Source organism: Bactrocera tryoni, chromosome 2, assembly GCF_016617805.1.
Source record: "Bactrocera tryoni isolate S06 chromosome 2, CSIRO_BtryS06_freeze2, whole genome shotgun sequence".
NCBI classification, from domain to species: Eukaryota; Metazoa; Arthropoda; class Insecta; order Diptera; family Tephritidae; genus Bactrocera; species Bactrocera tryoni.
The window spans coordinates 44,280,647-44,352,735 of record NC_052500.1 but is presented as its reverse complement, the minus strand read 5'-3'; the positions used below and the strand labels follow the sequence as shown (position 1 = coordinate 44,352,735).

Genomic DNA, 72,089 nt, shown 5'->3' with positions numbered 1-72,089 from the left:
ATGTTGTGGGATAATCACAAAGATTCAATGACTGATGATATATTGTATCGACATCGTACAAGGTGCAATGATCTAACGATATCATTCAGTGATGCAATGTACAATGAAGCACAACTGGCGGTGAACATGCGCGTTCAAATGCTTCAGGATCCATCCGCCGAAAATTTCTCTAAACAACTGTTAGATATAGGTGATGGGAAAGTTGATGTACATGAAAATACTGGATGCATCAAATTACAGACGGACTTCTGCACAATCATTGACTCGCAAAATACTCTCATCGATCACATATTTCCCGACGTACACACACAATATGCAAATCGTAAGTGGCTGGCAGAAAGAGCGATTTTGGCAGCTAAAAATGTGGACGTCAATGGGTTAAATTTAAAGATTCAACAGTTGTTGCCTGGGGACTTGGTGTCATACAAATCTATCGATGGAGTTTGCGATACCAACGAGACTGTGAATTATCCAATTGAGTTTTTAAATTCATTGGATTTGCCAGGCATGCCACCAAGCCATTTACAATTGAAGGTTGGATCTCCGATTATTCTGCTTCGCAATTTAAACCCACCAGAGCTGTGTAATGGCACACGGTTAGTCATTAAAAAATTAATGAAAAACGTCATTGAAGCCATCATCTTGAACGATTACTACAGATGTGCCAATTAAATTCAAACGCACTCAATTCCCTATTAGATTGGCATTCGCTATGACGATCAATAAGTCACAAGGCCAGACATTGTCTGTATGTGGCTTAGATTTGGAAACACCATGCTTTTCCCACGGACAACTATATGTGGCATGTTCTCGCGTGGGAAAACCCTCCAGTTTGTTTGTGTTGGCTAAAGACGGACTAACCAAGAATATTGTACAATCTATTGCACTGAGAGATTAATTTTTTTTTCAGTTGCCATAATTGATAGGATAATATGAATAATTATTTTTGATATTTAGAAAGCTATCAAAAATTGTAATTTAAAATATATTCGTTACTTTAATAAGGATTAATTTATTAACTTAAATAAAGCATACTTTAATTGTTTATAATGCTTTCGATTATAAGTACCTCCCAGCACACTTAGTAGTAGATAGTTATTTTTATTGAACTAAAAAAATGTTTCCTAGAAATAATATAAATGGCAAAACAACGTTTGCCGGGTCAGCTAGTATATTATACAAACATACATATAATGAACATAATTGTTAGCTATAATATCGTTTAGTGCAGAAAATGAATGAAATCCGTCGAGATATTGACAATGTCCATATGTTCCTACTATTTATTATAAGTTCCACACTTTATTGAGTACATATTGCATATATCTCAAAAGAAGTGTCGCAATCAAATTAAACGAGTGTAATCGTTTTGTTTTAAATTTTTTCGTTATCTTGATGTTTTTTCGCTTAGTTGTAACATTTTGGCAAAAAAAAATAAAAAATAACATTTTGGCAAAAAAAAAAAAATACGTTTTTGGCAAAATGTTACAACTAAGCGAAAAAACATCAAGACAGGGAAAAAATTTGAAAGGTCATAAAAAAAAAAACTGACACATACGAAAGCCAAACCCTTTGAGAATTTTACTATACTGACCTAGTACCATCACCCTGACTTGGAATTTCTCACCCCCCAGATTTGCTGTTGTACTGTGTTATTACTATTTTATTCATAACTAGCTGACCCCGCAGACGTTGTTGAAATGAAAAGAAAGTTGAATTTTTCAATGTAACGCATCTTGATAAACCACATTTTTTGGTTTCTGTTCCACGCTCTGTACGCCCACATTATTATTACTGAATGATTTTTTTAATAGAGTATAGTTTTTCCTTAAGCTGCATATTTATTCCACAAAGGCAACAATGAATAATTTTTGTTTTATATGACCCAGCCACTATCGCCCAAAATTTTTCTATTGGGAGAAGTTCTGCACAATTAGGGGAATTAAGGATTTTTGGTATTACTTAAACCTTGTTGCTTTGATACCTCTTCATGGCATTGGCCGTACGCGTATTTTTGCCAAAATATTTTTTTTCTGAAATTTGTTTGGGTACATAATTGCACAGTGTATATTGAATATTGTATATGTTGGCATTTACAACTTTTCCTTTGCTCAAAGCGTTTTCGTATCCTTTAATGATACTACAAACTATTGTTTCGGCAATTTAAAGTGTTTTCCAATCTTTGCCGCACGCGTCTTTTTGTGAAACATTCTGTTACTCAGATCTTTTTGGGTACTTAATTGTACGGTATGCATTTAGTCCAGCGTACTCCATTTCACATTTAAAAGACCAGTAATATGCATTGGGAGGATGGAGTCATGTGTAGAAGTTCACGCAAGTGAGGAAAGTTCTCTGATCGTCATTCACTTGGGAGTGGCCAGAAACGATTCTTTTACATATGACTCAAGCAGCTCACGACTTCCGGTCTTTGACCAAGTATCCTCTGGGTAGCCTAAGAACATCCGTTTGAAGGCGAGCTAAAGTGAGAAGACGAAACATTCACTCCGCAGGGTTGTGCGTTGGGCTTGGGACCCGCCACGTAAAAAGACAGCCCCAATGAAAGGAAGCAACAAGCCTCGGATAAGAGACCCCCCTTTTGATGACGACCATGGCAAACGAAATAAGGACTACGAATTAAGGGTATGCACCTGGAAAGTCCGGTCCCTTAATTGGGAAGGTGCCCCTGCCCGGCTGGTTGATCTCCTCGTAAAAATAAAGGCTGACATCACCGCCGTCCAAAAAATTCGATGGACGGGACAAGGACTGAGACAAGTAGGTCCTTGTGGCATTTACTACAGTGGCCATATAAAGGAGTGCAAGTTTGGTGTGGGATTCTTGGTGGAAGAGAGACTCCGTCGCCGAGTACTATCATTCACTCCGGTGAATGAACGTCTAGCCACAATCCGCATCAAAGCAAGGTTCTTCAACATATCGCTGATTCGCGCCCACGCCCCGACGGAAGAGAAGGACGATGTGACCAAAGATGCCTTCTATGAGCGCTTGGAGCGCACTTATGAGAGCTGCCCTCGCCACGATGTCAAAATCGTGCTTGGCGACTTTAACGCCAGGGTGGGCAAAGAAGGTATATTTGGCACTACGGTCGGTAAATTCAGCAATTCAAAAAGAGGCCCCAAATATGGATATCTTTAGTACTAGATTCCAGCACAAGAAAATACATCAAGTTACCTGGCTGTCTCCGGATCGAAAAACCACCAACCAGATTGATCATGTTGTGATAGACGAAAGAAACGTCTCCAGTGTTCTAGACGTGCGTACGCTCCGAGGTCCTAACATCGACTCGGACCACTATCTTGTTGCAGCCAAGATTCGCACCCTGTGCAGCAAAAAACGCATGCCAACAAACACAAGGAAGGTTCGACGTCGAGAAGCCGCAATCACAACAGACAGCAGAACGATTTTCTACTCGGCTTGCGCTCCTGCTCTCTGAGAGCATTCGTCAACAACTCGGTATAAGGGAACTGTGGGACGGCATTTCAAACTCCTTACGTACAGCTGCAACCGAAACCATTGGTTTTCGAAAAATGCAAAAGAACAGCTGGTACGACGAGAAGTGCCATATCGCAGCGGAGAGGAAACAGGCTGCCTACCTCGCAACGTTACGATCGACCACAACACGTGCGGGATGGGATAGATACCGAAAGTTGAAGAGGGAAGCGAGACGTATTTGCATACAGAAAAGAAAGAGGCCGAAATTCGTGAGTATGAAGAGCTTGATAAGCTGGCCGACAGGGTAATGCTCGAAAATTCTATGAAAAAATGCGGCGGCTTATAAAAGGTTTCAAGACCGGAGCATACTCTTGTAGAACCCCCAAAGGTGATCTAGTCACCGATGCCCTGAGCATACTTAAATTATGGAGGGAACACTTCTCCAGCCTGCTGAGTAGCAGTGAACGTATAACACCAGGAGAAGGCGAACCCGATTCCCCAATCGATGACGATGTAGCAGACGTTCCATTGCCCGACCATGAAGAAGTTCGAATAGCAATTACCCGCCTGAGGAACAGCAAAGCGGCGGAGGCCGATGGATTACCGGCCGAGCTATTCAAACACGGATAATCGACACACACCACCTCTTCGTCGATTTCAAAGCCGCTTTCGACAGCACGAAAAGGAACTGCCTTTATGCCGCGATGTAAGAATTTGGTATCCCCGCAAAACTAATACGGATGTGTAAACTGACGTTGAGCAACACGAAAAGCTCGGTCAGGATCGGGAAGGACCTCTTCGAGCCGTTCGATACCAAACGAGGTTTCAGACAAGGCGACGCCCTATGGTGCGACTTCTTCAAGCTGCTGCTGGAGAAAATAATTCGAGCTGCAGAACTTAATCGAGCAGGTACAATCTTTAATAAGAGTATACAGCTGCTGGCGTATGCAGATGATATTGATATCATCGGCCTCAACACCCGCACCGTTAGTTCTGCTTTCTCCAGACTAGACAAGGAAGCAAAAGAAATGGGTCTAGCAGTGAACGAGGGCAAGACGAAATATCTCCTGTCATCAAACAAACAGTCGTCGCACTCTCGATTTGGCTCTCACGTCACTGTTGACAGTCATAACTTTGAAGTCGTAGATAATTTCGTCTATCTTGGAACCAGCGTAAACACCAACCACAATGTCAACCTAGAAATCCAAAGCAGGATAACTCTTGGCAACAGGTGCTACTTCGGGCTGAGTAGGCAATTGAGAAGCAAAGTCCTCTCTCTATGAACAAAAACCAAACTCTATAAGTCACTCATAATTCCCGTCCTGCTATAAGGTGCAGAGGCCTGGACGATGACAACAACTGATGAGTCGATGTTGCGAGTTTTCGAGAGAAAAGTTCTGCGAAAGATTTATGGTCCTTTGCGCGTTGGCCACGGCGAATACCGCATTCGATGGAACGATGAGCTGTACGAGATATACGACGACATTGACATAAGCAGTTCAGCGAATTAAAAGACAGCGGCTACGCTGACTAGGTCATGTTGTCCGGATGGACGAAAACACTCCAGCTCTGAAAGTATTCGACGCAGTACCCGCCGGGGGAAGCAGAGGAAGAGGAAGACCTCCACTCCGCTGTAAGGACCAAGTGGTTCAATTCATTGTATCGAATCAGAAATACTACAATGCAACGAGTAAGAAAGAGCTTAGTGCGTCTGTAACCGAACATCATATCCTCAGCAGGAAACGAAATTTTGCAATTTGTTTCTATCATATTTGGTATCTCATATCTTATAGTTAAGGTAATAGATCTATTTAGTTTCATTCTTTATTATGCTTTATATTATTAATTAACTCAAATTAAGAAAACATGTCCACTTAATTTCATTAAAATATCAAACATACTGCATATCAAATTCAGCTTGAGAGTCACAAACCATATTAAGATGGACATTGGGGATAGGGTTAGGTCTGGACTCATTGCGTTAACTATTGGTATTATAAGTATACTTGAGAATCTATTTGCACACAACTGTGAGCACAACTACTATGGGCGAAAAACAGTACGACTTTTTAATTAAAATTTCGTGCGAAAGCCCATTCGTCTAAATATTCTTTTCTAGGTTGACATGATCCAGTGGCGTAGCTAGGGGAGGGCGAAGGGGGCCGTCGCCCCTGGCGCAACGTCTTGGGGGGCGGCAAAATGGTATTTAAAAACTCCAATTCGGGCAAAAATTCCTGCAAATTGTGTCAAAAGTGTACAAGATATAGGGCAAAAATGGGTTTTTTCTATGGCTTTTAATAAGATGTCTTGTAAATTTCCAATCAATTTCCTCAAAAACTGTATTGTGAGAATTTTGGAACTTCAGAATATGCGTGGCTTCTAGTTCCTAAATTTTATATACTTAATATCGAAGGTATTTTGTAAAAATTCACTTTTGTTTGAACCACCTCCTGAAACTTGTAGGTAGGTAGATAAAGGGGGGCGGCAGAACATCCTTGGCCCCGGGCGCCTGAAGTTGTAGCTACCCCACTGACATGATCAGTTGCATCTGTGCTAAATGTTACGTCAAAGTAATCATTATTGTTTAGTATACGCTTGTATTTTTGAAGAATATAAAGTGCATTCGGCGATTCTTATGATGTGTGAAATTATTCAACAAAGAAGTTCCCCTAAATTTTGCGAGTGGAATCAAATTCCTGTTACCGAAACGTTCAGAAAAGTCTTTCGGTGATAATTGTTTGTCGCGAGCTTGTGCTTTTGATTGGTACACTATTCAAAGAGGGTTGAGAACGCGTTGACGACAAGCCAAATCCAAGAAGGTCATCAACATCAACTGATTGACTGATCAACACGTCAATAAAATAATGAATTGGTGGTTGAGAATCGACGATTAACTGTCAGATATCTTACTGGCATTGTTGGAATATCGGAAGAATCAGTGAAAACCATTTTGAAAGACAATTTAGATCTAAGAAAAGTGAAAGAGCGATTGCTTCCAAATTTTTAGAATTATTTTCTTTTGAAACATTTTTTTAACAAGTATAACGCAAAGTTATGGAACAATTAAAGTTTATGTTGGTGTTAATAAGTGTATTTAACATCATATTAAGTGTAATAAATAAATAACTACAAATAAGGTCTGAATCTATATTAAAAATTTTTAATACGGAATCAAATAACGCTAATAAAAATATAAACATTGAATTTTATTCGGGTATTTGGCACTCACACTCACATGTGTGTATAACATTATCTTGGCATCTTAATTTTACAGTTTAAAATTCGGTCTCCAACCGCGCGTACTTCCCTTATAACACAATTGAAAATACCAGCTAATTCTTTTACTATACTGATAAATCCATTTAATTCAAGCACCACTGAAGATATCGGAATAAACTTTATACAAATAGTGCTTTCACAGTGCTATGTTCTTACCTAAAGATCGTCCATACCCGATTTTTACCCAAAATTTCAATGAATCTGTGAAACATCTTAATGAAATTAAGAAACTACTCTTGCAACCTGTTGCTACGGAGTATAATAGTTTTGTTTACTTAAGGGTTATACGTATCACCTAAAACTAAGCGAGATAGACATATGGTTATATACATATATATATCTATATTTATATATAAATATGTACTATATATATACATATATGATGATCAGGATAACGATAAAAGTTGAAATCCGTCCGTCCGTTCATGCAAGCTGTAACTTGAGCAAAAATTTAGATATCTTGATGAAACTTGGTATACGGGTTCCTTTGTACGGGTTCTCCCATATAACTAATATCCGGATTTTCAAACAACCGGTTGACTGTCCTGCTTTTATAATTTGTTGAAAAGATTTAAATAGATAACATCGGGACAATGCTATTTCTATCTCCCATATACTTAATATAAGTCGGTCGCTATGTAAGAAATACTATACTATAATCCCCATTTTGGCCATAACATTCTATTACACGTGTAAAGTGCTGGAGCTGCCTTCTTTACCCTTAAACTAACAAGTACCCCCTACTTTCTTAAATCCGCAAATATTTTATTCATTGTTAAAATCCATAGATGTGGAGAAAACGCGCCTATGTGGAGTGTACCCCTTCGGACAGATCTGTACATCGTTGATGCTCCCAGCTTTGAAATTATTGACCTGCTCAAGAATATCTGTTCAATTTATTTTCCGAAAGGCTCAGAGGCGCCCAAATCGTTAAACGCGGTCTATATAGCCATAAGCTGGATGTTGTTGAAAGCGCCTTCTATGTATAGGATAGCTACAAGGCTCTATACTTTTATCTTCTAGGGTATACTCCATCGTGTGCTTTTCAGAGCTGCCTGGAAAGTGAGTATCTATTAGCAGACCTAAAGATTCTTCACTGGATACCGTCCAGTTGTGATCCGGCTTCCGAAGGTATCCAATGTTATGTTGTGGCACAGCCATTGTTTTCCTAAGTCTAGACGCTTTCTACGACGGAACGATAATATTACGAAAATATTTCCACGAATTTCTTTTGGCTTTCCTTACTTCTTCTTTATATGACCTTAAGAGATTTTAATAGTTATTCCACTCCTCTTCTCCTTAGGATAATTTGGCAAAATAAATTGCTTCCTACAATCTTTCTGTATGTTCTTAAGTTCCGAATTATCCCCCTACTACTTATTAATGGACAAACCACTTCTAATGTTTGTCGACAAGAGTTCGTGAACTGTTTAACAAGGATGTACTTTATCTTAATGAGAATGAGATATCGTGTTTTTCTAATAACAGTGAATCTTTGCGGATAATGTGGATAAAATCGGGCCATTACCGAAGGACTCCATTGTTATGTCGTAAATAGCCCCCAAATGATTTGCATTACTTGCTTGAAAATCCAAAGCACGTAATCGCTTTCCCGTCATAAATTTGCGCAAGGGTTTTCAACCTTTTTCTGGAAGAAGTTTATTGGACATGGGGCATGTTGGCATAAAATCCAAAACGTTATGTTCATCAGTTAGTCTAAAGTCTGCAATTTGTATGGCAGTTAATATTAATGATGGAAATTTTAATAGTATTAATACAGAGAAAGAAATAATTATAGTGCAAATAACTTGTATAACCCAAGGCTTTTTAGGAAAGAGAAATCAACATTTGAAAATATTAGTTTTTTTACATCTCAGAAAGAATTTTTAATGCATATAGTTAAGTTGTAATTGACTTTATTGAAACACTGTCGAAATCAAACTATAACTTTTGTCGTTACAATGTAAAGCTTATAACCTAATACAATCCAATGTCGGGTGGAGTGGGAGATAAAATAATATTTAAGGAGAAAGAATAAATAAGATAATAAGAAATGGAGATTATAAAGGTTAATTGTTAGAAAGCGTATGAAATATAATATATTAGGTGTGGATATAAATACGTAACACCTCCACCCTCAAAAAATTTGCGTCTCTGGAAATTCTTAATGTAACATTTTTAAATAATTTTCATAAGTTTCTTAAAGTTATCGTTTAAAGTATTTTGATTATTAAAGACGATTGAGTTTTGCAGTCCTCATTCTTTATGTATCTGCTTAAATTATCGGCTACTATATTATCTTTACCTTTTATATAGGTTATATCAAAATCGTACTCGTTAAGGAAAATTTTCCACCTTTGCAGTTTCATGTTAGGCTCTTTCGGATTATTTAACCACGTCAAAGGTTTATGATCGGTTTGAAATTCAAATTTACTGCCGTACATACATATATGTAGGTTCGAAAGTGTTTTATTGACCAAACTACAACAAACATTTCTTTTTCTATAGTCGTATAACGAATCTTATGGTCATCTAAAGTACGTGATGCAAAGCAAATTGGATGGCCGCTTTGGTTTAGAACTGAGACGATGGTGTACTGAGATGCGCCAATTGTTAGTATACATTTTTTATTGAAATCTGGTGGTTGTAAAACCGGCTCACTTGTAATTAACTTAAAAGTTCACTATCTTTACTGTTAACAACTCAATGTTTTTTAAAATACCGAATGATTGTATGGAGTCATGTGTAAAAGTTCACGCAAGTGAGGAAATAAGGACTACGAATTGAGGGCATGCACCTGGAATGTCCGGTCCCTTAATTGGGAAGGTGCCTTGCCCAGCTGGTTGATCTCCTCGTAAAAATAAAGGCTGACATCACCGCCGTCCGAAAAATTCGATGGACGGGACAAGGACTGAGACAAGTAGGTCCTTGTGGCATTTAATGTGTGGGATTCTTGGTGGGAGAGAGACTCCGTCGCCGAGTACTATCATTCACTCCGGTGAAAAGGACGATGTGACCAAAGATGACTTCTATGAGCGCCACGAGGTCAAAATCGTGCTTGGCGACTTTAACGCCAGGGTGGGCAAAGAAGGTATCTTTGGCACTACGGTCGGTAAATTCAGCCTCCACGACGAAACCTCCCAAAAAGAGGCCCGAAATATGGTTATCTTTAGTACTAGATTCCAGCACAAGAAAATACATCAAGCTACCTGGCTGTCTCCGGATCGAAAAACCACCAACCAGATCGATCATGTTGTGATAGACGAAAAACGTCTCCAGTGTTCTAGACGTGCGTACGCTCCGAGGTCCTAACATCGACTCGGACCACTATCTTGCAGCAGCCAAGATTCGCACCCTCCTCTGTGCAACAAAAAACGCACGTCAACAAACACAAGAAAGGTTCGACGTCGAGAAGCTGCAATCACAACAGACAGAAGAACGATTTTCTACTCGGCTTGCACTCCTGCTCTCTGAGAGCACTCGTCAACAACTCGGTATAAGGGAACTGTGGGACGGCATTTCAAACTCCTTACGTACAGCTGCAACCGAAACCATTGGTTTTCGGAAAATGCAAAAGAACAGCTGGTACGATGAGGAATGCCATGTAGCAGCGGAGAGAAAACAGGCTGCCTACCTCGCAACGTTACGATCGACCACAACACGTGCGGGATGGGATAGATACCGAGAGTTGAAGAGGGAAGCGAGACGCACTTGCAGATAGAAATAGAAAGAGGCCGAAATGCGGCTTTCTAAGCTGGCCGACAGGGGTAATGCTCGAAAATTCTATGAAAAAATGCGGCGGCTTACAGAAGGTTTCCAGACCGGAGCATAGTCTTGTAGAACCCTCAAAGGTGATCTAGTCACCGATGCCCTGAGCATACTTAAATTAATCATGGTATCCCCGCAAAACTGATACGGCTGTGAAAATCCAACGCAGGATAATTCTTGCCAACAGGTACTACTTCGGACTGAGTAGGCAATTGAGAAGCAAAGTCCTCTCTCGACGAACAAAAGCCAAGCTCTATAAGTCACTCATAATTCCCATCCTGCTATATGGTGCAGAGGCCTGGACGATGACAACAACTGATGAATCGACGTTGCGAGTTTTCGAGAGGAAAGTTCTGCGAAAGATTTATAGTCCTTCGCGCGTTGGCCACGGCGAATACCGCATTCGATGGAACGATGAGCTGTACGAGATATACGACGACATTGACATAGTTCAGCGAATTAAAAGACAGCGGCTACGCTGGCTAGCTCATGTTGTCCGTATGGACGAAAACACTCCAGCTCTGAAAGTATTCGACGCAGAACCCCCCGGGGGAAGCAGAGAAAGAGGAAGACCTCCACTCCCTTGGAAGGACCAAGTGGAGTAGGACCTGGCTTCGCTTAGAATATCCAATTGGCGCCACGTAGCGAAAAATGAATTGAATTTAAATGTTTTGCAAATGTGCTATTAAACTAACGCGCAATTCGTTTTGTGTACTAAATACATGCAAATCTTCATTTTTGAAATATTTCTCTATTTCGTATTCTTCTTCTTCACAAAAATAAAGCGTTAGTGTCACATTGCCTGTAACAAGCATTTAAGTTCTATAATTAACTTCAGGGTTTAAGCTAAGCAGTACATTGTTTCGCAATATACCGTCGAAGTAGTCGTGAAAAGCCAATTTGATAAAATCGACAAATTGATTTTCATTCTGAAATTCTTTAAAAAGCGGTACGCTGTACCGTATTTTTCTTAAGACATTTCCGTTTAAGAGTTTAATATTGAAAGTAGGTGGCATTGTTCTTCATTTCGGATTACAAACTCTAGGATTTATTATGTTAAATTCAGCACTAGCATCTATAATAAATCCCGTGGTTATGACTATATTAGGTAATTTACCTGAACGCCAAAGTGAAAATTTAGGTTATTTTCGTTTATGCCTATATTCATTGGCTCAAGTTTAAGTTCTCTATGAGAAGAGTTGTTGTTGTTATAAGGATGTCGGATACGTCTAGTTTTATGATTGTATTGTGTGCTTAAGTTTGTTGGTTATGGTTTTCTGTTCTGTGTGTCTGGTGTGGTGTTAAAAACTTTAGTTTAACCCATTTCCGGCCGCATTTAGATCCACTGCTTTGATTTCATTCAAACTTTATATTCTGGTGTTTTTTGAGATTTTTACATTAAGCCGTTTAGCCACGAGAATGTGGTCGAAAAGTCGACCATCAGCCGAAACGATACTTACTACAGTGAAACAGTGTTTTGCTAGAGTTTATCATTCAAAACGTTTATTTCGTTCAATTTTCAATTTCACATTACATTTTTTTTACAATAAAAGATAGATACATACCTGTCATAAGTAAGTTTGGTAAAACTCTTCTTCTTCTTCTTCAGTAAACATGTAGAGCTAGATCGCATTGTGTGCATTTATATGACGAATGTTTGTGACAATTTTGACAACGGCGAAGCATCTCTAATTTGTCAATGCCATATCCAACTTTGTCTTTACGAACACTCTCTAGAGCGGCGTCTTTGGATTTTCGAACAGCTGTCACGAATAGTTCCTGTAGCATAATATCCCAAAAAGGTGAGGTGACTCATCAATTTGTGAGAAGTGAAGCAGTTGTCAAACGCAACACAATGTTCACGTAGATCGTCAAGTTGGTTCAATAACTTTAGAACGACCATTTCACCTAAGCCGCAGTTTTTGTATTCGGGTTCTCGATTCTCATTTGCACCACTGTACGGAATGAACGAATACAAATAGCCATCAGACGAACATAATCCCGGTATTTGAAGCCAAATGTAATGTGTTTTCCCTTGATAAACATTTTGCAAGAATGACGGCTGTAGTAAGCAATCATCTGCTCATCGATAGACAGGTTGTGTGAGAATATGCCAAACTGCATGAATTTCTTATTCAAACGAATGTTCCACGGGGTCACTTTGACGAACTTATCACTGGCATCGATAGTTTGATTATTGCATAGAGCCTTATCACACACGGCAACTTTTGTTGCGGCAACTCTTAGTTTATAGGCGAGGGGCGACGAGGAGAGGAGAATCGCGCCGAGTTTCCAGTGTTCAGCAACTCGCTTTGTGTTCTTATTCGTAACAGTTCGCTGCGACGTTTTTCGGCATTCGTGTTCTTTCTTTCGTAGTACATAGTTGCATTTGCGTATATTTTTTTGAAATTAATATTTTGAATATATATAAAAAATCTAATTTCATCTTTTGGTAAGTAATTTGCAAATATGTATACAAATATACATAATATAATATAAATATTTTAGTAAATGGAGTATGACGAAAAAATCTAATTAATTAAAGATATTGTGAAATATATGGAGGAAGCCATACAAATTGATTCAGACGATAGTAAAAAGGGTGATATATGTTTGTTTTAGTAAATAAAATGTATTTCTTAATTGACAGAGCTAATTAATATATGTGATAGAGTGGCCCAAATACCTATAAGGAAAAAGAAACGACAATGGGTTAAAGTAAAGAGTAGACAATGGGTTAAAGTAAAGTGAAAGGGAATGAGAAAAAAACTCGAGCAGAGTTGCGCAACACAAGTTGCTCGTGTGAAGGTAATGGGCGACAGCAAAAGAGAATCGCCCGAGAATTAGCAACTAAAGTTGCCGCATGTAATCGCAAACATACATGGAAATACTTCTTTATTAGTTTTATCGATGATCGATTTTCGCGTAGTTCATCGAACCAAATATTTGATTATCTCATCATCGGTAAACAAACTGAAAAGTTGAATTGGTGAGTACCTGCAATGCGATAAGGCTTACTAAATGAGCTCCACGAAAATATAAATGACCATGAAATTGCAATAAATGCATGCATTGAGAATGCGATTTCATGATCAGCGTGCCTCATAATCTCCTCAATCTCACTTTGACTCTGGTATCTTTTGCGAAACATTTTCAAGAGAAAACTCAAAATTTTACTGTGAATATTTTACTCAAGAACGGAATACCTCACTACCGCCAGCAAGGGGGCATACCTGCGAATCTCACAGGAAGACCTGCTCAGGTTCGTGGACAACAACCGATTAACTACCTTCCTGGAAGGGTTCCTTTTTATATTCGTGACCTAGGAAACTTCTGGAAAATACTATTCTAGAAATATCTGGAAAGGAAGCTCTTGAATGTTCCATGAAGTGGAACAAGTATTTAGTCGATTTTTTCATTTTCTGATATGTAATTACGAAAAACTGTACGAACTGTAAGACGACGCTTTGTTCTGCATGTTTTTGATTATGATACTTCCTGCGTCTACTTGTTTGTGAAAGAACTCAGTAATCAAGACATCATTCATTTGGAACATTGACACAAGACACAAAACTAATGAAGTGGAAATATTAGTCGTATCGTTTTCGGCTGGTGGTCAACCAGTTAGTAGTTTTGCAGATTCCTTATCATTCTGCACTACAATCGATCTCCTGAAAAATACATTCTGCGTGAAGTATGCGAGAAACACTACAATATATAGGAAGGTTTATTTTTTTTTTTTATTTTCTCTTTTTTCCGAATTTTTTGAAAAAATGTGATAAAATGGGTCTTCCGAAGATCCAATTAAATTTAAAAAAAATTAATTAATTAGTGAAAGAAAATTTTTGTCAAGATCAGAAATATACAAAATGACATAGAATTATTGCCTTCAGGAATATCTCGTTCATTTGCAACTCGGCGATTTTTAAAGTTGCTGGTCGAAAAATCGACCATTGGCTGTAAATGGGTTAAATTGAAATTGTATGCGATTTTCTCCCGATTGTGTAGAAAAATGTGCTTAAAATTGAAATTTACCATTATTATTGTTGTATCTTCTCGTATTTTTATAATTTAACGTTTGTTCGAAATTCCGTCCATTTTTATTACTCTTTTGCTGGGATCTACTATTTGAATTTCAGACTGTATAATTTAAATAACCGTTTGACTTTATAATGTCAAAAGCTTTTTTTAGACTTGTTGGGTTTCGACTTACGATTATGCTTTTTACAGCTTCCGGTAACCCGTACTTAAAAGAACTTAAAGCAATTCGGGCATTGCTTTTACTCTTAACTTCGGGGAGTTTGTTTTCATTTAAATACAGTGCATTGTTCAAACGACATAAAAATGTTGCCAATTTATAATAAAAGTTTTCAATTGAAGAGTCACAAGGACATGCTCTTACTATCTTTTCGACTAGTTCCTCAACTGATTTTTTTTCGCCATGAAAGACAATTGAAACTTGTTTAATAAATCTAGATTCCCATTTATTTGGAGGGATCTTCTAGCACTGCCCGTAATTTTATCTTTAACGTTGCCCATTAACAATACTTTATATTCGGGTGGAAAAAACTCAAGTAGGCAGCATTAAATCGTTTCTTTGAATAAAATTAAGAAGAGCGTCCCTATTACCATCATAAAAGGGAAGAGAGTTTAAATGACTTGAATTGAGTTTGAATTTGCTGTTTACGTCTAATTTCACCATGTTTATGTCATTTTTTTTGTAAAAATTTTATTTTTATTTACTTCCTTTACTCGTAAAAGGTGTATAAATCTCTTTAAGAGTAATCAAAAAAGAAATGTAAGTTGTACAAAATTGGAAAATATAGGTTTTTAAGTCGTTGTATGTTGTATGTTAAATAAAGTAATCTAATTACTATTAATACATAGAAGTAATACTAATAAAGGTAGTACGTAAATATAAATAAAAGTATACTAATCATTTTCCATGAGTGTATCCCTGCTTCTGTCTTTCTCTGAAATTGTGATTTGTTGTTGCCACTATCTGCTGCCTTTTTCTTCTTGTTGTCGTTGACGCTTGTGGATGCGATTTTTTTTTTGGTGAATTGTATTCAATTTCCAATTATGTATGTACATGTACATATGTATGTTCAAGAAGTAGTTTTGGAATTATTTTTTGTTATTGTTTTTAGTTATAATTTCTTGTCATGTACATGTAAATTTTAATGTTACAGTTTCACACTTACTAGCTTATACTATTTTGTTTTGTAAATGTTCCTTTTCTCTTCACTTATTAACTCTTTTAGGTGTACAGTCACGTCGGCTTTATTTTAGTTTAGATTTCAAATTAACACTACTTTTCGTATATGTGTACAGTCACATTAAAGAACACAGTTTTCCGTATATAGTTATTTTAATTTACACTTATGATTTTTGCAAATAAAATGTGTGTTTTTTACAGTCACACCAATGAAGACAATTTTCCGTATATTTTTTAATTTTCACTTATTTTTTTTTTATTTTTGTCCACTTACAATTGTTTCAACTATACAATTGCGCTCCCCCTCCGGGTAGGGGTTAGAATTTGCCCGCGGTAAGGTATGCCTGTCGTAAGAGGCGACTAAAATCCATATGCACTATGTCTTTCTTTCTGGGATTGCCTTGAAATGTCAGCATAGACTACTTACATACTTATGTCAGAAATAATGCTATAATACTCAGCTTGAAATGATATTATAGACTTTATATGAAATTCCTAACATAAAGACATTTGAAGTTCAGGCGACAAATGTCACCAGTCATTGAGATGTGGGCGCTCAACTGGTAGTAGCAAGTTACAAGGTCTTACCAGAGACTTTAATCAGATACTATAGGGAGCAGTTAACCCTTGGAGTTTACTCCAATCTGCTCATTGGGTTTGGTCCTTTTTGGAGATTCGTGGTGGCTGTGGCTTAAACCTAAAGGCAGGTAGGGTTGAAAAATTCGACCTAATGTTGAATCGCACTGCAGCCGGGTGCCGGACCGAAAGTATGACAGAGGTTTTAGATCGGCCTCGAACCCGACCAAGGTGGTAAAGGTGTCCCTATCCACCTAAACCAATTGGTATCAAAAATACGTACAAAATGCATTTATACGTTGGGGCGCTGATCATTGTATTGGTATTGGTGGCAGGTACTCATGTACATAAATCACAACGATTGTTGTACGATTGCGCGTCTTAACGGTTGCTCGTGTCACCTATTTTTTCCTTCTGTTCACTTTTCTGTTTCAACTATAGGAATGCGATGCGCGACTTAACGGATGCCTTTATCACTTTTGTTTGTTTTAACTGTACAATTGCGCTTCCTAACAGTAGTTTCTACTATTTGTATTTGTATTCTTGTTATTTTACCGGCGTGGCTCCCTTATTGTACAGTGACAATATTAAGATGTACTTTTGTTTTTATTAAAATCTTTAGGTTTTAACTGTTTTAAGTGTTTTTTACTGTTTTAATGTAACTCTTTTAATTTTCTAACAATTTTAAATATTTGACTGTTTTAATTTAGCTCTTTTTCACTGTTTTAATTAAATACTTTAAGTTTTTAACTGTTTTAATTTTTTATTAAATTTATATTAATTTGTTTCACTGTTTCAATTTAACTCTTTTAACTTTTTAACTTATTCCTCTTTTTCACTATATTTTTTCACTATTAAATCAAATTTTAAACTGTTTTAATTTTTTTCTTAAATTTATTTTAGATTGTTCCACTGTTACTATTGTTCAAAACTACTAAAAGCGCAGTAAATCATTAACTAATTACGCCAGAGAGATTAAATTTTACCTCCGGGATGGTATAAGAAGGCTTTATGGGAGCAGAGGTGAAAATTGGATGATGGGCATGGCACCGCCCACTTTTTGATTAAATCGCGTATCTCGGGACCCGACCGACCCATTTCGACAAAATTTAATGCGTGGCATTGTTCTTATGTGCCTATGTCACAGTACAGAAAGGGACGAAATCAGACAACAACCCCGCCAACTTCCTATATCACAAATCAAGAAGTAATTAATATAACGGGATACAATTTGCATTAGTAATTCCTGTAAACCATCTTATCATTAAAAATTGTCCAAATCCTATTCCAATTGTTCAAACCCTTAGGTACCGAATATGTGTGTTTATTTTGCTTTGTTCCGAGATATTTATATAAGCATCATATGTATTTATATTATTAATTATGGGAAAGATCAGTGAATCTAAGAAAAGTGAAAGCGCGATTAGTTCCAACATCACTAAATTTTTAAGAAAAACACCGTGGTGTTAACGTCTGTGAAACAATGCTTTTCGATTACTAAGATGTCATGAAATGTATTATTACTAACGACGAGTCTGGATCTATGCTTACGATTAGGAAACATACGATTAATCGGCCGTTGTTGAAGTGAAGCTATTCGCAAAAATACGCCGGAATTATGGGCCGGCAACTCTTGGTTTTTGCACTACTGGAAAATATGTTCTCAAGTATACCTGAGCTTGGATATTGCTTAATGCAATCAGTCCTTAATATTATCTGCCCACATATTGACTTCCGACTTTCCACACGACTTTAAGTCACCCATGTTGGTCAACATGTATGATATCTTAAAAAAATTATGTACATATGTACATATATAAGTATTCTTGAAAATTATGTGGTTTAGTGTTGAATACAAATAATATCAGTTTAGACCTTTGTCCAAACTATATATGTATGTATTCTTAAAATAATGAATTGCGAAAAAGATCATTTGCATGATTCTCACGATAGGTTTTGGTTTTTCATTCATAACATTAGACAGTTTAATAAACTCTTGTGAATAAATAAATACAACTGGTATCGTGACATCATTAGTGCCATCTCCAGACATGGCGAACATTGGTTGCGTCTCCCCGGAAGATCCCGGTACATTATCACAAACTATTAATGCAAGGGCACCCGCTGCTTGGGCCAGACGCGCTTTACTAACAAATGTACAATCTCCTCTTTCGGCAATAAGGATTTTGCCGCTTATTTCAGCTTTGTTTGAGGGTTCCTTACAAGCTCGAAAAGATGTTGCCATAATCAATTCATCTTCGACAAATCGATCTCCCATCTTATATATCGCTGGCTAAGGGTGCAAAGTGCCTAAGTCCATTTTTTCCAAAAATTAGATTTTGATGCAGTTCGAAAATACATGGGTTAAAAAACAAACAAGGGAATTTTTTTTTAAGTTGTATAGTGTTGGTAAGCAAAAGTCTTAAGTCCGTAGTTGTCAAAAAGCGCGCGCTAAGTCCACTGAACGTACACAGCATCAGCTGTTTCATAGGAATTTGGCGCAACATTCAGTAAAGTTTGTTTATTTGTTTTATAAAATTGCTCATAAGTGGAAGGTGAATACGGTTACTTATTTTTTCTTAATATTTAAAGTTTAATTATTGTTTTTATATCAGATAATGTGTGCTGATAAAAATAATAATATTCAACCGAAAGAAGTTGAGTGCCCTGATTTTGGAATTGAAGCAGATGGTAGTGTTGTAGGACTAGTGCCTTATGGTTTTAACAGCAGTCCAGTTCCTCCTTTTCTGAAAAAAATAAAGTCCTTCGCCAAAGTGGTAAAAAATACCTCGGCAAAAAAAAAAAACAAGTAACGTTTGGCAATACAATAACGTGAGAGACGCTAGAACTCTCAAGCAAAGATGTAATTGTTTGGACAAAGGTGAGACTGCAATCATGAAATGCGCACAACTGTCAGAATCATGTAGAGAACAAATGTTCAAGGAATTTTGGAAAATGTGTTGGAAACAAAAAGGAATTACGTTAATACTTTGATAGAGTGTATTCAAACTAAAAGACCTCGAAATCGTCGCATAGAAAACGCATCAAACAGTCAAACACTGCAGTATCACCTTGAAGCCAATAATACAATTTTGCGTGTGTGTCGCACTCTCTTCTTAAACACATTGGGCATAAGCGGAAAAACTTTTTTGAAATGGTTGACAACGCCCTTTTCTGTATCCAATTCAAACAAACACAACCGAGGAATGGCTACCCAAAGTGTACAGCAGCCAGAACTAAGTATGTTTTTCGACAGTCTTCCAGCCACAGAATCTCATTATTGGCGAGCTACAACCACAAAAAATATCTATTATCAGAATGGCAGTCTAAGACAAAGCTTTATGATTTCTATAAAAATAATTGGTGTACTGAACACGAAAAGCAACATCTTTCGTTTTTTAAAACCATACGTCCTGGTCGTGGTACAGGTGATTCGAAAGAGACAGATATTCGAGCACTGAAGTATACTCCAGATGGAGAAATATTTTTTAAATTAAGATTTCCGCATGAATGGAAAATTCTTCCACAGCGCAAATGTATGCATTTAGCCCCATTAATGTGGTCCAACCTGGATCAGCTTTACCATGAAAAAAGGCCTATTTCAAAAAGGAAATGTGAAGACTTACAATCTTTAAAAGTAACATTGCCAAAAGACTACCATAAATTTTACGACGAGTTGCCACACAAATGAATTGTTTTTATTTTGAATAATTAGTGTTTAAGATTTTGATAACTGGAACATATGTATGAGTGATTTTTTTTTTTTTTTTGACAATGAATTGTTCTTTATTTTGAATAAATAGTGCTTAAGATTTTGAAAACTGAAACATATGACTGATTTTTGTATATTTAAGATATTTATTTTTAGTTTTAAAAAATGTAAAAAGAAAGTGAAATATAATTAAACTTGATTAAACAATTAAAGTTTCTATGAACTTTAAATAAAACTTGAGGAGTTTTCTTTTCACGCGAAGAGAAAATACAAAAGTGTTTAACAATAAAAAGAGCTAAGTCCATTACAAAAATAAAACTCTGTTGCAGAAAATGGGCTAAGTCCCAAAATTAGGCATAAACAAGTATCTTATGCTTATTTCAAATTAAAATTGTATTTGAGTCATCAATTACGAATATAAAAAGACATTATGTTATACAGCTTTAAAAAATATTAACAAAAATAATATTTAAAATGTTTTTCGTCTCCTGAAAAATTTCAAAAAATGGACTTGGGCACTTTGCACCTTAGCCAGCGATATGTATGTATACATATATCTTAAAATGGTGTTGTTCACACCTGAAGTTATGCCAGTTGATTCATATTTTGTATTTTGGTCAGTTCCAGCATTTTTTGCATAAACAGTAAAACCCATTTCTCTATTACCAGCGCTTTTGGCCTGCGAGACAAATAATTTTTTATTTATTGAATAAATATCTGTTATCACTAAATATTCATATCTTTTAAAGAATATTTAAGGCTGTCAAATAACGAAAATATTAATGTCGGTGAAAACAACTTAATGATAAGGCAGGTAAAATTTACTATATAACTTCTAGACAGCGCGTTCCGACATGACTCCTATTAATATGGACTATCAAATGATATTATATAGTATTAAATCTGAGGGAAATTATTTTAAAAATAAATACATAAGAGAAATAATTATAGTGCAAATAACTTGTATAACATACGGCTTTTTGGAAATGTGAAATCGACACTTAAAAATATTAATTTGTTTGTATCTCAATAAGAATTTTTGAAGCATATCAGTTATGATCTCGGAATAAAAAGAGCGCATTCCTATTCGAAGTAATACTTACATTACTATTTTGTAGCAATATTTTCTATCCAAGCATTTTTTGAACAAACATAACGCAAAGTTATGGAGCAATTAAAGTTTACGTTTATTTTAATAAGTGTATTTAATATCATATTAAGTATAATAAGTAAAAAACTATAAATAAGGTCTGAATCGATATTAGAAATTTTTACTATGGAATCAAATAACGCTAATAGAAATATGATCATTGAATTTTATTAGGGTATTTGGCGCTCACACTCACATATGTGGTACAAAATCTACTTGAATATTTTGGTTATACAGCGTAAAGGTACGTTTGCTACATCGTTACGGGGCATGGCATGAAGTGACACTGTTCATTGTAATATGGATTCTGATATCTCAGTCATTACTCGACCAATCTTAACCCAATACGGTGTATAGTATAACATTATCTTAGCATCTTTATTTTACAGTTTCGAATTCGGCCTCCACCGCGTCTAGTTCCCATATAACACAATAGAAAATACCAGCTAATTCTTTTACTATACTGATAAGTCCATGTAATCCAAGCACCAATGAAGATATCGGAATAAACTTTATGCAAATAGTGCTTTCACGATGCTATGTTCTTAACTAAAGATTGTCGAAATTGTATCATAATAAATAATCTGGTGTCTATACCCGATTTTTACCCAAAATATTATATCAGTGAATCTGTGAAATATCTTAATGAAATTAAGATATAACTTTTTATACTCTTGCAACCTGTTGCTATAGAGTATAACAGTTTTGTTTACTTAAGGGTTGTGCGTATTACATGCATATATTTAAATGATCAGGATAACGAGAAAAGTTGAAATCTGTCCGTCCGTTTATGTAAGCTTTAACTTGAGCAAAAATTGAGATATCTTGATAAAACTTGGTATACGCGTTCCTTAGTACGGGTTCCCCCATATAACTAATATCCGGATTCTCAAACATTCTGTTGACTTTAATCCTTTTAAAGATAGTAGAAAAGTTTTAAATAGATACATCGGAACAATGCTATTCCAATATTCCATATACTTAATATAACTTTTTCGAACTTGCGATTGTATACATATGTATGTCAGTCGCTATGTAAGAAATACTATACTATAATCCCCAATTGGGCCCCAATACGTATATTCTTTTACTCTTGTAAGGTGCTTCAGCTGCCTTCTTTACCCTAGCTTTTAAATTTTGTTTCCATGAGAGCTTCCTGTCCAAAATTAGTCTCACGTAGCTTTCCTTATTTCCTATTACTAGTCTGGTATCATTTAATTCTGGCGGCGAAATTTTTGAAATATTGTGTTTCTGAGAGAACAATGCTAGCTCTATCTTGCTAGCATTCATGTTTAGAAACATCGCCAGCTTTGACCATAACATGTACCCCTTACTTTCTTAAATCCACAAACATTTTATTCATTGTTAAAATCCATAGGCATGGAGAAAACGCGCTTCTTTGGGGTGTACCCCTTCGGATAGATCGTTACATCGTTGAAGCTCCCAGCTTTGAAATTATTGACCTGCTCAATATTTGTTCACTAGCTGTGCCGTCGACTTCGTCCGCGTGAAATACTGATTTTGGGCTTCGCCTTTATCTTCGTCCGCGTCAATTTCTGTTATCAAAGAAGTTCTGCGTAAATTATATTTTTTGTTTTATTTTCTGGTGGCAGAAGAACATATTGATTTTCTCCGCAACCTGATCTTGACAACGCGACATATAATTGGCCATGTAAAAGCAGTCTTGGCGTAAATCGATCCCCACGTGTTTAAATGTTTGCCCCTCCGGTGGTTTCAGATTTCTAAGTAAAATTATTGGGGCACCTATTTTTAGCTTAATGGAATGTGGAGGAAGGCCACTTGGGTTCAAAGAATTTAGAAACTCCTGTGGGTAATGGACCACATCTTCTTGATCCATTACATTATCAATAGATGTGTATGTGACTATATCTCCTTCAAGTTTATTTAAAATTATGTCATTAATTTCGTCCACGATATTGTTTCTCGCCGCCAATATTGCCCTTTGACACATCCATTGGTGATCTTTACTTTCTATTTCGCTGATGTCAGGGTAAACTTTTGATATTAAATCCTCAATGTTACCTACTCTTACTCCTAAATCGCGGTCAATTTAAATTTTATTTTGAAAATGAGGTATTTTCCCGTCTTCTACTAAAAATAATTTTGAAGGGAAAGTTATACTACCTCCCCCCAAATGGGCTCTCATATTTATCGATAATTTTAAAATCAAAGTTCGGGAATTCTGTGAGGCCCAACGTTGAGATCGTTCAGCGCTTGATTCCCGTTGTCGGTTCGCCAAAGTTCGGAAATTTTGTGAGGCTAGACGCTGCGAACGTTCAACGCTCGATTCCCTAGAACGGTTTTGTTCATGATTGCTCGTTGAGTACCCAACCTATGCATATTCTCATCCTTTCATTGCTACGCAAAACTCGCAGCCGCTTTGCAGTAGCAGTCTGCCGAGAAAGCTGAGTTCTTTTTCTAGGCATTATAGTGACAAAGAAAGAACGTAGAAAATGAATAAAAAGAATGTAGAAAAAAGAAATGTAAGATTAATAATCAGGAACCTAATTATTTTTACCTGCACTTGGTATTTACGTAAACTGAATATTATGTCAAAAGAATTACCGAACAACACATTTATTTGGATAAAGATTAATATTATTATGTTAAGACAACTCTAGCAAATAATTTCGACCAAATTAGTTATCACAAAAACGGTACTCACAGACTTTTTTTAGATCATTAAAAGAGAAATAATTCTTTCATACATAACTTTTGTGTATCTTGAACCGCTTTCGCAGCGCAAGGAACGGAAGCCCTCAAAGATAAAAAATTTCCCCCTTTTTTTACACATTTACCACGGTTTCTTCGCTCCTATTGGTCGCAGCTGTATAGCCTATAGCCTTTCTCGATAAATGGATTATCCAACACAAAAAGAATTATTCAATTCGAACCAGTAGTTTTGGAGATTAGCGCGTTCAAACAAACAAACAAACTCTTCAGCTTTATAATATTAGTATAGATTTGATTTCCCGAGAGACTCAGAGATGCCCTAATCATTAAGCATGGCCTGTAAGGCCATAGACTGTGAGTATCTATTAGCAGACCTAAAGATTCTTCACAGGATACCATCTAGTTGTGATCTGGCTTCTGATGGTATCCAATGTTGTGGACCGACTGTGGCGTTGTTTTCCTAAGTCTAGACACTTCCTACGACGGAACGATATTATTACGAAAATATTTCCACGAATTTCTTTTGGCTTTCCTTACATTTTTTTATATGACTTTAAGAGAGAGAACTATTAAATTCCACTCCTCTTCTCCTTAGGGCAATTTGGCGAAATAAATTGATTCCTACACTTTTTCTGTAAGTTCTTAAGCACGGAAGATCTACCCCTACTGCTTGCTAATGGACAAACCATTTCTAATGTTTGTCGGCAAGAGTTCATGAACTGTTTGACAAGGATGTCCAGATTTTCGAACTTCCCGTGAACTATGAAAATGCGATATCGATTTTTCTAATAACACTGGATCTTTGCGTATAATGGGGAGGAATCGGGTTTGAGTTGCTGAGTTATACCTCTCCGCACTCCATAGATTAGGTTAATTTGAAATGATACTGAAAAGGAAAACTTACGTTATAAAAACTATGAAAGAGGTGCACCTTGCCATCACCTAAGGACACCGTTGATATGTCCATGTCGTAAATAGCCCGCAAATGATCGCCATTACTTGCTTGAAAATCCAAAATACGTAATCGCTTCGTGGTAGGTATCCGGGAGCAAAAACCCGTCATCGTTTTTTGAATCGACTCAGTCGTATTACTTTCCGGACTAACCCTGTAATACTATTAAAAAATTTGGAAACCGATGTGCAACCGGTATGATTGCGTTATTCAAAAGTTAGGCGTCACTTTCACACATGTTCAAATTTTCTTGGTACACTTCCACTCGATACAATTTCTGGTCGTCAGTGAGAACTTTTGGGACTATCTTCGCGCACACCTTACGCATGTTCAAGTGCTCCGTCACAATGTCCTGAACCACCGATTTTGATAATTTTAACATCTGGGCAATTAAACGAATATTTGGTCGACGGTATGAGTTTAAATTTTTGCGCACAAGAGTCACATTTTCGGTGTTCGTCTACGTCGGTGGGTCTCCCAGCCGGTCTTCATCAGCGACCTCTTCCCGGCCCCCAAAAAGGCCTGGTGCCCCCGAAATACACCACTTCTTGCTAAAGCAACATCTGGGTAAGCCTGCTTGATCATATCAAATGTCTCTGTCGCAGATTTACCGAATTTCACACAGAATTTAATCGCGTACCTCTGCTTTAACGAACGCTGTATTTTCGGTTTGCACCACTAACAGAAACATATCGCGCGAAAATGTACAGTACAGTACAATACAGTTGCGGCGAAAGTCCTATTACTTTCCGTACAAACGCTGTATTACTAAAAGTTGTGTTCCCGAGCTGTGCGATAGTTAGTGGTAGCTCTCTTTTTCACTCAATATGTAAAATTTAGCCTCTTCGGTTGAGTTTGAGTTTCATTTGAGGATGATTATAATATAATTTTCGTTGATGCGAAGTAAAATTTAATAATCGAACAGGGGGCCTATTCTGTAACTCGATTCGAAAATGTATGCTATTCGAAATTCTGATCTACTTTATCATTATGCGAAAGTTGTACCACCCTGTGCCAGAAAAAATACGTACAATTTTCGTTTTTGCTTTCTACAACTCAAAAGCTATCGAATATTTTATTCGAATTCGAGTAAATTGATTTTCGAATCGAGTTACAGAATAGGCCCCCAGGAACTTCATTTTTTGTTTATATTATATTTTGAAGCTCAATTAGAACTTTTTAATATTCCCTCAATTCCTGATTCTGATCCTAAATTTTACTTAATTCTTAGTACCAAATTTATAATCGACAATACTATAATACTTTAAAAACTCAGAACTTGGAAGATAAATTTTAGATAAGCGGTTTCCAACTATTATGAAACTTATGAAATTGAAAACCCGATTTTGGTATATGGAATGTACATAAGTATAATTGAGAATATTGATCCGGCAAATAGTTTCGGAAATACGGGCGTATTAATGTAATTGGGTTTTTCTCGAAGCATTGTTTTCGAGGTCTGTGAGGAAATTTTTTACGAAGCGAAGACTTGAAATTCGTCATACGACCTTTTTATATATATTTGTCAGATAATGAAGAAATAAGAATTTGAGTTATAAATCGGATTTTTTTTTTATTTCACAAAAAACGGGCTCCTAGCCGACTTGAAACCCTTTTAATTGAGAACAATCTGAGTTTTAGTGTGAATTACATAATTAGGGAATTAATATAGTCTCATAAAGTTATAAATTATAACGAATCGAAAACAAAGTATTGAGAATTGTAATTGCCTAAGCTCATTCATATGTCATATGTAAACCGAATGAACAACTGCCAAAAATTGCACTCTACAAAATTATTTTAAATCAAACAAATATAAATTTTGTGGTTCTATACAAAAATTTAATTAAATTTCTTTCGCATATTAAAGATACTTAATGGTATATTATAAATAATTATATTTCATTCCGCTTGAAATATTTTAAACGACACTATAACTTTAAGATTACTTAGGACCTCAACATGCAAGTTATCACACCGTTACTATTTATACAAAGTTCGTGAGGAGTTACTTAAACTTTAAAAACTTTACAATTCTACTGTTTAACTATTATTAATTACAGATATATTTTAGAAAACAAATAATAATCCTTCATTGCAAACGTTCTAACATAATTATGCGAAATTATTAATATTATATACAATTCGTTATTGCATAATATGTTTCGTATGTATATTTATGATAATTACTCTGTCTTCAAACAAAAGAGTTTGTTCTTAGAAGGAATAATTTAATTTATTTTTAGAATGATTACCAATCCTCAAAGAATTTATATTTATATTAAAATAACTACATATATACAAGCTTTCGATTAATTTTGGGAATTCTAATTACTTAAAGTGAGTTTAATTTCTTTTTTAATTAATAATTTTAACTGAGTTGTATTAAGAATTTAATTTTATAAACACTATAGATCTTCTTTAATGTTGTCTGTCTCTGCTGTTCTTTCAGCATCACCATTCTTAGTAGATGTAGCTTTTGGTATTTTAGTGTTAATTGTCATTTGGTAGTTTGTTGTCGTTTTTGTTGAATCCCTTGCGAGTTGCCAACGTTTAAATTCGATCATTTGCATGATTCTCACGATCAGTTTTGGGTTTTCTTTCGTAACATTAGACAGTTTAATAAACTCTTGTGAATACATAAATACAACTGGTATCGTGACATCATTAGTGCCATCTCCAGACATGGCGAACATTGGTTGCGCCTCCCCGGAAGATCCCGGTACATTATCACAAACTATTAATGCAAGGGCACCCGCTGCTTGGGCCAGACGCGCTTTACTAACAAATGTACAATCTCCTCTTTCGGCAATAAGGATTTTGCCGCTTATTTCAGCTTTGTTTGAGGGTTCCTCACAAGCCCGAAAAGGTGTTGCCATAACCAATTCACCTTCGACAAATCGATCTCCCACTAATTCTGGACTGAAATGCGATGGACCGGCCATCAACGCAGTCCAATCATTGGATTTATCATTTGGCGAATATGCAACTGCCTGTGAAATGTAAATAATAAAGGGAAAATAAATAGTTTTCATTTTAACGATTACCTTAGTATGAACCCTCTTGGTTAATTTTTAGAAACGATTTATGGTAGTTAAATTTATTAGTTTTGTTGTTTGGTATACAATTTCATATCCCATTTTTGTTTCACATCGTAAAGTTTAAACGATCTTAATATGGTGTTGTTCTCACCTGAAGTTGTGCCAGTTGATTCATATTTTGTATTTTGGTCAGTTCCAGCATTTCTTGCATAAACAGCAAACCCATTTCTCCATCATCAGGGCTTTTGGCCTGCGAAACAAATAATTTTATATTCATTGAATAAGTATCTATAATCACTAAATATGAACATATCTAATCATATCTTTTAAAAAATATTTAACGCTTTAACAATTTAATGAAAAGGTAGGCAACATTTACTATATAGCTTATAGACAAATTAATATGTATCTGAGGGAAATTATTCGTAATCTATTATAAACTATGTATATTATAATGCGATATCGATATTTTAAGATAAAGATAGAAGAGAAAGAAGTAATCATAGAGCAAATAACTTGTATAAAATAAGGCTCTTTAGGAACGAGAAATCAAGATTTAAAAATATTAATTTCTTTATATCTCAGTAAGAATTTTTTAATACATATCAGTTATGATCTCGGGATAAAAAGAGCGCATTCCTATTCGAAGTAATACTTGCATTATTATTTTTTAGCAACATTTTCTTTCGTATCGTTTATATTTGTTAAAATAAGAGTACTTAATATGATTAGAAATATGATCATTGAATTTTATTGGGGCATTTGGCCCTCACAAGTTACATATATGTGGATCTCAATCCCTTTACATAGTTGCTATTCATGTTAAATTTATGTATCTATGTATATATAGAGATCCGCAATGTTAATGTACTTAACATATAATACCCACTCTGCTAAGAATGTCAATAAGATATCGTATGTTAAGCTAGGGTATAAATAATGATGTTTCGGTAGACTAAAGCATATTATTAAAAAGAATTACTTTAGCGGTTTGACGCTTCGTCTTAAACTTAAATAAATACTATTAAAAAATATAACTCTGAACGTCGGGTTTCACCGGGTTAGAGAAAAACATAACTGGCGACGAGGATGGGATGTGAATAGAAAGTTCCACATCCAGTGATTACGAATTTTTCGCAAACGAAAATTTTTTTTTTAATATTACTAAATATAATAATAAAAACTATGGAAGTGCTAAGCTAATTTTGTGTAAAACGAACATTCATATATTAACTTCATTACAACAAATTGGGAAACGTTAAAATAAAACTGCTGTAAAAAAAAACAAAAAAAAACAACATTATTGTGCAAAGTGATTATACATATATTACACAAAACAGAACATTAGCATCGCTGTTAATGATTAAAATTACAAAAATAACAAAGGTAATAAACCAAAATTAAAATAAAATCCCCAACTTCGCTAATGAACATTAAGTGGACGAATCAAGAAATATTTTCTACAGTTCCGAAAAAAAAACAAAATACACATATTAACACTTACGGCAAAATTCAACAAAGTTCACGAAAATTAAAAGAAAAGTAAAATAAAAATGTAACATCTGAGGTTACTGTAATATCACGCCACCCAGATCATCCACATCACAAAAACCCACCAATCACGGCTTACTGCGTTCATCAGATTAGAGAGTGAGAGAGCTAAATTTCAACATGGCATTAACATTAGCGGAGTGTCTGCGTGAAGCACGAAGCTCACCTGCATTTACTGGAGGAAATGAATATACGCTGAGCAACTACTTGCAAGATGTCACCACCGTACTACAGCTGACTGCGACAGAATATCATGATACTCTACAAACAGTGTTGGGCAACCGCCTTCAAGGCAAAGCATTAAAGGTAATACAAACTTTAGTTAGTCCTAGTTGGAAGAATGAATTAAAAAAACTAAAAGAAGAATTTGGCGTTAAAAGAACATTTTTATAATTTAAGAAGCGATGCCTTAAACGTAGATGCAAAAAATATTGAAGAATTGCATCATAAGTTGAGAAAAATTTTAAGTCTGATGAACACTAAATTTAGTTTAGAACCAGATATGTTGTATACACCTAGTAACAACGACCAAATGATTTTTGATATATGTATATATAAATTTTTTACCTATGTATTAATATCAAGTCTTTGTTATTACAAAATCATATTAACACTATTGATAAAGCATATACCTTTTATATTGAAAACAATTTAATAAAAGATATTAAATTAATAAACATGAATACAAAATCTGCGAATAATTTTCCAAATTTCCAAAATAATTTTCAAAGCAAAAATTACCAAAATGTAAACAATGACACGAGTGGGACTTCGGCATTTGGCAACGTAAATTTTCGTAACACTAGTAATCGTAGAAGCCTACAAAACCATAAATTACCTACTCAAGGTTATAATGGGAACTTACCCATTCAAAGTCAAACTGGGAATTTTAGGCATAACGCAATGAATTATAGATATCCGAATAGAAATGTTAACCATTTCCCTACTTTTGTGGAAGTTGATGAACAACATGCAACACAAAATTTTCATTTACAGCCTCCGGAGCCGAGCTACCAATAATTGTACTAACAATAAATAACATTAAGACAAGGTGCTTAATAGATAGCGGAGCTGCCACCACATTGGGAAATTATCTTTTCATATATAGGTATTAAGAGAAAGTTAGCTAAACCGATTCGGCTAAATACCTTAATAGGAAATAACATTATAAATGAAGAAGTAATAGTTAACGTACCAAACGAATTTAACGCAAAAAAATGAAACCATGTCTGTTAAACTTACTAATTTCACAGAGACGGCATTTGACTGTATATTAGGTGTCAACATTTTAGGTCCCATTGGAGCTATAATTAATTTCCAAACAAATTCAATGATAGTTAATGATAGCGAAATTAGGTTTCCTAATAATAATTTCGAAATTAATTACATCGTCTAGAAAAAGTTGAATTAACTGAATTTAGAAATTCCCTTAGAACTTAATACTGAAGAAAGTAAACGATTACAAAACTTTCTACATAAAAATAAAAATATATTTTACATTGAAGGTCAAAATTTAACTAACACTAATTGTATTAAACATAAAATTATAACAAAATCTGATAGATCGATTTATTGCAAAAATTATCGACACCCTCAAATCCTAGAAGATGAAATAGAAACACAAATAAACGACATGCTTAATAAAATAAATATAATTAGGCATAGCAAATCTCCATATAATTCTCCATTATGGATTGTAAAAAAGAAATCTGATAACTCAAATACTCAAAAATGGCGGCTAGTAATTGATTTTAGAAAACTGAATGAAATTACAATAGACGACAAATTTCAACTGCCGAATATTGAGGCACTTTTTGATAAATTGGGTAAAGCTCAATATTTTTCTTCATTAGACCTTGCAAAGGGTTTTCATCAGATACTAATGGATGAAAACGATATTGAAAAAACAGCATTCTCTACATCCAGAGATCATTTTGAGTTCGTAACAATGACTTTCGGCCTGAAAAGCGCACCATCAACATTTCAGCGAATGATGAATCATGTGTTGGAAGATTTTATAAACAACATTTGTATTTTATATATGGATGACATTTTAGTTTTCTCGACGTCTCTAACCGAACATATCGAAAGTTTACAAAAAATATTTAATAAGCTCATTAATTACAATTTAAAAATACAAATTGATAAGTGTAGATTCTTATCAAAGGAAACAAACTTTTTAGGTTATTATAACCAATAAAGGCATAAAGCCTAACCCAGACAAAATAGTCACAATACAGAATATTAACCTTCCCAAAACTGTAAAAGCTATAAAATTCTTTCTTGGATTAACCGGGTATTACCGTAAATTCATAAAAAATTATTCCTTGGTGGCAAGTCCAATGATAAAATACCTGAAAAAAGACACAAAAATAAATCTCGATGATCAATCTTATGTTGATTCTTTTCAAAAATTAAAAAGCATTTTGATAAATCCGCCTTTATTATGTTATCCGGATCTCAATAAAAAATGTATCCTGACTACAGATGCTAGCAACAAAGCCATTGGAGCCGTTCTGAGCCAAGAAGGAAAACCAGTTTGTTTCGCTAGCAGAACACTCAATGGTCACGAGAAAAATTATTCAACAATAGAGAAGGAATTGCTAGCTATTGTTTGGGCAGTAAAATATTTTTGTCCATATCTTTATCGCAGAGAATTTACGGTGCAAACTGATCATCGTCCGTTAAAATGGTTATAGTCATTAAAAGACCCAAATTCGAAAATAATTAGGTGGAAAATAATGCTAGACGAGTTTCAATTCGATATAAAATACCTTAAAGGGAAAGAGAATAAAGTGGCTGACTATTTAAGTCGAATTCAACTGTATCAAAATTCATTAAACAGTATCCACAGCTCTTCAGAAGATGCAAACAAACATTTCTATACAACCGATAAAATTGTTAACAAGTATAAAACTCAAATACGTATACTAAAACATAAAAAAAGTAAGTGAAAAACATTTTAGAAAATACAAAATAATTTAAATTTGCAAAAATGATATTGGTAACACTCATTACCTAAATGATATATTCAGAAGAGAATTAACAAAAGGCACAGTAGGAATATACTCCGAACTCCCGGACAATAAATATAACCAAATTCAAACAAAGCTAATAGAACTTTTCTCTAATGATATTCATCTGAAATTTATAAAATACACAAAATTAGCAAGCGATGTAGAATCTGAAGAATCGCTACTGAACCTTATTAACGAAACTCATATATATGGCAATCATAGAGGCATTCCGGAAAATTTCGAAGAGTTGAAAGATTTATATTTCAACCCAAAATTATTAAAATATATAAATAGATACTGCAACAGTTGCAGAGTTTGTATCGAAAATAAATACGATAGAAAGTCGATTAGAAAACGGTTCCTGTTCACGTATACGTCAGAAAAGCCAAACGAAATTGTACATGTCGATATTTTTCAAATTCAAAAAACCTATTTTCTATCTACATTAGACAAATTTACAAAATTGGGAACCGCCCATAAATTGAATGATAAAAATATGATAACAGTTAAGGTTAAACTAGAAGAAAGATTTGCATTTTTAGGTAAACCTAATAAACTAGTAATGGACAATGAATTTAACACATTAATAAAGTTATATTGCCAAGAGAATAGTATTGAGGTGCATTTTACTACCCCCAATTCTCACACTGGTAACTCAGACATAGAGCGTCTGCATTCCACGCTTCTTGAACATATACGAATTCTCAAAAATTCTGGTAATCTTGACGATGCACAAGAGCTTGTTCTAAAAGCTATCCACTTTTATAACAACTCAATACATAGCACAACTAAAGTAAAACCCGTAGACTTTTTAAATAACTTAAATATCGATTTTGATCATATTAGAAAGAAAACTGAAACAAAGAAAAGAAAGACTATTACCAGGGAAAATCTTAAAAGAGAGAATATATCTTTAGAATTAACTAATCCCAACCAGACCTGTTAAATCTGGATTAAAATTAAAAATCAATTATATTAAACTGCTCTATTAATTTAATTGATTAATTATTATAATCGAACATTTTTATAATAATTAATCGATTAGGATTAAATTTTGTGTTCGATTAATGAGGATTTATTTCGTTTTCAAATTTAATCCTAGGATTAATCAAATGAATCAAAATTTCAATTTGATTAAAGTTTCTGATTAATTGCGTTTAACGAGGATTAATAACAAATTTGAAATATTTCAATACTAATTAAAATTAAAAAATTTTACATTTTTGTGTTTTTTTATAAATTCATCCAAAAAAAATTATATATTGATAATTGATAAAACATATTGGCAACTTGTTTTTATTGTTTTTGTTCTTATTTACAAGAGCGAAAAAAAACAATTGTTGTTGGTTAATGCATTCATTCATTATTGCTTACACGTGGTATTAAGTTTGTGCAAATAAGTCAGTTTTGCTAATTGTAGGTGCCGTCATAGTGTTAATTGTAATAAAGTTAAAGTAGAATTAAAACTTTAAAGTGTAACATGTATCTAAAAGTGTATAAGTAAAGTATCTAATATTTGGAAAAAGTGGTAAACCTCAATCATTTTTATGCCCGCAGTGTTGTTTTTGTATTATTTATAGAACTTGTGTTTTTCAGTTAATATGGCTGGAGAACAAGATTTATTTGAGGAAAGCGAAATTGACTTCTCTGCTGACGACGATATACCCGATCCCACATTCACCATCCCAAAAGTCTCAAAAAGGAAAGGGAGTTTACTTTGTGAGGTTGCAATTAAGGAGCGGCGTTTGGATTCCAACTGGTCTTCAAAAATAATTTTTAAGGCTGATTTCTATACCAATTTCGTGAAAGTATGTTTCTGTCAGGGTTGCCAAAAAACAACACTTGGAGTTAGTCATTGTGTTTGTTGTTGAAGTATTTGTGTTTCTCGATTCTGCTATTATGTGTATGGTTGATAGCTACCGTGTAGTAAAGTTATTGTTTTGTCGTTGGTTTTCCCATAGTGATATGTATGTATGTTCATTCACATGCTATTTTGAAAATATACATATATATATAAAATAAATAAATATATTAAGGGTTGGGGTCAAAATTCTGCTTTTTTGGAAATTCTGCATTCATAATTCCGGAAGTCGGAACACCGGGAATCAAAGTTATGGAAGTCAATATTCTGGAATCTAAAATTCTGGATAACGAAATTCTAAATTGCTAAATTCTGAATGGCAAAATTCTGTAATTAGTGATTAAAAATGCGTGTTGATAACAAAAAAAGTACGCACTTTTTTAATCATTAATTACAGAATTTTGCCATTCTGCAATCATATGTTTTATTGCCTAGTAAGTAGTTTTTTACAATTGCATGATTGCATTTGTTATTGTTATTGCTTTGTTTGTTGTTGTTCATTTACTTTTTTGTACTACCATAATGATTTAGTTTACTATGTACCTAATAATATATGTACTGACTAAGCAATGTGTTACTGCAATTTCATTAATAAACACGTGCTAAATATTTTTGTGAAATGATGGAAAATATAACCGTGGTGAAGTTCAATAAAGGAAAAGACATGTTAAACGTCGACGGCTACTTGTTCTATGTATTTGGAACGAAAAAATAAGAAAACATTTAGCTGGACTTGTTCTGAACGAATTAAAAACAAATGTACCGTCCGTATTGTCACACAATTCGATGGCTGTGAACATGTTATACGAAAAAAAAGAAATGAACATTCTCATGATCCAATAATGGAGTATCTATTTGATCTTTATTTGTTAATAATGTTGTTTTTTGTCTTTCCGATAAACATGTTTGAATTTGGGAATTATTTTGGAGGTTATGTTTTGTTTATGTTATATTATTATGTATGTATAAGCAAATTTATATAAATACACGATTTGGCTCAAATTTTGGGGAAAAAATTTCCAGAATTAATTCTGGAAAACCTAAATTCCGGAATTATGAAAAACCAGAATTTTGAAATGCAGCCAAAAAAAGCGAAGGAATTGCGGAATTCCGATTTCCAGAATTTTGTCGACCCAGGTAGAGGCTGCCTACCTCGCAACGTTACGATCGACCACAACACGTGCGGGATGGGATAGATACCGAGAACTGAAGAGGGAAGCGAGACGCATCTGCAGACAGAAAAAGAAAGAGGCCGAAATGCGTGAGTATGAAGAGCTTGATAAGCTGGCCGACAGGGGTAATGCTCGAAAATTCTACGAAAAATGCGGCGGCTTACAGAAGGTTTCAAGACCGGAGCATACTCTTGTAGAACCCCCAAAGGTGATCTAGTGACCGATGCCCAGAGCATACTTAAATTATGGAGGGAACACTTCTCCAGCCTGCTGAATGGCAGTGAATGCACAACGCCAGGAGAAGGCGAACCCGATTCCCCAATCGATGACGATGGAGCAGACGTCCCATTGCCCGACCATGAAGAAGTTCGAATAGCAATTACCCGCCTGAAGAACAACAAAGCGGCGGGGGCCGATGGATTACCGGCCGAGCTATTCAAACACGGCGGCGAAGAACTGATAAGGAGCAGGCATCAGCTTCTTTGTAAAATATGGTCGGACGAAAGCATGCCCAACGATTGGAATTTAAGTGTGCTATGCCCAATCCATAAAAAAGGAGACCCCACAATCTGCGCCAACTACCGTGGGATTAGCCTCCTCAACATCGCATATAAGGTTCTATCGAGCGTATTGAGTGAAAGATTAAAGCCCACCGTCAACAAACTGATTGGACCTTATCAGTGTGGCTTTAGACCTGGAAAATCAACAACCGACCAGATATTCACCATGCGCCAAATCTTGGAAAAGACCCGTGAAAGGAGAATCGACACATACCACCTCTTCGTCGATTTCAAAGCTGCTTTCGACAGCACGAAAAGGAGCTGCCTCTATGCCGCGATGTCTGAATTTGGTATCCCCGCAAAACTAATACGGCTGTGTAAACTGACGCTGAGCAACACGAAGAGCTCCGTCAGAATCGGGAAGGACCTCTCCGAGCCGTTCGATACCAAACGAGGTTTCAGACAAGGCGATTCCCTATCGTGTGACTTTTTCAACATGCTTCTGGAGAAAATAGTTCGAGCTGCAGAACTTAGTAGAGAAGGTACCATCTTTTATAAGAGTGTACAGCTGCTGGCGTATGCTGATGATATTGATATCATCGGCCTTAACACCCGCGCCGTTAGTTCTGCTTTCTCCAGACTAGACAAGGAAGCAAAACAAATGGGTCTGGCAGTGAACGAGGGCAAGACGAAATATCTCCTGTAATCAAACAAACAGTCGTCGCACTCGCGACTTGGCACTCACGTCACTGTTGACAGTCATAACTTTGAAGTTGTAGATAATTTTGTCTATTTAGGAACCAGTATTAACACCACCAACAATGTCAGCCTGGAAATCCAACGCAGGATTGCTCTTGCCAACAGGTGCTACTTCGGACTGAGTAGGCAATTGAAAAGTAAAGTCCTCTCTCGACGAACAAAAGCCAAACTCTATAAGTCGCTCATAATTCCCGTCCTGCTGTATGGTGCAGAGGCTTGGACGATGTCAACAACTGATGAGTCGACGTTGCGAGTTTTCGAGAGAAAAGTTCTGCGAAAGATTTATGGTCCTTTGCGCATTGGCCACGGCGAATATCGCATTCGATGGAACGATGAGCTGTACGAAATATACGACGACATTGACATAGTTTAGCGAATTAACAGACAGCGGCTACGCTGGCTAGGTCATGTTGTCCGGATGGACGAAAACACTCCAGCTCTGAAAGTATTCGACGCTGTACCCGCCGGGGGAAGCAGAGGAAGAGGAAGACCTCCACTCCGTTGGAAGAACCAAGTGGAGAAGGACCTGGCTACGCTTGGAATATCCAATTGGCGCCACGTAGCGAAAAGGAGAAACGACTGGCTATAATCGCGTAAGCGGTGTCTACGCCAATTAAGAAGAAGAAGAAGGTAGAGGCTACGCAGGGGTTTCTTCCAACTTTGTCACGCATTTAAAATTAAAACGTGCTGACGCTTACAAAAAATATAAAAATATGAAATTAGGCAAATTTGGTTCACTGCAGGAATGCGTCAATGGCAAAATTTTACATTTGATTGTGGATATAGCAGCATCGTCGTTGACAGACAGTCCTTCGTCTCCATATTTGAGGGTACTGGACTGAAAATAATGAGCAGGCAAACCGCGAAAAAAAAGTTTGAAGATTCTTACCAAAACATGTTGGCAAAAATAAAAGATGAAATTTCTTCTGCTGAATATTTTTGTACAACTGCTGATATTTGGTCAGGGAATAAACGTAGTTTTTTTGGTTACACTTGCCATTGGCTGACCAAAGATTTTCAAAGACATACGGCAGACAAAGTTGGGCAGATGATTGCGGAACTTAACAATTACTTTGCCCTTGATAACAAAAACATTGTTATGACTATTACCGACAATGGGTCAAATTTTATTAAAACTTTTAAAAACCATGGATTTGACAATTTCCACCAGAGAAGATGACAGCGATGACGAACTGTCTTTCCGCGAAAATGAGTTTTTATTGCCAAAACACCATCGATGCTCTAGCCATACTCTGAATTTGCTTGCAACGACCGATTTTTTGAAAATTTTGAAAGCAGATCTGGCTGTTTACGAAAAACACAAAATTGTTAAGTTAATTATTATTAAGACTTGAATACAAAATAACCAAAATAATATTTTTTTCAGATTTTTGAAAAATGTAATAGCCTTTGGAGGAAGTGCAACTGGCCAAAGTCATCAAAAGTTATTGTCGCTTATTTAGGATCAAACTTGGTTGTGCCCGTTGTGACAAGGTAGAACTCTTTGTATGATGCCGTTACAAAAATAATACATCATAAGAGTAGGCTTAATATTTTGTGCGAACAATTAAGTTTGGCACCTTTTTGATTAAGTGACGTTCAATATTTGGAGTCATACAAGTTGCTGATGACTCCGATTGCACAGGCGTTAGACTTTTTTTTTTTTCAGGGGGAACAAAATGTGAAATTTGGACTCCTTTTAGCTGTACTCATTACATTAAGCAACAAATTGCAAAAGCTGCGTAAAAAGGAATTTCACCTAAGCTCAGTCGCTGCAAAAATTAATCTGGCCCTGTGGAGCCGATTTGAAATTTTTTTTAGTTTATCCCCTGAAGCAAATATTGCAATCACAGCCGCTGTATTGACTCCAGAAGTTAAAATGAAGTGGCAGCCTGTTCTGGAAAGATCCACAACTGGCATAAACAAGGAAATAGTATCCAGAAGGGTAATTCAAGAAATATGTAGATTCGCGGAATCATCAAATCTCGCTATTCAAAATAATTTGAAAAGTAATGATTTGAAACACAGTTCGAGCTTTTTCGATTTTGATGATGATGGTAAAATCTAGTATTTTTTTTTTTATATATAATTACATAATTTTTTAGATGACGATAGAGCAAAGGAAACCAATAATATGGAAACAGACCAAATTGATGTAGAACGCGTGGTTTCCGATCAATTTTACGCGTACGTCAGTGATGTTTCTGACGGACCAGATGTTTGGGAGAGATGTCCCTTGTTAAAGCAAGCATCAATATTTTTCAATATACCTCTAACTTCGTCAGCACCGGTAGAAAAACTGTTCTCCTTTGCCGGAATAGTAAATACTCCACGCCGTGGATGTTTGAAAGGCAATTTCTTCGAAAAGTTGGTCTTACTCAAAGCCAATGTAAAATTTAATAAGTAATTGTTATTATTATTGTTTTTATTTATTAAGTTTATGTATATTAAATGTTGAAATATTTAAAATTTGTTGTTAATCCTCGTTAATCGCAATTAATCAGAAATTGTAATCAAATTGAAATTTTGATTAATCCTAGGATTAAATTTGAAAACGAAATAAATCCTCATTAATCCTCATTTATCGAACACAAAATTTAATCCTAATTGATTAATTATTATAAAAATGTTCGATTATCATAATTAACCAATTATTACAAAAATAACAAAAAATTTAATTTGACTATCAATGATTAAGATTAATAATCATTATTTAACAGGTCTGATCCCAACTTATATACAAAAAATCCAGCTGCTATTAGACATAAAACAGCTAAAAGATTCAACAAATACCTTGTATTAACCCCAATAAAATGGAGGTTGCCCAATTTCGAAGACCTCTGAATTCAATACATTAAACATTGAATTAAACACATTAAACAATTCATAAAATAGCATCAATATATGTATATATGCTAAAAATATGGAAAACTATACGCAAACAAAAACAAAATTAGTATTAACTAATTATAATTGTTTAGTAAGAATTAAGTACAACTGTTGAAAAAATAAATTTATAAAACTATTTTATATATCAATATATGATTTAAAATATTCGAAGGGACTCGAATCTTATAAAGGTAAGCGAGTTACATATATGTGGATCTCAATCCCTTTACATAGTTACTATTCATGTTAAATTTATTTATCTATATATAGAGATCCACAATGTTAATGTACTTAACATATAATACCCACTCTGCTAAGAATGTCAATAAGATATCGTATGTTAAGCTAGGGTATAAATAATGATGTTTCGTTAGACTAAAGCATATTATTAAAAAAAATTACTTTAGCGGTTTGACGCTTCGTCTTAAACTTAAATAAATACTATTAAATAAAATAGTGGTTTGTTACTTTGGCGGGTTTTACTGGCCTTAAATTAAAATATAACTCTGAACGTTGGGTTTCAACCGGGTTAGAGAAAAACATAACTCACACTCACATATGTGGTATAAAATTTACTCGATTATTTTGGTTATACACCGTAAAGGAACGTTTCCTACATCGATACGGGGCATGACATGAATTGGCACTGCCCATAGTAATATGGATTGTGATCTCTCCGTTATTACTCGACCAATCTTAACCCAATACGGTGTATAACATTATCTTGGCATCTTTATTTTACAGTTTCGAATTCGGTTTCCAACCGCGCCTACTTCCCATATAACACAACTGAAAATATCAACAACTTCTATAACCGACTTTTTACCCAAAATATAACTAGTTGCTACAGAGTATAATAGTTTTGTTTACCTAACGGTTGTACGTATCATCTAAAACTAAGCGAGATAGATATAGGGTTATATATACATATATAAATGATCAGGAAAAGTTGAAATCCGTCCGTCCGCCCGTGCAAGCTGTAACTTGAGCAAAAATTGAGGTATGATAAAACTTTGCATGCGGGTTAATTAATACAAAAAAAAAATTACGAGTTCGTAATGGGCGTAATCGGACTACTGCTACGCCTACAAATCGCCATTAGCCGAAAACCTATAAAGAGTAATATCTCAGCACCTAATTAAGATATTAAACTGTAGTGGGTATCGCAAGAGTAAAGGGTACTTGTGGGGAAAAAAATTTTTAAAAAGTGTGCCTGGCCCACCCTCTAATAAGTTTAATACACCCCAATTAAGGAGCATAATGAACTCCTCTCCAAGCAGTTCCTGCTGGGATGTTTCCGCAGAAATAACCCAGCCACCTGCTTGGGGCGGAACCGCCTCCTAGGAACATCAACTACGTCGACGACATCGATCAATACGCCGACCGGACTTCGGACGCAACTAACTTCCGACAGGTACTGACCGCCATTCAAAGTGGAGCTATTAACACCTTCACCGACTCCATTCTAGTGAAAGGCGTTCTTGGAGTCAAATCATCACCCATAGCAGACAAAGAGCTCGAGTTGCCGCGAGAAACGCGAGTGACCCTTGCGCAGCATCCTTCTGGATATTTTAGCAGGTTAAACTCCTGCTAGTCCAGAATAGATCCCGACATATCCAACATACATATGGCCTGCGTGCAATGTATCTCCGGATGACCCTGGTCACCTATTTGCATACCCCACTCATCTAACACCCTTTTCTGTTTAGTCCGGCCGGGTCGAAGCAGCACGTTTCCTGGATGATCCCTATCATCCTAACGGGGATTAGATATACGTTAGAACAACAACCACAACAGTGTGGAAATGGATGAAACCGCTCACTGCCCATATAACGGTACTGTTCAAAACTACTCAAAGCGCAATAAATCATTAACTAATTACGCCAGATACAAATTTTACCTCCGAGATGGTATAAGAGGGCTTTATGGGAGCCGGGGTGAAAATTGGACGATGGGCGTTGCACCACAAAAATTTGGTACGTGACATTTTTCTTATATGTTACAGTGCGAAAATGGACGAAATCGGACAACAACCACGCCTACTTAATAAAAAATTTTGCATTAATAATTAATTTAAAGTATACCACCTTATCACCAAAAATTATCCAAAACCAAACACAAATGTTCAAGCCCCTAGGCACCGAAAATGTGGAGCCCAGTATCTATACTTAACTTTTGACGAAAATATCGGTCAATACATTTTCAATTGCTTACGGAAGGTAGTTAATGTTCGCCCGTAATGTTAGTTTTATCCTGTTGTCGAACGGCAGGCAGGGTTGTGAGCTGGGTTTGAGTTTGAGGTTTGACAACTTTTTTTTCCATTTTTTTTTATTTTTTTTCTGAACCATCAACATCTCAAGAATATTGTGTTAAAGTTTTAGGTCATTCGGAGAAAAACTAACGAAGTTACAGCAGGTTGAATAACGGTACCTCTAACTACCTGAGCTGAGTGTACAAAACTTTGAATCGATTTTCCCAAATATGTCATTTTTAAAGTCGGTGACCAGCCTACAGAAAAAACTACTGCACCGATCGTTTTGAAATTTTGTACAAATATTCTACATATACATATATAGCTCTCGAATGACGTCGAGTTTTTCCAAAAAATTTAATTTTTCGTCCAAAATCGTCATTTTGGCTTGAAAATGGTACCAAAAATTGAAAAATTAAAAAAAAACTCGACGTCAATTGAAATATAAACTAACAAACTAAAGAAAGCATTTTAACTTTTTGGTTTCAGATGATCCAGTGATGCTGTAGGCTGGTCACCCCACAACAACTTTTTTTCGAAGTGCCTGCAGAGATCGACGATAAATCCGTTATTCCTCGCTATTTTTGATAAAACTTTTTTTAAGTATCCTTCAAATGTTGTACTTTCATATAATAATAAGTAAAATAAACCTACAGCAATAATTTTTTCTAAAAAAAATTCACGAAAAAAGGTCTTTTTTCGACAAAACAAACCTTAGGATAATTTGGTGAAATAAATTGCTTCCTGCAATCTTTCTGTAAGTTCTTAAGTACGAAAGATAATTCTACCACTACTACTTGTTAATGGACAAACCACTTCTAATGTTTGTCGGCAAGAGTTCGTGAACTGTTTAACAAGGATGTCCAGATTTTCGAACTTCCCATAAACTTTGAGAATGCGATATCGATTTTTCTAATAACACTGAATCTTTGTGTATAATGAGGATGAATCGGATTTGAGAATATCACCTATAATATAAGTGTGATTGGAAGTCATTGACGATTAGTCGAACAATGAATTCGGAATTCTCTCGCAACATTTTAAAAAATAAACACCTTAAGTTATTTTCTTGCCTTAGAGTCTGAAATGTTTGGTTACACCCGGACTTAGCCCTTCCCTATCAAATATATTTTTAAATGTTTAGTATGCTATTAGTTTACTGAGTTATACCTCTCCGCACTCCATAGATTCGGTTAATGTGAAATGATAGTGAAAAAGAAAACTTACGTTATAAAAACTATGAAAGAGGCGCACCTTGCCATCACCTAAGGACACCATTGTTATGCCCATGTCGTAAATAGCCCGCAAATGATCGGCATTACTTGCTTGAAAATCCAAAGCACGTAATCGCTTCCCGATAGGTACCCGGGGACAAGAACCCGTAATAAAATTGCGCAATGGTTTCCGAACTTTTTCTGGAAAAAGCTTATTTGACTTGGGACAAGTTCGCATAAAATCCAGAACGTTATGTTCATCAGTTTGCCTAAAGCCTGTAATTTGTATAACAATTAATATTTATGATGGAAATTTTAATAGTATTATTACTGAAAGTTGTGTTCCCGAGCTGTGCGATAGTTAATGGTAGCAGATGTGCCTCTGTAGTGAAAACAAATTCATCGACATCAACTACTAAATCATGTGGTTCCGAAAATAACAAATACAGATATTTAAATGTTTCTGAGAGTACAAAAGAATCCATGCGATCTTCGTGTTTTCCAGTGCGAACGTCGTTTACAGCCGCATATCCACATGGAACCTTTGCATATTTCTGAAGAGTTTTTAATGCTTTTTTGCCCACTTGAAGGTAATGATGATCACCAGTAGCTCGAAAAAGAAAATATGTTGATTCTATAAACTCGGGCCGAAGGTGGTGTTGTCCCCAGTGAATTTGAAAATCGACAGTAAAAGCTTCTGGTATGAATGTGTGCATTTGCATTACTTGATAAAGCATTTCGTGTGTTTGAACAGCTGGTTTAATGTCTCCAGATAGAACTTGGAGACCAGGCCAGAAAGCAAGTAATGAATCCATGAAGTTGCGTGACTTTGCATGAGGCCTATGCATGAGTACATCCAAAAGCATAGGTCCTTCGCTAACATATTTCATTACTGCATTATAATGACGGTTAAAACGAGCCAAATATTTATCGTCACCAAGTAGAACGTAAGATTTAAATAAGTATTCATAGTATGAATCAATACCGGCTCCTACACCTGAATCTCGACGTACCCAATCTCCCGAATGAATGTTTAGGACGGTTCCCATTAAATCAGAGCCCCTGTGCCGTAGCTTCCAAAGCGCATCCATGGCTTTATGAGCACGTGCTTCAAATACAGGATCACCTGTGTAAAAAATTAGATAAAAAGGAGTAGAAATAAATTTGTAAATTTTGAAATAGCCGAAAAAGTCGACAATTAATAAATTACTCTTGCAATAATAAAAGCAAGGTATGAAAAATAATTAATGACGCTATAGCCATATGACATACATACCAGACAAACGTGATAAAGCCGCGAATTCTAATAAAATAGTTCCAGCGCATGCTGTACATGTTTCACGTGATTTTTTCAGCTGCTCATCTTTAATGCCATGACGCAGATTGACTCGAGCATGTGGTATTCCTGTTGATGTATTAAAAGCTGGGAGTAAGCGATAACCTAGATCACGCGCCATTTCCAACATTTCCCCGCTGTACCATAGCATTATACCACGACTTTTTTGGATGTGCTCCGCCAAAACATGTGCCGAAAGTAAGCCACCCACCATCCGTATATTTGTTTCAAAAACGGAAACTATTATATCGCTATCGAATTGTACATCTTGAATTACTAACCGAACGGCTCGTTCGAATTCATCGAAATCTTCAAGTAATACCAATGTGTCAATGGAATCAACTAGAGTCATTGAAAAACTAAAAGAAAAAATAGAATTAAAATCATTATTGTTGTAATGCACCGTTATCTAAGGTCTTTTGGTGAAGTGTAGCTGGGTATAGTCATCGACCTTTATCTAACAGGAGGCTCAGGGTTACAATAGGATCGACATATAAGACGGATATTAGATAAATTTGCTTAAACTTATATTGGGTTTGTCTGATAGAGTGTAGATATGAACGCATTCTAGCAGCTTTATGGCTGGAAACTAGGTTTATTGTGTATCTATACCTCAAAAGAAGAGACTTCTTGATATAGTCTGGAATGTGGTGTTTTGGCATCATTGTAATGTCGACCTGATTGGTGCCGGGTAACAATGTTGTATTCTTTGTCCTAGTGACGAATTTACTGACATTATATTACTGTGTCTACTCATATATAAGAATCACTTCAGTGTTTGCTTTTGCTTATTAACAATGAAGTGGGGTACTAAAGAAAACCGTATGGTGGTAGTTAATTAACATATACTGATGATTAAAAGTCGCCGTCTTATGCTCCTCGCAATGTTTAAAAAACAAATAAAACGAGAAAATATTTGCAACACAAATTTAATTTTAGCATTCTTCTTGGAACCTACAATTCAATTGAATATATTTGATCCCAAAATATATTATTTTATGATTTGCCTTATTTACAAAAACAACTATACTCTCTTTAAAGTTAATTTTTCTTGTTAACAAAAGTTACCATCACTGCACTCGTCCTTGTCTTTAAGAAAAAATAGGAATCAAATAAAAATAATTTGGCCTCTGAAACTTCTACTATAACTGTAATATGGTTATTTTCAAAATGATCTGCCACAATAAAGACTGTTTGTGAGAAAAGTTTAAAACGCCGCGTTTAAATAAAAAAAATTAGCCAAAAAAGAAAAGAAACGGGGAGCGAAAAATTATCTTGAATGCTTATAAACAGCAAAAAAACTATTCGGAAGTGTTAATTAGTTAAAGGGCCCGAACAACAATTAACGATATTATAAATCGGTTCAAATGACCCAGATTTTGAGAGAAGTGGAAGACCGCCTGCGCTATCAGAACAGGACAAACGGGAAGTAGTAAAGGTAATAAAAAAAAGCCCAAAACTCTATCATCGAAGATAGCTGCAGTGCTGGATGAAGACCTTGGTACGGCTTCTCACCCTCGCACTTTTTGTAGAGCATTATATAGTGATGTGTACAATGGCAACAACCCCGAGCATACAGCAGAAATTGTTCAATTGTGGGTATTTAAACTCCACTTCAATCCCCCGAATTCAACCTGATCGAACATTTATGAGACCACTTCGACGCGTTCGAGAACTCCACGTTTCATTAAAAGATGGGCTAAAGCCAATACTTCTTGAATAAGGGATGACAATTAATTCAGATGTTACGAAAAAATTAGTTCATTCAATACAGAAACGTTTACAATAAGTTATTAAAAAATTCGTAAACATATGTACATCATAATTAAAACATACATATTATATTTACTTCGCCTATATTGAAGTTATATGTATACATACTTATGTATATATGGTGACTTTTGTGAATTATAATTATTAATTTTTTTGTACAATAAGTGAAGTAAAAAAAAATGAAATGAAATGTTGTTTCAGCTGAGAATATGAACTTTTGCATTTTTAATATTTTATGGCCGTAGTCACTCTTCAAACATTGTTTTTATTTTAAACCAGTTCAGCCATAAGGGAATTTCCTTAAGAAAGGAAATTATGTTCAAAGAAATGGTTATATCGACTAAGTGGTCATTTATGATAAAACGTTAGGCACATTTGACCAGGAAATATCCTTTTTATAAGAACAAATATCAGATGTTGTAGTTTGGCCTCTTGTAAACGCCTCTACACCTCTTCACTCCTGGTAAGAAGAGGGTAATACTAGGGGAAAAAATTTACCAGCAATATATTTTAAAGGCGTGGTAAAGCAGTTACACTCAGAGAGCTTTAGATCTTTCATCAAGATTTTGCTTCAGCACACTGACTTAAAAGCAATATTCTTGGTTTCATAGACAATTTCTTCAAGCCCTCCTCCCGTAGTACATATCGCGGTGTGTAGGGGCGAAACAAAAATTGGCTCCAATGCTATTGGCTTAGTTGCCGCAATTCCTTTCACTGTAATATCCGCACACTCATTATTCTTGATGCTTTATTTATGACAACTCTGTTAAGCAGTGCACTCCAGTGGTATTGTTGATTTGATTTCAAGGATGGAGATTGGCTGAAGGACCGCTTCACAGTGATTCGCCTGGATCATTGTAGGCGGACAAAAGTCAATGTAAACAGTCAAATAATTGACAGTACTTTGATTATAACAACCCTTGATATGTCACAATTTTAAGTAAGAATTGCGCAAAATATTCTAATACGGTTAACTACAACAAGTTTAATCGAAGTGATACGGTGTTATCATTCTTATGTTTTCAATTTAAATAATAAATACAATATAAATAGTGATTTAACAAGGTTTGCAGAGGAAAACACGACTGCTGATGAATGGACTTTAATTTAGATGGTATGTATGTTTATTTTATGCAATTTAATACTTGGTTTGCGTTTAGCTAATACGTTGTACGGGGTTTTGAAAAATCATATAAAAATGTTTCGTGTTCTTTTTATTTTCAAATTTTTAACGTATGCAACTTTTTTTATCCACATATATCCAAGCTAATGTTTGAATATTGTATAACGGCAACCTTAAGCTATACAATGACCTTTGATCGAGTACCACATCTTTCCCCCATAATTTTTAATTATTTTTTTTCCAGATCGAGTTTGCTCTATTTCAAAAATGGAGTTATTTGAAGAATGGCGAAAATGTAAAATAGAGCAAAATTCCCGGTTAGTGCATTATGTTTTCACAAAATTTAGTGATACAGATGTAACGCCTGATACACAGAAGGATATAAAGTTAAAAATTTCGAGTGTTTCGTCAAATTTTCCAAAAAATGGACTGAAGCAAATATGATGATTGAACGTTTTTTAAACAAAAATCGCAGTTGGTTAGAAGGAGCAGATTTACAATTTCACTACAAATGATAATATTAGGTCTGTTCGTAGAAAAACCCCTTTATTAGTCAGCACGTTTCTCATTAGTTGAAATGTAATGGACTTACAAACAGATTTCTATGCATTTTAACCAATGAAAAACGCGATGATTAGTAAGAGATTTTCTACGAACACACCTATTATTGTTATTATAATTTTCTCTACGTTCAAATAAATGTTATTGTGTGTTCTGATATTTAAAAAAATAATTAAATATATTTTTTACAAAATTCTTTGTTTTCTACACGTAAATCTAAAAAAATATATTAATTTTTCAATGAAACTTAAGATAATTAATCAACACGACCAAAATAATTAAATTTCAAACTAAAATATTTTTGTCCCCCTAGCTTGTATTAAACGATACACTGTGCGCTTGGCTATCCCAGAGAATGAAAATAAGTTCAAGCTAATTTTGTAAATTCACGAATTAATAATTAATTAAAAATTTAAATGAAAACTTTCGCCAAAATATTTAAAAGACAGTATTAGGAAAATATTTTAATCATATTTAAACAAATACGTATCGTTAAACTAATTAGAAATTAAGCGGATAAAGAAATCAACTAATATGATGGCGATGTTTTCAGTAATAGTTTTTTTTTTAAGTGTACAAATATGCCAAATAACGTAACATCATTTTTCACCAATTTCCAGAAGAAGATAAATAGCGTATAAATGGTAGAAAACCGTGCAATTAATGAAACAGTTATTTTCAACACTTAAAATACCGAAATTCAAAATGCCGACACATCAAAATACCGACAAAATTTAAATATGCAGCTAAGTCAAAATACCGACAAATCAAAATGCCGACATGTGGAAAATATTTTATAGTGTCCGTAAATTTACATTGTAAACAGCAAAAGGGAACTCGCCCCCCTTTCTACCGAAGCACAGAAAGAAGAATCTACTGAAGTTGTTGTTTTAACGGTTATCAGTCCCCGTTAGGATGGTAAGGGTTATCTGTGTTGTCATCGACGTCATCTAACGGAGGCCCAGGAAACGTGCTGTTTCGACGGGGTCGGACCAAAGAGAAAAGGGTGTTAGATGAGTGGGGTTTGTAGGGCATGCAAAGAGGTGGTCAGTGTCAAGCGGAGACTCATTGCATGCAGAACATACATTGGGTATGTCTGGGTCAATTCTGGATAGGTAGGAGTTTAACCTGCTACAATATCCAGAACGAAGCTGCGCTAGGGTCACTCGCGTTTCTCGCGGCACTCGAGCTCTTTGCCTACGATAGGTGGTAGTTTGACTTCAAGAATGCCATTCACGGGAAGGGAGTCGGTGAAGGCGTTAATGGCTCCACTGTGAAAGGCGGTCAGTACCTGTGGAAAGTCAGTTGCGTCCGAAGCCCGGTCGGCGTACCGTACGAAGTGGTCGACGTAGTCAAGGAAGGACCTTTTGATGCTCCAAGGAGTTCCGCGCCAAGCAGATGGCTGCAAGGATGATTTCTACGAAAACAACATCATCAAACACTACATCAAAAGGCATCCCGTCGTGGTCCGGAGTACAATATTCTGGCAGGTCTGGAGTTTCCTCATCTGCGTACCACTGCATCAGGCGACCATATAGGTGTTGCGTAGTTGAGGACCGGCCGGCCGATTGCCTTGTATGTTGCCAACAACGTTTCTTTATCTTTTCCACTTCTGCTGCCGGCTGGCGACTTGAGGATTTTGTTGCGGCTCTGTAACTTGGCAATAATCGCGGTCGTATGGCATGTGAAGAAGCATAGACTATCGAAGGTTACAATTTAAATCTTCGGGTTATTTACAGTCGGAATTTTCACGCCATCGACTGCAATATTAAGTTCAAGTCTATACTCCTTCGTCTAGTTCGTAAAAATGGTCCCTCTGGATTTGGTGGGGGAAAGTGTGAGGTTCCGTGCAGTGAGGAAACGAGAAATGTCAGAGCGGTAGCTGTTTACTTTCGAACACGTCATCGATTCCATTGACCGACGTCAATGTCGTGCAATCATCTGCGTACGAGCTTATGGAAACTCCCTCTGGCTGCGGGAGTTTCGAGATGTAAAAATAAATTAAACAGTAGCGGGGAGAGGACACCTCCCCCTGGTTAATTCTTCTCAGTTTAGATTTAGTTCATAGTCCACCTCTTCAGTCCTGGAGGAAGCGTGGTTTTCTCAATGTCCTGCAGTAGCGTTGTGTGATTGACCGTGTCAAACGCTTTTGACAGGTCCAACGCTACGAGGATCGTTCTTTCGCAGGGTGGTTTCTGGTTGAGGCCACGAACTATCTGGGCGTTTATGACGCTAAGTGCTGTGGTGGTGCTGTGCACTTTTCAGAATCCATGCTGGTGGTTGGCTAGGCTCAGGTGGTGAGTGAAGGTCGGGAGTAACAAGGCCTCAAGTGTCTTCACTACTGGGGAGAGGAGAGTTATCGGTCGATAAGATTCCCCTTTGTTGGCGGGTTTCCCAGGTTTCAGTAGTGGGACCACTCTTCCGACTTTCCACACATCGGGTATTTGAAGAGTGGTCAGCGACAGATTGAGGACCTTGGTGAGATATCCTACTCCCGTCGAGCCTAGATGCTTTAGCATTAGCATGTTGATTCCATCAGGGCCAATGGATTTAGATGATTTAGCTTTTTTGATGGCACCCTGAACATCCTCATCGGTGAAAGTAAGTGGCGCGCCTTCGTTTGGCATTTTGCGCAGCCGTCGGTTAACACATCGTTTAGCTTTGTCTACCGAAGGGTGCAGTGTAAATTGCCGGCTAAAATAGCTCGCGCACTTCTTCGGGTCCGAAGAGGCATGACCATTGAATTGAACTTCAACTCGGTCGTCTTGTCTCTTCGGGTTAGACAGAGCTTTGACAGTAGCCCAAAGCTTACTCACTCCGGTGGAGAGGTTACTGGACTTCAGGTGCTCTATCCATTTCGTCCGCTTATGTTGGTTTACCATTCGCCGAATCTCCAAATTGAGATCCCTCATTCGGGGATCCACGGGATCGGCTTGGCGTAAGGTGTCGCGCTCATTAACTAAAACGGCTGGTTCGGCTGGGAAATCGGGGTGGATTTCCGCTATTCTTCCAGCCGGGATGAAGCGAGCGGTAGCTGCTGCGATCACCTTGCGGAATCGACGTTCGCCAACGCATACGTCCATAGGAATGGGTAGAGCGTTAAAGGTGCTCTCAGTAAAATCTCTGTAGCCGACCCAGTTAGCTTTATTAAAGTTAATGAAGATACGGTTGCCCACAGATACGAAATCGGGAGGTTTGTCGATCGAGATAATTATGGACAGATGGTCTGATGAGAGAGTTAGCATATGTCGCCAGGTTATGCTATTTATCAGACCACCGCTAGCAACAATAATGTCGGGCGAGCTATTACAGGTGCCCATAACTCTGGTGGGGACTTCGTCATTTATTGTGCAGAATGTCGAATCGTCAATCTGTTCCGCCAACTCCATCCCTACGTGGTTAAGTCAGAGTGGGAGCTATGTTGCCTGTCTGAGCTCCTAGGGACCGTAGAGGTCCTCTGTTGGCCACTCGGGGTGAGCGGCGGCGCAGCACGCGAACTATGTGCAGATTGCACAGCCGTAGAGGCTGGTGTCACAGTATTGCGTAGGCAACATGGGGCCACGTAACTCGTGGTCCACTCCCTATGAGTCTTAAGGCCTGAGCAGGTCTTAAGATGGCTCCATCCATTGCATGTATTACACCTGATCGAGGTGGAGTTTAGATGGATCCTTTTAGCGCAAACGCAGCAGAAAAATTCCTCCGGGCCCGGGTTGAACTTAATGCCAGCACGAGTCAGGAGGATACGGAGCAACCTTGCTGCAAGGCATTGCTCCAATGATGACAAACACAAATTAACACTCACCGATCCACGGCGTTAGATCGCCGAAAAAACAGCCCTTGGTCGGATAAATTCCGAGTCAATTCCGGTACGTAGAACCGGCTGTCGTGGGAAAATTCTACTGATTAAGGGTTATCATTCTGAGCGTGTTCGTGGTCGGAAGCCGCAGGGTCTCGAACGTACAACGCCACCTCTCATGAAATACACATAGTATTATTTTGTTTTGAATTACTCAACTAAAGTTCAGAAATTTAACATTTGGTTGGTGGTGTTTCATACTTTGCGATCTAGGAACTATATTAACCATTTTTATACCCTGAACAGGGTATATTAAGTTTGTCACGAAGTTTGTAACACCCAGAAGGAATCGTCGGAGACCCTATAAAGTATACATATAAATGATCAGTATGTCGAGCTGAGTCGATTTAGCCATGTCCGTCTGTCCGTCTGTCTGTATATATACGAACTAGTCTCTCAGTTTTTAAGATATCGTTTTGAAATTTTGCAAACGTCATTTTCTCCTCAAGAAGCTGCTCATTTGTCGGAACGGCTGATATCGGACCACTATAACATTTAGCTGCCATACAAACTGAACGATCGGAATCAAATGCTTGTATGGAAAACTTTCACATTTGACAAGATATATTCACGAAATTTGGTATATGTTATTTTCTAAGGCAACAATGTAATCTCCGAAGAAATTGTTCCGATCGGTTAACTATAGCATATAGCTGCCATATAAACTGAGCGATCGGAATCAAGTTCTTGTATGAAAAACTTTCACATTTGACAAGATATATTCACGAAATTTAGTATATGTTATTTTCTAAGGCAATAATGTAATTTCCGAAGAAATTGTTCAGATCGGTTAACTATAGCGTATAGCTGCCATACAAACTGAACGATCGGAATAATTCCCACGACAGCCGGTTCTACGCACCGGAATTGACTCGGATTTCATCCGACCAAGGGCTGTTTTTTCGGCGATCTAACCCCGTTTGGATCGGTAAGTGTTAATTTGTGTTTGTCGTTACTAGAGCAATGCCTTGCAGCAGGGTTGCTCCGTATCCTCCTGACTCGCGCTGACATTGAGTCCAACCCGGGCCCGGAGCAATTTTTCTGCTGCGTGTGCGCAAAACAGCTCCATCCAAACTCCACCTCGGTCAGGTGCAACACATGCAATGGATGGAGCCACTTAAGACCTGTTCAGGCCTTAAGACACATAGGGAGTGGACCACGCGTTACGTGGCCCCATGTTGCCTGCGCAATACTGCGACCCAAGCCTCCACGGCTGTGCAATCCGCACACAGTTCGCGCGCCGCGCCGCCACCCAATCCAAGTGGCCAACAAAGGACCTCCACGGTCCCTAGGAGCTCAATCAGGCAACATAACTCCCCCTCTGACTTGTCCCCCCCCCAACCTTCATCCCGCTCCAATCCTCGTGCGAGAGCCAACCAGCAGCTCTTGGTCCCTCGCACAGTCTGTTCCGTGTGTCAGGCCGTCATACGCCGGAATGTGACATCCGTCAAGTGCAATTCTTGTACTGGCTGGTGTCATTTTTCGACGTGTTCCGGCCTGCGCACCACACGTGAGTGGAGTGACTCATACGTTGCCCCATGCTGCAGGAGTCTGGCCCCGCAACTCACAACAGTCCTCGCCTATTAACACCCCAGCGCGACAACCGCCCCTGCGGGTACTACAGCTGCAACAACTTCCACCCACACGTCACTCCCTCACCCCCAGGATCACACACGGACACCCGCGACAAACTCGACTACTTCAATTTAACTGCAACGGACTCCAGAGTAAGATCGAGGAGATAGTTGCACTTATGAATCGGGAACGTCTATCGATAGCTGCGGTCCAAGAAACCAAGTTAAACAGCCGCTCAGATCTTCTGAGTTGTGCAGGTTTCAACGTTATACGTAAAGATCGCGAGCGAGATAATGGTGGTGGCCTAGCTTTCATATTGCACAACACCGTGCAGTATCGTCTAATCGATGTAGACATCGACCCCAGGGATACTACCCTAGAATATCAGGGTACAGCTATCCGGTCAGGCGATGTCGAGCTCGAAATATTTAATATATACATCCCTCCAGTTACATGTTGCCCAACAGGATACCACCCGAACATAGGTGCGCTACTTCGTGGTGAAAACCGTTTGGTACTAGGCGACTTTAACGCGCACCACGATCTTTGGCATTCCTGCCTGTCAAATGATCGTAGGGGGATGGAGCTGGCGGAACAGATTGACGATTCGACATTCTGCACAATGAATGACGAAGCCCCACCAGAGTTATGGGCACCTGTAATAGCTCGCCTGATATTACCATTGCTAGCGGTGGTCTGATAAACAGCATAACCTGGCGACCTATGCTAACTCTCGCATCAGATCATCTGCCCATAATTATTTCGATCGAGAAGCCTCCCGATTTTGTTTCTGTGGACAACCGCACCTATTTTAACTTTAACAAAGCTAATTGGGTCGGCTTCACAGAATTTACTGAGAGCACCTTCAAAGCTCTACCCATTCCTATGGACGTATGCGTTGGCGAACGTCAATTCCGCAAGGTGATCGCAGCAGCTACCGCTCGCTTCATCCCGGCTGGAAGAATCGCGGAAATCCGCCCCAATTTCCCAGCCGAAGCAGCCGTTTTAGCTAATGAGCGCGACACCTTACGCCATGCCGATCCCGGGGATCCCCGAATAAGGGATCTCAATCTGGAGATTCGGCGAATGGTAAACCAACATAAGCGGACGAAATGGATAGAGCACCTGAAGTCCAGTAACCTCTCCACCGGAGTGAGTAAGCTTTGGGCTACTGTCAAAGCTCTGTCTAACCCGAAGAGACAAGACGACCGAGTTGAAGTTCAATTCAATGGTCATGCCTAGCCTAGCCAACCACCAGCATGGATTCCGAAAAGTGCACAGCACCACCACAGCACTTAGCGTCATAAACGCCCAGATAGTTCGTGGCCTCAACCAGAAACCACCCTGCGAAAGAACGATCCTCGTAGCGTTGGACCTGTCAAAAGCGTTTGACACGGTCAATCACACAACGCTACTGCAGGACATTGAAACAACTACGCTCCCTCCAGGGCTAAAGAGGTGGACCATGAACTATCTGAGCGGTCGCCAGTCATTCGTACTATTTCGAGGTAAAACATCTAAACTGAGAAGAATTAAACAGGGGGTTCCGCAGGGTGGTGTCCTCTCCCCACTACTGTTTAACTTCTACATCTCGAAACTCCCACAACCACCAGAAGGAGTTTCCATAACCTCGTACGCTCATGACTGCATGATATTGGCGTCGGGCAATGGAATCGATGACGTGTTCGAAAGTAAACAGCTACCTCTCTGACATTTCTCGTTTCCTCACTGCACGGAACCTCACACTTTCCCCCACCAAATCCACAACGGCCATATTCACAAACTGGACGAAGGAGTATAGACTTGAGCTTAACATTGCAGTCGACGGCGTCAAAATTCCGACTGTCAATAATCCTAAGATTTTAGGTGTAACATTCGACAGTCTATGCTCCTTCTCTGCTCATACGACCGCGATTATCGCCAAGGTACAGAGCCGCAACAAAATCCTAAAGTCGCTAGCCGGCAGCACATGGGGAAAAGACAAAGAAACGTTGTTGGCAACATACAAGGCAATTGATCGGCCGGTCCTTAATTACGCAGCTCCTATGTGGTCGCCTGGATGCAGCGGCACGCAGATGAGGAAACTGCAGACCTGCCAGAACACTGCACTTCGGACCACGACGGGATGCCTTTTGATGTCTCCCATTGAACACCTTCACAGCGAGGCGCTTATGCTCCCTGTTAAGGAGCATAATGAACTCCTCTCCAAGCAGTTCCTGCTGGGATGCTTTCGCAGAAATCACCCCTGCAGTCATCTGCTTGAAGCGGAACCGCCTCCTAGGAGCATCAAAAGGTCATTCCTGGATTACGTCGACGACGTCGTACAGTACGCCGACCGGACTTCGGACGCAACTAACTTCAGACAGGTACTGACCGCCATTCACAGCGGAGCCATTAACACCTTCACCGACTCCCTTCCCGTGAATGGCGTTCTTGGAGTTAAACCACCACCTATCGCAGACGAAGAGCTCCAGCTGCCGCGAGAAACGCGTGTGACCCTTGCGCAACTTCGTTCTGGATACTGTAGCAGGTTAAACTCCTACTTATCCAGAATAGACCCTGACATACCCGACGTATGTCCTGCATGCAACGAGTCTCCGCATGATACTGACCACCTCTTTGCATGCCCCACAAACCCCACCCAACTAACACCCTTCTCCATTTGGTCCGACCCCCTCGAAACAGCACGTTTCTTGGGCCTACCGTTAGATGATATCGACGACAACACAAATGACATTTACCATCCCAACGGGGATTAGATTTCCGTTAAAACAACAACAACAACATCGGAATAAAGTTTTTGTATGGACCACTTTCACATTTGAAAAAATATATTGACGAAATTTGATATATGTTATTTTTTAAGGCAACAATGTAATCTCTAAAAAACTTGTTTAGAACGGATTACTATAGCATATAGCTTCCATACAAAATGAACACATAGTTACTAACAGAAATGCACCTGTGAAGGGTATTTAGCTTCGGTGCAACCGAAGTTAACGTTTTTTCTTGTTTGATTAAATGTAGTTCCTTATTTTAAAATTTCTTCTGTCCGTATTTGGAATTTTCGGCAACTCGATTGGTCGGTATTTTGATTAGTCGGTCTTGTCGGCATTACATTATACACCCCCAATTAGTGTGTAATTTTGCAAATTGGATACAATAATATCTATGTATGTCGTTTGCTCATTCTTTCGAAACGACTTTTGCCTTCATTTTTCGTGGACCGCCTCCTTTTTCGCAATTTTTTCGGACCTTGCAAATTTTAAACGTCTAATATTCTTTATCTGAACAACGTTTTGCTCGACCTGTTTTCTACATAAATTAAAACATTATCTACATTATTAATTATCATAAGAAATATTCATTCCACAGATCTAATCAAGCCAATATTACCACATACTACGCTATTTTAATATAACATTTTCTGTTTATGAAATTATTTTGCGCTTGATGATTACTTTGTCATTAAGAACGAGGCACGCTATTTACGCATTTCAAATTACAGGTTATTTTAAAAGTCGGCCGTGTTATCCGTATGCAAAAAAAGTTACCACATATGTATATCAAAAATTTCCAAAAAACAATACTATTGTTTCAAAACAAAATATTTGATTCTATTTTATTGTCTGTAATTGCATATTTTTAATTTGCTGCGATTTAGAATAGCATCCCCCAATTTCGGGGATTTTTGAGGAGGTCGTCCAGATCAAGAATATTTGCCGCTGACTTATAGTTTTTGAGATATTTGCATTTAAAGTTCAAAAAATCAACTATTTAAAATGCGTGTTTCTCCGATTTATAAAGCATTTAACACTTATTTTTAACTTTAAATCCACTAACACTTCACTAATTCGTTTCTAACCATTTATTTTATATTAAATAGTGCAAAAATAACTTTTTAACATTTAACTTTTGTTCAAATATTTTTGTTCACACAAAAAAAAAAGTGTTGCATTCGGGAATGTAATTCTAAAATTTACCATTTTAAATAAGAAATATAGTGCAAGTACATGCTAGCTTTACTTTTATCTATTTTTTGTCACCATTTACGAATATAGCTTATTCGCAATTCCCACGACAGCCGGTTCTACGCACCGGAATTGACTCGGATTTCATCCGACCAAGGGCTGTTTTTTCGGCGATCTAACCCCGTTTGGATCGGTGAGTATTAATTTGTGTTTGTCGTCATTAGAGCAATGCCTTGCAGCAGGGTTGCTCCGTATCCTCCTGACTCGCGCTGGCATTGAGTCCAACCCGGGCCCGGAGGAATTTTTCTGCTGCGTATGCGCAAAACGGCTCCATCCAAACTCCACCTCGGTCAGGTGTAACACATGCAATGGATGGAGCCATCTTAAGGCCTGCTCAGGCCTTAAGACCCATAGGGAGTGGACCACGCGCTACGTGGCCCCATGTTGCCTGCGCAATATTGCGACACAAGCCTCTACGACTGTGCAATCCGCACACAGTTCGCGCGCCGCGCCGCCACCCAATCCAAGTGGCCAACAAAGGACCTCCTCGGTCCCTAGGAGCTCAATCAGGCAACATAACTCCCCTTCTGACTTGTCCCCCCCCCAACCTTTATCCCGCTCCAATCCTCGTGCGAGAACCAACCAGCAGCTCTTGGTCCCTCGCACAGTCTGTTCCGTGTGTCAGGCCGTCATACGCCGGAATGTGACATCCGTCAAGTGCAATTCTTGTACTGGCTGGTGTCATTTTTCGACGTGTTCCGGCCTGCGCACCACACGTGAGTGGAGTGACTCATACGTTGCCCCATGCTGCAGGAGTCTGCCCCCGCAACTCACAACAGTGGCGTCGCCAACCAACACCCCAGCGCGACAACCGCCCCTGCGGGTACTACAGCTGCAACAAATTCCACCCACACGTCACTCCCTCACCCCCAGGATCACCCACGGACACCCGCGACAAACCCGGCTACTTCAATTCAACTGCAACGTACTCCAGAGCAAGATCGAGGAGATAGTTGCACTAATGAATCGGGAACGTCTATCGATAGCTGCGGTTCAAAAAACCAAGTTAAACAGCCGCTCAGATCTTCTGAGTTGTGCAGGTTTCAACGTTATACGTAAAGATCGCGAGCGAGATAATGGTGGTGGCCTAGCTTTCATATTGCACAACACCGTGCAGTATCGTCTAATCGATGTAGACATCGACCCCAGGGATACTACCCTAGAATGTCAGGGTATAGCTATCCGGTCAGGCGATGTCGAGCTCGAAATATTTAATATATACATCCCTCCAGTTACATGTTGCCCAACAGGATATCACCCGAATATAAGTGCGCTACTTCGTGGTGAAAACCGTTTGGTACTAGGCGACTTTAACGCGCACCACGATCTTTGGCATTCCTGCCTTTCAAATGATCGTAGGGGGATGGAGTTGGCGGAACAGATTGACGATTCGACATTCTGCACAATGAATGACGAAGCCCCCACCAGAGTTATGGGCACCTGTAATAGCTCGCCGGACATTACCATTGCTAGCGGTGGTCTGATAAACAGCATAACCTGGCGACCTATGCTAACTCTTGCATCAGACCATCTGCCCATAATTATTTCGATCGAGAAGCCTCCTGATTTGGTTTCTGTGGACAACCGCACCTACTTTAACTTTAACAAAGCTAATTGGGTCGGCTTCACAGAATTTACTGAGAGCACCTTCAACGCTCTACCCATTCCTACGGACGTATGCGTTGGCGAACGTCAATACCGCAAGGTGATCGCAGCAGCTACCGCTCGCTTCATACCGGCTGGAAGAATAGCGGAAATCCGCCCCAATTTCCCAGCCGAAGCAGCCGTTTTAGCTAATGAGCGCGACACCTTACGCCATGCCGATCCCGGGGATCCCCGAATACGGGATCTCAATTTGGAGATTCGACGTATGGTAAATCAACATAAGCGGACGAAATGGATAGAACACCTGAAGTCCTGCAATCTCTCCACCGGAGTGAGTAAGCTTTGGGCTACTGTCAAAGCTCTGTCTAACCCGAAGAGACATGACGACCGAGTTGAAGTTCAATTCAATGGTCATGCCTCCTCGGACCCGAAGAAGTGCGCGAGCTATTTTAGCCGGCAGTTCACACTGCACCCTTCGGTAGACAAAGCTAAACGATGTGTTAACCGACGGCTGCGCAAAATGCCAAACGACGGCGCGCCACTTACTTTCACCGGTGAGGAGGTTCAGGGTGTCATCAAAAAAGCAAAATCCTCCAAATCCATTGGCCCTGATGGAATCAACATGCTAATGCTAAAGCATCTAGGCTTGACGGGAGTAGAATATCTCACCAAGGTACTTAATCTGTCGCTGACCACTCTTCAAATACCCGATGTGTGGAAAGTCGGAAGAGTGGACCCACTACTGAAACCTGGGAAACCCGTCAACAAAGGGGAATCTTATCGCCCGATAACTCTCCTCTCCCCAGTAGTGAAGACACTTGAGGCCTTGCTACTCCCGACCTTCACTCACCACCTGAGCCTAGCCAGCCACCAGCATGGATTCCGAAAAGTGCATAGCACCACCACAGCACTTAGCGTCATAAACGCCCAGATAGTTCGTGGCCTCAACCAGAAACCACCCTGCGAAAGAACGATCCTCGTAGCGTTGGACCTGTCAAAAGCCTTTGACACGGTCAATCTTACAACGCTACTGCAGGACATTGAAACAACTACGCTCCCTCCAGGGTTAAAGAGGTGGACCATGAACTACCTGAGCGGTCGCCAGTCATCCGTACTATTTCGAGGTAAAACATCTAAACTGAGAAGAATTAAACAGGGGGTTCCGCAGGGTGGTGTCCCCTCTCCCCACTACTGTTTAATTTCTACATCTCGAAACTCCCACAACCACCAGAGGGAGTTTCCATAACCTCGTACGCTGATGACTGCACGATATTGGCGTCGGGCAATGGAATCGATGGCATGTGTTCGAAGGTAAACAGCTACCTCTCCGATCTTTCTCGTTTCCTCACTGCACGAAATCTACACTCTCCCCCACCAAATCCACAGCGACCATTTTTACCAACTGGACGAAGGAGTATAGACTTGAGCTTAACATTGCAGTCGACGGCGTCAAAATTCCGACTGTCAATAATCCTAAGATTTTAGGTGTAACTTTCGACAGTCTATGCTCCTTCTCTCCGCATTCGACCGCGATTATCGCCAAAGTACAGAGCCGCAACAAAATCCTCAAGTCGCTAGCCGGCAGCACATGGGGAAAAAGACAAAGAAACGTTGTTGGCAACATACAAGGCAATCGGCCGGCCGGTCCTCAATTACGCAGCGCCCATATGGTCGCCTGGATGCAGTGGCACGCAGATGAGGAAACTTCAGACCTGCCAAAATACTGCACTCCGGACCACTACAGGATGTCTCTTGATGTCTCCGATTGAACACCTCCATAGTGAGACGCGCATGCTCCCGGTTAAGGAGCATAACGAACTCCTCTCCAGGCAGTTCCTGCTGGGATGCTTTCGCAGAAATCACCCCTGCAGCCATCTGCTTGGAGCGGAACCGCCTCCTAGGAGCATCAAGAGGTCATTCCTGGATTACGTCGAAGACGTCGTACAGTACGCCGACCGGACTTCGGACGCAACTAACTTTCGACAGGTACTGACCGCCATTCACAGCGGAGCCATCAACACCTTCACCGACTCCCTTCCCGTGAATGGCGTTCTTGGAGTTAAACCACCACCCATCGCAGACGAGGAGCTCCAGCTGCCGCGAGAAACGCGTGTGACCCTTGCGCAACTTCGTTCTGGATACTGTAGCAGGTTAAACTCCTACTTATCCAGAATAGACCCTGACATACTCGATGTATGTCCTGCATGCAACGAGTCTCCGCATGACACTGACCACCTCTTTGCATGCCCCACAAACCCTACCCATCTAACACCCTCCTCCCTTTGGTCCGACCCCGTCGAAACAGTACGTTTCTTGGGCCTACCGTTAGATGACCTCGGCGACAACACAAATGATATTTACCATCCCAACGGGGATTGAATCTCCGTTAAAACAACAACAACATAGCTTATTCTAATGGAGTTATTAGAAAAATGTATTAGATTAAGGACCTATTTATATTTAAATATTTTTTAATTCGATAAATAATACAACTTACTTTCCCAAAATGTCATCCATATCGCCTCGGGAAGGCGTAACACCTCGATATCTACCTTTACAGGAAAGTGGCATTAATTCATCGGCAGGATAGGCATTGTCCATATATGCCCGGTATGCATGATAAAACATGTCTCTAGCTTCATTCCTTGTAATATAGTGTTAATTGTAAGATAAATTTAATTTTTAGAATATTTTGCTTACCTCAATTCTACGCGTTCTTTTCGGGACATATTTTGAGTTGGTATACTTTCACTTAAGGTCAAAGCAACAAAACTGGTCAAGGCTAATATACTAAGCCCAATCACATTGTAATTTAAATATATTGAAAGGTTTTTTATATTCATGTTGAATTTGAGATAGGACGACTTCTTTAAATAAGAGCTGTTTAAATCAAATTTTGTTTTAGAAAAAATAATGTGGACAAAGTAATTTTACATACATACATACATATGTACAAACATATATCAGTATGCTCTTATTATTAATATTAATTCGAGTATTTTTCGGTTACATTAATATTGACGGTGAACGATAACACTCGGGACGTGCATATGTATTGAATAAATTAGGTGGATTAAGATTTTTAAAAATTGTTTTTCTTGCCATTAATCACCACGTCACGTTATAAAATTGTTTGAATGTTATTTTTCAAAAGTTACGCGTAAGACTTACATTGAATAGTTTAATCTGCTTAAAAAAGTTTTCTTTAAACAACTTATTATCAAATGTATTTACAAAAATATGGAAAATAACATTTTATTACATGAAGAACGCGAGCCATCGGTTGCTAATAACGATGCTACTAAATAACAAATATATTATTTTTTCCATAAATATTTAAAAATGGCGTCCTGAAGTTTAAATCGAAAGTTTTATATGTTAACAAAGTTCTGCACGCGAACATTTATGTCCAATAACTCTGCTACATCACAACTTTTATTTACTTCCCACTTTTAGATTAGCTGGCAAATAATTTATTATAAGCGGTTAGCACAGCTGTCAACATAGATAACGCTGTCAATAAGCTCAGTGTTGCCATATCAAGCATAGATAACATATCAAGGTTTGTTTTATATATCTCATATTATTTTAAAGATGACATTGTACATATCGATTCCTCCATGCACACTGACAGACGAGCAAAATTAATGCACCTAACAGCCCTATTCTCATGTCCTCACAAAAGTCACCAACCTAACTACAATGATGTTTCTCACTATAGTGAGGGTTACCTTAAAGTGAAAGCAGCCATCATAATACAAAACATCTGTGTTTGTTTTGTTTTACATCAATATTTGACATTTTTTAAAAAATATTTGAGTGTTATGGATGTTATGTTATAGCATGGAGGAACTGTTCTTTGTGTATGCGGCAATTGTTGAGGAGGGGGAATCGGGGGTAGGAGGAAAATTTTGAAGGGTTTACGAGACTACCCTTTACTATGCAAGACACAACAATTATAAATACATTTCAATTCCCAAAATTGCTATGTAAAGTACTTATAGGTGAATTGGTGCCGCATGATGTGCAGAAGTCGAGTATGTATATCTTTTGATCTGCGTTTCCTGGCGTGTTTGCATTTTTACGGGCATGGCTCTTACCAAAAATTCGTTGGTAATAGTTATATGCTCTCTATGAGCCAGTCCTCTGTGTCTAGAGCTCTGCACTTTATTTCGAAATTAATTATGGATGTTAAGGGCAGTGAAATTTATTTCCCTTCAAGCGCGCAGGATGTTTCAGATACAAAGAAGGGGTAAGAAAAATAGAGATAAATAAATAAAAATAAATATAAATAAATAAATAAATTTTCTCTTAAAGATTTTGCACGAAATTTGGGATCAAGGGCACAATATTGGGATTGTTTCACCCTCAAGCACAGACGCATACATACATATCTTTATTATCCATTTGTGTTTTTGTTATTATGGATGTTAAGGGCAGTGAAATTTATTTCCCTTCAAGCGCGCAGGATGTTTCAGATACAAAGAAGGGGTAAGAAAAATAGAGATAAATAAATAAAAATAAATATAAATAAATAAATAAATTTTCTCTTAAAGATTTTGCACGAAATTTGGGATCAAGGGCACAATATTGGGATTGTTTCACCCTCAAGCACAGACGCATACATACATATCTTTATTATCCATTTGTGTTTTTGTTTGTTTATTTTTATTAAAACAGCTTTTTGACAGCAAAAAGCTTTTTACCTCACGTGGTGACTTTTTTAAGCTTTTTTCTTATGAGGTTTGAGCAAGAATAGCCTCACAAAATATGCCTCACAAGAAATCTCTCAAATTTTTCCATTCGCCCATATTCGACACACAAATCCATTTTGCGTTCGTTCTTCACAGAGTTAACATGTGCGACAGGCAAGCGGAACATTTCTTGGAATTTATTTCTAATGTAGCATTTTTATCTATTTCTTTGTATTTCGTTAATAAGTTATTCCAACTTTTATTTTTCTTACACTATACATATGTATGAGCGCTTAGGCAAAAAACGAAAACTTTGAAGCGTGATTTCTCGGTTTTTCATTTTTACGATTATTCTTAAGGGCAGGATAGAAAAAAAACTAAACGTCGTATGGAATTAGGGCAAAGTTTATTATCATTGGCATAAAATTATCTTCTATTTAAACTAAAAAAAAAATATTAAGAAAAATCAAGTTTTAACATATTTTTAAACAGCATGAAGTAAAATTTTTTTGATCAAAAGCCACTATTTATTCAATTTTTAATTACATTTTAAATTTCACACTTTTTCTTGGAATTTTCTTAGTTTAACTAAAAGAGAAATTAATAAAAAATATGAATCTCTTTGAATTTTTTGTTTCCGATAGAAATTGCGACCTGCATCCTGCCCGCCGTCCGAAAAATGTACATGCGAGATGCCTCGGGTAATTGCTTCCCAAAGGCAGAATATCAAAGATTTCGTATCCAAAAAATTTGTGAAAGATGTTCAAATATATAACTATAAAGCCTAGAAATTTCGCTTCAATCAATTATTTCTTTCCCTCCCAAAAAAATCCTCAAATAAATCGATTTTTTGAAGCCTCGAAAGCAGGCTCTCCCCTTAACACTTGCCATTGTCCGCGATCTGCACTGTTCGGCGACACGAGAGAATTGAGATTTTGTGCGCCAACAACGCCACACACGATACACATGTTCGCGCACTGATCATGTTCGGTACGCGAACAAGCCCATACACGATAAACCGCAAGCGCACACATACCGATCGAACGCACTTGTGTGTTCGTGTATTGGCGCTTTTAAACAACACTAATGGGCATTGAAATTTTATGGTGACAGACGGCAGACTTGTGCATTTAGACAGCTGATAGTGAAATTTCTTCATTTATTAAAAACAAAAAGTGAAATAAAAGTGTGCGAAAAGTTAAGAATATTGGAAAAATGGATAGCAAACATACTTGCACATACAGTGTAATCCATTTATAATGGACTCGCTTAAGATGGAAACTCTGTTATTATGTACCTCTTTGTCAAGTCCCAGTTCAAACATATGTAAAAAACTCGGTTAAAATAGACTCGGTTATAATGGACTTCGGTTGTAATAGACAATAAAATCGGATTTTGTCCATTATAACCGAAGCTTTCAAAATCAAATTTCAAAACAAACTTGGCAATCAGCTGGCAATTAGCAAAATTTTGTACTTCCCCGAATTCGATCAAGAGATACAATCAGTCTCTGCAGCAGAAAATGTTCATTTTTTCTTAGAAATAAGTCAAAGAAGGCAAACAACTTCTGCGGTGGGCTGAAAGTGACGTTCGTTGGCTTTTCATTGAGAGTTGTTAATTTAATGAAAAATGTCGGAAAAAAATAAAAAGCGAGCATTTACATTGCATGAAAAATATACAATAATATGCGAAATTGAAGGACTAACTTCCCAAGCTGACATTTGCTTGAACAAAAACCTAAAAAAAACAGACTGTTTCGAACATATGGATTAATTGGGAAAAAATTAAAAATGATTGGAAAGTCAACGACAAGAGAAAAAAAATAAGATTTGCGACACATCCTCAAGTTGATGAATTACTGTTTAAATGGTTTCAGCAGAAAAGGGCCAATAATTTTCCAGTAAGTGGTCCAATGCTAACGATGAAAGCCAATGAATTCGGAGAAGCTGTCGGTGCTAATTTTAAATGCAGTTCCAGATGGCTAGACAGACTTAAAAAGAGGCATAATATTTGCTTTGGCAAAATTTGTGGTGAATCGGCTTCTGTGGACCAAAGTGTTACAAATGACTGGCTATTACAAACCTGGCCTACAACAAGTAACAATTATTCCATGGATAACATTTTTAACGCGGACGAAACGGGAATTTTCTATAAGATGCTGCCTGACAAAACACATAAGATCAAGGATGAAACATGCAGTGGTGGAAAAATGTCTAAAGAAAGAATAACTGCCATGATTTGTGCTAATGCATCGGGCACGGTAAAACGGAAATTATTGGTTATTGGTAAGTTTTAAATACAATTTAATACAATCCGCTGTTTCTGAACAATGTCTGCTTTCAGGAAAATATAACAACCCCAGATGCTTTAAAAACGTTAAAACTTTGCCGGTAGATTATTGTGCTAACAACAAATCCTGGATGACTTCTCAGACCTTTACTGACTATTTAAAGAAATGGGATTGTGAACTTATAAAAGCCAAGACTAAAATTTTGCTATTAGTATATAATTGCCCTGCTCACCCTCAAGTTCATCTTCACAACATTAAACTACATTTCCTTCCGCCTAATACTACATCGGTTCTTCAGCCTATGGATCAAGGCGTCATTAATAGCTTGAAACAATCTTATAGAAAGCAGCTTCTGATGAAAATTATGGACCTTCCTGAAGAAGCAAAAGCTGTGAATCTTTTAGATGCTGTCAATATGTTAAGTGTTGCATGGGAAAGTGTCTCTAAGGAAACCATAAGAAACTGTTTCCGACATGCTGGTCTGGTAAAAGACATTCCTAATGGATTAGGTTTTGACCCGTAGGACGATGAACCTTTAAGCAAAATTATCGAAATTAATAACGTAGTGGTTTTAAGCAAGTTTGATGAATATTCAAGGATTGACGAGAATATTATAGCCACAGAAGAACACTCAGACAATGACTTAATTCAAGACTTTCTGCATGAGCTTGAAGAAGACTCCGGTGATGAAGATTGATGAATAAAAATAGAAGACGCTATGAATTATTCTAGGAAACTGAAGCTATATTTTTGACAAAAAGAGAATAGTTCAGATGCAATCAATTTGCTCAATAAACTCAAAATCAAACTACAAATAGATTTTGCCAATAAGGCATTCACCCAAAAGAAAATCCCTGACTTTTTTCAAAAGACTTAATTAAATTTATTATTTTCTTAATTTTGTATTTTTATTCATAAACTTTATTGCTTTAATAAAAAAACACATTGAATTTACTTTTTGAGTTAAAAATTTTACATTCTGATTAGATGGACACTCGGTTATAATGGACAATTTGACATGGTCCCGTGGAATCCATTATAACCGGATTACACTGTAATTTAATTAGCGATATAAAAACTGTTTACCTCTGAAGCTGTAAACACAACTGTCAAACAACAGCAGAAACCAGCCATTTTTGGGTTGCCTACTCAAATTTGGTAAATTCAGCTAAATGCACGGAATCCTTGTGCATTACAAACATGTAATGTAAATTAAGCCCGCTAATGCATATTAGCGCTGTCGTCTGTCAGGGCTATTATGGTTCGATTACGCCGTTTTCGTTCATTTCACGTATGGTTTGTCTTGAATTCTGAAAACATAGAAAGCCACACGACATGGCAGCACGACAGTGAACTGTAAATGGCGTCGGTAATCCTACTACATGAACATTTGTAAGAAGGTAGCGACAAAACAATGGCTGACATGTACACAAAACAACACAGCTGTCCAATTTGTTTGTACACAATTTATTTTGTTCAAAGTGAAATATTTTATGAAAAAAATAGGTAAATAGGAAAATATTTTTGTCTTAAATTATCAATTGTTATTACAAATGATATAACAGAGCTATCTTATGCTTTTATTTGTAAAATAACGTCAGGTTTGTCAGAGCTTTGAATAATTTTGCATTTTACATATTAGTGTCATCACTCCTCTCTACTGTCAACTCTACAGTCGTCGGCAAATTCAAAAATACTTATAAGTTAGCGAGAGCGACAACTCAGAGCCTGCAGTCGTATAGTCGTGCAGCTGTCTAAATAACTGTGTCCATAAGAACATGTGTATTTTAATATTTGACAGATGTCGCTTGCAGTCTTTCGCGCTTTAAGTGTTCAGCACATCATTTTTTACTAAAGGAACGCAGATTGGCAGATTGGATTTGTTTTATCAAAAATGGTTAAGTATCTAAGAAGAAGTTGATTAGCCTTATTTTTATGGTTCGCCGCTAGGTTCTTGGTTCATGCGTTAATGCGATATGTCGTTTAGGCCAATGGAATCTTCCTTAATATGTACATTTTTCACAATATAATCCGGCCTCAGTCTCTTGACGCTGTCCTAATATAGCTTTTTTTATTACATTATTTCTTACTGTACACTTCCATTTATATAATTTACAACATCTCTAACTATGCAGCACCTTCGCTCATTACATTATCTAGTACTCATAAACTCATACATACATCTTACAATACATATTCACATTATTTGTGCTACAACCGAAATCAAGATTTAATTTTCATTTGTATAGTATGTAATTAGATTATTATATGGGGATTCTGTTGCTCTTGCAAGATTGCACGATGACACAAAATAAACATGAGTACAATTCACAATCTGGTGCAAATGTCATATTTGCAATTGCAAATTTTGTTAGCGTTACAATACACATGGGTTTTGGCATATTTTACAGACTTTCCAAATAATTTGCTGCGTGTGTTTGTTGTTGTGCAGTTGCATCAAGCGGAAAATTCTGCAATTCGTGTACTGTGTAAGGGTTTTGCAAGAGCAAGAGAATACCCCTTATGTATTTCAATAAAAAATCGTTTGCAATTTTGGTAAATGCAATTATCGCTTGAACTCATTAAAGTGCTATAGCTAATACGATTACCAGGACAACGTCAATCAGCAAATTGACAAGCAAAAAAGGTTTTAGCAACTTCTTCTTAATTGGCGTAGACACCGCTTACGCGATTATAGCCGAGTTAACAACAGCGCGACAGTCGTATCTTCTTTTCGCTACGTGGCGCCAATTGGATATTCCAAGCGATGCCAGGTCCTTCTCCACTTGGTCCCTCCAACGGAGTGGAGGTCTTCCTCTTCCTCTGCTTCCCCCGGCGGGTACTGCGTCGAATACTTTCAGAGCTGGAGTGTTTTCATCCATCCGGACAACATGACCTAGCCAGCGTATCCGCTGTCTTTTAATTCGCTGAACTATGTCAATGTCGTCGTATATCTCGTACAGCTCATCGTTCCATCGAATGCGATATTCGCCGTGGCCAATGCGTAAAGGACCATAAATCTTTCGCAGAATTTTTTTTCTCGAAAACTCGTAACGTCGACTAATCGGTTGCTGTAATTAGCAACTTCTAAGACCTGATGATAGTATAGATGGCGCTAAAGTTATCAAGCTCTTAAAAAATCACCCGATATAAAATATAATCCAGGGTTCAAGTGCAGCGAAATATCGAGAAAATCATCTAATCGGTATGCACAACACTCCATACGAATTAAAGTCAACAGTTCACAACAGTATTATAGGATAATTGCTTTTAAATTTTGATAGTCGGCAAGAGCAGCTCAACTGCTTCACAGTTCCCTGGGATATCACTATGCAATGCAATATGAAAGTTTCAGACGAAAAGTCAAAATTTTTTCAAGACTCAGTGAGTATTTTGGGCACATAATTAAACACAATAGGATTACAGTGAATCCGAAAAAGATGGAAACAATAAAAAACTTTCGACTTCCAAAAGCACTTAAGGAACTAATGTAATTTTTAAGATTAGCCAGTTAATATACCTTTCACTTTTCATTTAAGAGGGGACCAATGATTGATTAGAAAAAATCAGAGCGCTAAAGTAGTAAGAAAATTAGAATGCACCGAAAAAAATTAAAATTTCTCCAAACCATTTGATTTAATTACTGATGCAAGTAACTTTGCAATCAGGGCAGTTCTCTCTCAAAATAAACAAACAGAATTATAGCACATACGAAAAATAACTGCTAGCCATAATTTGGTCACTTCAAAAGTTACGGGGTAGCAAATTTATGGCCTCAGTTATGCATATTTAGTATAGACAAGCATTGCATATAAAACATAGTTTCAGTATAATTCTCACAAGGCGTAGAATTGATAGTTTTTAATATTTGTGATATCTTCTTCTTCTTAATTGGCGTAGACACCGCTACGTGGCGCCAATTGGATATTCCAAGCGTAGCTAGGTCCTTCTTCACCTGGTCCTTCCAACGGAGTGGAGGTCTTCCTCTTCCTCTGCTTCCCCCGGCGGGTACAGCGTCGAATACTTTCAGAGCTGGAGTGCTTGCGTCCATTCGGACAACATGACCTAGCCAGCTTAGCCGCTGTCTTTTAATTCGCTGAACTATGTCAATGTCGTCATGTATCTCGTACAGCTCATCGTTCCATCGAATGCGATATTCACCATGGCCAACGCGCAAAGGACCATAAATCTTTCGCAGAACTTTTCTCTCGAAAACTCGCAACGTCGACTCATCAGTTGTTGACATCGTCCAAGCCTCTGCACCATATAGCAGGACGGGAATTATGAGTGACTTATAGAGTTTGGTTTTTGTTTGTCGAGAGAGGACTTTGCTTCTCAATTGCCTACTCAGTCCGAAGTAGCACCTGTTGGCAAGAGTTATCCTGCGTTGGATTTCTAGGCTGACGTTGTTGGTGGTGTTTACGCTGGTTCCAAGATAGACGAAATTATCTACGACTTGAAAGTTATGACTGTCAACAGTGACGTGAGTTCCAACTCGCGAGTGCGACGACTGTTTGTTTGATGACAGGAGATATTTCGTTTTGCCCTCGTTCACTGCCAGACCCATTTGTTTTGCTTCCTTGTCCAGTCTGGAGAAAGCAGAATTAACGGCGCGGGTGTTAAGGCCGATGATATCAATATCATCGGCATACGCCAGCAGCTGTACACTCTTATAAAAGATGGTACCTTCTCTATTAAATTCTGCAGAATTGTGGGGTCACCTTTCTTATGGATTGGGCATAGCACACTTAAATTCCAATTTTCGTCCGACCAATTTTCGTCCGACCATATTTTACAAAGAAGCTGATGCATGCTCCTTATCAGTTCTTCGCCGTCGTGTTTGAATAGCTCGGCCGGCAATCTTGCCGCTTTGTTGTTCTTGAGGCGGGCAATTGCTATTCGAACTTCTTCATGGTCGGGTAATGGAACGTCTGCTCCATCGTCATCGATTGGGGAATCGCGTTCTCCTTCTCCTGGTGTTGTGCGTTCACTGCCATTCAGCAGGCTGGAGAAGTGTTCCCTCCATAATTTAAGAATGCTCTGGGCATCAGTGACTAGATCACCTTTGGGGGTTCTACAAGAGTATGCTCCGGTCTTGAAACCTTCTGTAAGCCGCCGCATTTTTTCGTAGAATTTTCGAGCATTACCCCTGTCGGCCAGCTTATCAAGCTCTTCGTACTCACGCATTTCGGCCTCTTTCTTCTTCTGTCTACAAATGCGTCTCGCTTCTCTCTTCAACTCTCGGTATCTATCCCATCCCGCACGTGTAGTGGTCGATCGTAACGTTGCGAGGTAGGCAGCCTGTTTTCTCTCCGCTGCGACACGGCACTCCTCGTCGTACCAGCTGTTCTTTTGCACTTTCCGAAAACCAATGGTTTCGGTTGCAGCTGTACGTAAGGAGTTTGAAATGCCGTCCCACAGTTCCCTTATACTGAGTTGTTGACGAGTGCTCTCAGAGAGCAGGAGTGCAAGCCGAATAGAAAATCGTTCGGCTGTCTGTTGTGATTGCAGCTTCTCGACGTCGAACCTTCCTTGTGTTTGGTGGCGCGCGTTTTTTGCTGCACAGAGGCGGGTGCGAATCTTAGCTGCAACAAGATAGTGGTCCGAGTCGATGTTAGGACCTCGGAGCGCACGCACATCTAAAACACTGGAGACATTTCTTCCGTCTATCACAACATGGTCGATCTGGTTGGTAGTTTTTCGATCCGGAGACAGCCAGGTAGCTTGATGAAATCACGCAAAAGTAAATACCAAATTGAACTGCAGTATACCATCTTAGAGGTTTTCACCCTAAATTTAGGCGTTAAAAGAGTTAAATGGGATTGTTTAGGAGTGTTATCTTTTTAGGGTTCAGGGGTTTTCATTACTTTTCTTGAGTATTAATTTTATAAAGGTTGGTACGCAGCTCTCAAGTAATTGCTCAAGAAAAAAAATACATTATTTCTCAAGTAATTTTGACAGCTGGTTACGCATTGTGAATGATCTACATTAAAGCGCCCATACACGAGCACACAAGTGCGTTCGATCGGTATGTGTGCGCTTGCGGTTTATCGTGTATGGGCTTGTTCGCGTACCGATCCATGTTCGCGAAAATGTTTGATTTTTTACGATCGGTGCGCGAACATGTTTATCGTGTATGGCGTTGTCGGCGCACAAAATCTCATTTCTCTCGTGTCGCCGAACAGTGAAGATCG

General features: G+C 37.7%; 3 protein-coding genes and 1 long non-coding RNA gene across 8 annotated transcripts; 3 read left to right on the top strand and 1 right to left on the bottom strand.

Annotated features, from left to right (window-relative positions):
- Positions 1-18,763: 18,763 nt before the first annotated feature.
- LOC120767313 lies at positions 18,764-20,115 on the top strand. The gene is made up of 2 exons (XR_005704684.1): positions 18,764-18,843; positions 18,904-20,115. It is a non-coding gene; the product is annotated as an uncharacterized LOC120767313 (long non-coding RNA).
- Positions 20,116-26,616: 6,501 nt separating this feature from the next.
- Positions 26,617-62,422, bottom strand: LOC120767309 (ER degradation-enhancing alpha-mannosidase-like protein 3). Of its 5 annotated transcripts, none has more exons than XM_040093232.1 (9): positions 62,174-62,422; positions 62,083-62,097; positions 61,612-61,791; positions 61,409-61,555; positions 44,328-44,746; positions 43,383-44,177; positions 43,065-43,327; positions 27,989-28,087; positions 26,617-27,789 (listed from the first exon to the last, which is right to left on the bottom strand). In XM_040093232.1, exons 1-9 carry the CDS (start codon positions 62,239-62,241, stop codon positions 27,205-27,207), a joined length of 2,571 nt encoding a protein of 856 aa, XP_039949166.1. In that variant the 5' UTR covers positions 62,242-62,422; the 3' UTR covers positions 26,617-27,204. The 5 variants fall into 5 exon arrangements, with proteins under 5 accessions (XP_039949166.1, XP_039949168.1, XP_039949169.1 ...); XM_040093234.1 differs by having other exon boundaries at positions 43,092-43,327; XM_040093235.1 differs by having other exon boundaries at positions 27,205-27,789; positions 61,858-62,422.
- On the top strand, positions 37,269-39,142 carry LOC120767312. The gene is made up of 2 exons (XM_040093238.1): positions 37,269-38,754; positions 38,803-39,142. Exons 1-2 carry the CDS (start codon positions 38,325-38,327, stop codon positions 39,102-39,104), a joined length of 732 nt encoding a protein of 243 aa, XP_039949172.1. The 5' UTR covers positions 37,269-38,324; the 3' UTR covers positions 39,105-39,142.
- A 2,432-nt stretch (positions 62,423-64,854) lies between the features above and the next one.
- Positions 64,855-66,759, top strand: LOC120767311 (tigger transposable element-derived protein 4-like). Its single transcript, XM_040093237.1, has 2 exons — positions 64,855-65,890; positions 65,949-66,759. Exons 1-2 carry the CDS (start codon positions 65,518-65,520, stop codon positions 66,416-66,418), a joined length of 843 nt encoding a protein of 280 aa, XP_039949171.1. The 5' UTR covers positions 64,855-65,517; the 3' UTR covers positions 66,419-66,759.
- The last annotated feature ends 5,330 nt before the right edge of the window (positions 66,760-72,089 follow it).

What these genes read in the sequence shown, in the direction of transcription:
- LOC120767312 (XM_040093238.1), top strand. Translation starts at nt 38,325, where the DNA reads ATGACTCCGATTGCACAGGCGTTAGACTTTTTTTTTTTTCAGGGGGAA. An exon ending in TTTCGATTTTGATGATGATG is followed by an intron (nt 38,755 to 38,802) that starts GTAAAATCTAGT and finishes ATAATTTTTTAG; the next exon opens with ATGACGATAGAGCAAAGGAA.
- LOC120767309 (XM_040093232.1), bottom strand. Translation starts at nt 62,241, where the DNA reads ATGGAAAAAATAATATATTTGTTATTTAGTAGCATCGTTATTAGCAAC. An exon ending in GCTCGGGAACACAACTTTCA is followed by an intron (nt 43,328 to 43,382) that starts GTAATAATACTA and finishes TACAAATTACAG; the next exon opens with GCTTTAGGCAAACTGATGAA. An exon ending in ATCAACTGGCACAACTTCAG is followed by an intron (nt 27,790 to 27,988) that starts GTGAGAACAACA and finishes TACATTTCACAG; the next exon opens with GCAGTTGCATATTCGCCAAA.
- LOC120767311 (XM_040093237.1), top strand. Translation starts at nt 65,518, where the DNA reads ATGCTAACGATGAAAGCCAATGAATTCGGAGAAGCTGTCGGTGCTAAT. An exon ending in ACGGAAATTATTGGTTATTG is followed by an intron (nt 65,891 to 65,948) that starts GTAAGTTTTAAA and finishes GTCTGCTTTCAG; the next exon opens with GAAAATATAACAACCCCAGA.